Here is a 69,697-nt window from a genome sequence, read left to right as displayed (position 1 = left end):
AATAATTTTAACACCCTCCATTCACCTATCACACTTTAACACCAAAAGCCCCTCTTTTCGCGCACCTACAATTAACACGTAATCCAAAAATGCTCTCAGCCATCTCTCCTACTTCATACATAAACTTAAGAATATCCTCTTTTGAAACCGGGGTATTCCCAATCACCACCCTTTTTTTTCAGCACATAAATCTACAAGCTCTTCACCATTTCCATTACAACACTAAACACCCCAGTACCCAAAATTTTTTCAACTCCCACATTACTCACCTTTGCTTTAAAATCACCCATCACTAAAACCCCGGGCTTGTGCCCAAAACCAAAAACACACTCACAAGCTCTCCAAAACACTTGCCTCTCATGATCTTTTTTTCTCAGCCCAGTCAATGCACCAATAATCACCCATTCTCTCCATCCACTTTCAGTTCTACCCATATCAATCTAGAGTTTACTTTCTTGCACTGTATCACATACTCCCACCACTCCTGTTTCAGGAGTAGTGCTACTCCTTCCCTTGCTCTTGTCCTCTCACTAACCCCTGACTCTACTCCCAAGACATTCCCAAACCACTCTTCCCCTTTACCCTTGAGCTTCGTTTCACTCAGAGCCAAAACATCCAGGTTCCTTTCCTCAAACATACTACCTATCCCTCCTTTTTTCTCATCTTGGTTACATCCACACTCATTTAGACACCCCAATCTGAGCCTTTGAGTAGGATGAGCACTCCCCGTGTGACTCCTTCTTCTGTTTCCCCTTTTAGAAAGTTCAAATACAAGGAGGGGAGGATTTCTAGCCCCCCCGCTCCTCTGTCCCCTTTAGTCGCCTTCTACGACACGTGAGGAATACATGGGAGCTAGGAGATACGTGGATATTATTCTTTGTGTATTACACTCAGGGATTGCATGTCTATAAAATTTGTAATAATTTAAAATCTGCACATAACTTGATGTCAAGGATTACTGATTTATAATGTATTACAAATATTCATATCAAAATACCCTGTATCTTGAGATAGATGACATGAAAAATTATGAAAAATGGTGTTCAGTTCTGTATTTGTGTAAAATAAAATTTGCATGTGTTTCAAGTAATACCATTGACAAATGAATGAAAGATTATATCAAAAGTAGTCAGTTATTCATTGCAACTGTGATTTGCATTCGTTGAACAGTGACCTGACAAATATTTGGAAAATTATTGTAATCTCATTTTTAAATTTGTAAAAACTTTCTTCCTCTTCAGGCAAGTCTTCTCTGATTTCTACACTACTACGAATGGCTGAGTTGGACTCTGGAAGTGTGATTATTGATGGTTTAGACATCAGCACCATTGGTCTACATACATTACGATCCAGTATCTCTGTCATCCCTCAGGATCCAGTTCTTTTTCAGGGGTCTATTAGGTATGTATAGATAATTCATTGTTACAGTACTTGAAAAGATGAGAAAAAAGTGGTTGTTCTATCTTTTTATGATTGATAATGATATTGACAATAATAATAATGATATTTTTATTATTTTTTTTTTTTTTTTTTTTTTTTATACTTTGTCGCTGTCTCCCGCGTTTGCGAGGTAGCACAAGGAAACAGACGAAAGAAATGGCCCAACCCCCCCCCCCCCATACACATGTACATACACACGTCCACACACGCAAATATACATACCTACACAGCTTTCCATGGTTTACCCCAGACGCTTCACATGCCTTGATTCACTCCACTGACAGCACGTCAACCCCTGTATACCACATCGCTCCAATTCACTCTATTCCTTGCCCTCCTTTCACCCTCCTGCATGTTCAGGCCCCGATCACACAAAATCTTTTTCACTCCATCTTTCCACCTCCAATTTGGTCTCCCTCTTCTCCTCGTTCCCTCCACCTCCGACACATATATCCTCTTGGTCAATCTTTCCTCACTCATTCTCTCCATGTGCCCAGACCATTTCAAAACACCCTCTTCTGCTCTCTCAACCACGCTCTTTTTATTTCCACACATCTCTCTTACCCTTACGTTACTTACTCGATCAAACCACCTCACACCACACATTGTCCTCAAACATCTCATTTCCAGCACATCCATCCTCCTGCGCACAACTCTATCCATAGCCCACGCCTCGCAACCATACAACATTGTTGGAACCACTATTCCTTCAAACATACCCATTTTTGCTTTCCGAGATAATGTTCTCGACTTCCACACATTCTTCAAGGCTCCCAGAATTTTCGCCCCCTCCCCCACCCTATGATCCACTTCCGCTTCCATGGTTCCATCCGCTGCCAGATCCACTCCCAGATATCTAAAACACTTCACTTCCTCCAGTTTTTCTCCATTCAAACTCACCTCCCAATTGACTTGACCCTCAACCTTACTGTACCTAATAACCTTGCTCTTATTCACATTTACTCTTAACTTTCTTCTTTCACACACTTTACCAAACTCAGTCACCAGCTTCTGCAGTTTCTCACATGAATCAGCCACCAGCGCTGTATCATCAGCGAACAACAACTGACTCTCTTCCCAAGCTCTCTCATCCCCAACAGACTTCATACTTGCCCCTCTTTCCAAAACTCTTGCATTCACCTCCCTAACAACCCTATCCATAAACAAATTAAACAACCATGGAGACATCACACACCCCTGCCGCAAACCTACATTCACTGAATAAATAAATAAATAAATAAATATATATAATTTATTTATTTATTTTGCTTTGTCACTCTCTCCCACATTAGCGAGGTAGCGCAAGGAAACAGACGAAAGAATGGCCCAACCCACCCACTTACACATGTATATACATACTCGTCCACACACACAAATATACATACCTATACATCTCAACATATACATATATATACACACACAGACATATACATATATACACATGTTCATAATTCATACTGTCTGCCTTTATTCAATTCCCATCGCCGCCCTGCCACACATGAAATAACAAATCCCTCCCTCCTCATGTGTGCGAGGTAGCGCTAGGAAAAGACAACAAAGGCCACATTCGTTCACACTCAGTCTCTAGCTGTCATGTAATAATGCACCGAAACCACAGCTCCCTTTCCAAATCCAGGCCCCACAGAACTTTCCATGGTTTACCAAAGACACTTCACATTCCCTGGTTCAATCCATTGACAGCACATTGACCCTGGTATACCACATCATTCCAGTTCACTCTATTCCTTGCATACCTTTCACCCTCCTGCATGTTCAGGCCCCGATCGCTCAAAATCTTTTTCACTCCATTTTTCCACCTCCAATTTGGTCCCCCACTTCTCCTCGTTCCCTCCACCTCCGACACATATATCCTCTTGGTCAATCTTTCCTCACTCATTCTCTCTATGTGACCAAACCATTTCAAAACACCCTCTTCTGCTCTCTCAACCACACTATTTTTATGACCACACATCTCTCTTACCCTATTATTACTTACTTGATCAAACCACCTCACACCACATATTGTCCTCAAACATCTCATTTCCAGCACATCTACCCTCCTCTGCACAACTCTATAGCCCACGCCATGCAAGCACATAACATTGTTGGAACCACTATTCCTTCAAACATACCCATTTTTGCTTTCCGAGATAATGCTCTCGACTTCCACACATTCTTCAACGCTCCCAGAAATTTCGCCCCCTCCCCCACCCTATGATTCACTTCTGTTTTCATGGTTCCATCCACTGCCAAATCCACTCCCAGATATCTAAAACACTTCACTTCCTCCAGTTTTTCTCCATTCAAACTTACCTCCCAATTGACTTGGCCCTCAACCCTACTGTACCTAATAACCTTGCTCTTATTCACATTTTACTTTCAGCTTTCTTCTTTCACACACTTTACCAAACTCTGTCACCAGCTCCTGCAGTTTCTCACATGAATCAGCCACCAGCGCTGTATCATCAGCGAACAACAACTGATTCACTTCCCAAGCTCTCTCATCCACAACAGACTGCATACTTGCCCCTCTTTCCAAAACTCTTGCATTTACCTCCCTAACAACCCCATCCATAAACAAATTAAACAACCATGGAGACATCACACACCCCTGCCGTAAACCTACATTCACTGAGAACCAATCACTTTCCTCTCTTCTTTCACGTACACATGCCTTACATCCTCGATAAAAACTTCTCACTGCTTCTAACAACTTGGCTCCCACACCATATATTCTTAATACCTTCCACAGAGCATCTCTATCAACTTTATCATATGCCTTCTCCAGATCCATAAATGCTACATACAAATCCATTTGCTTTTCTAAGTATTTCTCACATAAGTTCTTCAAAGCAAACACCTGATCCACACATCCTCTACCACTTCTGATACCACACTGCTCTTCCCCAATCTGATGCTCTGAACATGCCTTCACCCTCTCAATTAATTCCCTCCCATATGATTTACCAGGAATACTCAACAAACTTATACCTCTATAATTTGAGCACTCACTTTTATCCCCTTTGCCTTTGTACAGTGTCACTATGCAAGCATTCCGCCAATCCTCAGGCACATCACCATGAGTCATATACATTAAATAACCTCACCAACCAGTCAACAATACAGTCACCCCCTTTTTTAATAAAATCCACTGCAATACCATCCAAACCTGCCGCCTTGCTGGCTTTCATCTTCCTCAAAGCTTTTACTACCTCTTCTCTGTTTACCAAATCATTCTCCCTAACCCTCTCACCTTGCACACCACCTCGACCAAAACACCCTATATCTGCCAATCCATCATCAAACACATTCAACAAACCTTCAAAATACTCACTCCATCTCCTTCTCACATCACCACTACCTAGTTATCACCTCCTCATTAGCCCCCTTCACTGAAGTTCCCATTTGTTCCCTTGTCTTATGCACTTTATTTACCTCCTTCAAAAACATCTTTTTATTCTCCTTAAAATTTAATGATACTCTCTCACCCTAACTCTCATATGCCCTCTTTTTCACCTCTTGCACCTTTTTCTTGACCTCCTGCCTCTTTCTTTTGTACATCTCCCACTCATTTGCATTATTTCCCTGCAAAAATCGTCCAAATGCCTCTCTCTTCTCTTTCACTAATAATCTTACTTCTTTATCCCACCACTCACTACCCTTTCTAATCTGCCTACCTCCCAGGCTTCTCATGCTACAAGCATCTTTTTCGCAAGCCATCACTGCTTCCCTAAATACATCCCATTCCTCCCCCACTCCCCTTATGTCCCTTGTTCTCACCTTTTTCCATTCTTTACTCAGTGTCTCCTGGTACTTCCTCACACAAGTCTCCTTCCCAAGCTCACTTATTCTCACCACTCTCTTCACCCCAACATTCTCTCTTCTTTTCTGAAAACCTCTACAAATCTTCACCTTCACCTCCACAAGATAATGATCAGACATCCCTCCAGTTGCACCTCTCAGCACATTAACATCCAAAAGTCTCTCTTTTGCGCCCCTATCAATTAACACATAATCCATTAACACTCTCTGGCCATCTCTCCTACTTACATACGTATACTTATATATATCTCTCTTCTTAAATCAGGTATTCCCAATCACCATTCCTTTTTCAGCACATCCCTATCACATACAAGCTCTTCACCATTTCCATTTACAACACTGAACACCCCATGTACACCAATTATTCCCTCAACTGCCACATTACTCACCTATGCATTCAAATCACCCATCACCATAACCCTGGTTTCATGCATCAAAACTATTAACACACTCACTCGTCTGCTCCCAAAACACTTGCCTTTCATTTTCTTTTTTCTCATGCCGAGGTGCATATGCACCAATAATCACCCATCTCTCTCTATCCACTTTCAGTTTTACCCATATCAATCTAGAATTTACTTTTTTACACTCTATCACATACTCCCACCACTCCTGTTACAGGAGTAGTGCTACTCCTTTCCTTGCTCTCGTCCTCTCACTAACCCCTGACTTTACTCCCAAGACATTCCCAAACCACTCTTCCCCTTTACTCTTGAGCTTCGTTTCACTCAGAGCCAAAACATCCAGGTTCCTTTCCTCAAACATACTCCCTATCTCTCCTTTTTTCTCATCTTGGTTACATCCACACACATTTAGACACCCCAGTCTGAGCCTTTGAGGAGGATGAACACTCCCCGTGTGACTCCTTCTTCTGTTTCCCCTTTTAGAAAGTTAAAATACAAGGAGGGAAGGGTTTCCAGCCCCCGCTCCTGTCCCCTTTAATCGTCTTTTACGACACGTTAGGAATGCATTGGAAGTATTCTTTCTCCCTTATCCCTATTATTATCATTATTATTATTATTATTATGCGGATAGTGAGCTGTGGTTTCGGTGCATTGCACACAACAGCTAGAGACTGAATGTGAACAAATGTGGCCTTTTTTGTCTGTTTTCTTGGTGCTTCCTTGCAGGGTAGCATCAGGAATGGATGAAGGCAAGCAAGTATGAATATTTACATGTGTATATATGTATATGCCTGTATATGTGTATGTGTGTATATGTGTATATGTTGATATGTATATGTGTGCATATGTGGGTGTTTGGTTGTTTATGTAAATATATGTGTATATGAGTGGATGGGCCATTCTTTGAGCATTTCCTGATGCTACCTCACTGACATGGGAAACAGCAAGTAAGTATAATGAAATAAAAGAATAATAGATAATTATTATTATTATTATTATTCTTTTTTTCATACTGTTCACCATTTCCCGCGTTAGCGAGGTACCGTTAAGAACAGAGGACTGGGCCTTTGAGGAAATAGCCTCACCTGGTCCCTTTCTCTGTTCCTTCTTTTGGAAAATTGAAAGAAAAGAAAATGAGAAAAAATTATAATTATTATTATTGTTATTATTATTATTATTATTATTATTATTATTATTATTATTAATATTATTATTATTATTATTATTATTATTATTATTATTATTATTATTGTTATTATTATTATTATTATTATTATTATTATTTTTATACTTGATTGCCATTTCCCATGTCGGTGAGGTAATGCCTGGAAACAGATGAAGAAAGACCCATCTACTCATAAAACACATATATACATACACATATACATACATAGTTGTATACATATCAACATATACACATATACATACATACACACACAGCCATATACATATCTGTTTTATGTATTTATTATATTTTGTCGCTGTTTAGTACATTAGCGAGATAGATTAAGGAAACAGACGAAAGAATGGCCCAACCCAACCACATACACATGTATGTACATACACATCCACACTCACATATACACACCTATACATTTCAACGTATACATATATATACATACATAGACATATACATATATACTCATGTACATAGATCATACTTGCTGCCTTTATTCAATCCCGTCACCACCCCACCACACATGAAATGACACCCCCCACACGTGCACAAGGTAGCCCTAGGAAGAGACAACAAAAGCCACATTCGTTCACACTCAGTCTTTAGCTGTCATGTATAATGCACTGAAACCACAGCTCCCTTTCCACATCCAGGCCCCACAAAACTTTCCATGGTTTACCCCAGACTCTTCACATGCCCTGGTTAAATCCATCGACAGTATGTCAACCCCAGTATACCACATCATTCCAGTTCACTCTGTTCCTTGCACACCTTTCACCCTCCTGCATGTTCAGGCCCTGATCGCTCAAAATCTTTCTCACTCCATCCTTCCACCTCCAATTTGGTCTCCCACTCCTCGTTCCCTCCACCTCTGACACTTGTATTCTCTTTGTCAATCTTTCCTTACTTATTGTCTCCATGTGACCAAACCATTTCGATACACCCTTTTCTGCTCTCTCAACCACATTCATATTATTACTACACATCTCTCTTACCCTTTCATTACTTATTCGATCAAACAGCCTCGCACCACATATTGTCCTCAAACATCTCATTTCCACCACATCTACCCTCCTCCACACAACCTATGTACAGCCACACCTTGCAACCATATAACAATATTGTTGGAATCCCTATTCCATCAAACATACCCATTTTTGCTTTCTGAAATAATGTTCTCGCCTTCCACACATCCTTCAATTCTCCCAGAACCTTCACCCTCTCCCTCATCCTGTCTCACTTCTGCTTAAATGGTTCCATCTACTGCCAAATCCACTCCCAGGTACCTAAAACACTTCACTTCCTCCAGTTTTTCTCCATTCAAACTTACCTCCCAATTGACTTGTCCCTCAACCCTACTGAACCTAATAACCTTGCTCTTATTCACATTTATTCTCAGCTTTTTTCTTTCACACACTTTACCAATCTCAGTCACCAGCTTCTGCAGTTTCTCACCTGAATCAGCCACCAGTGCTGTATCATCAGCGACCAACAACTGACTCACTTTCCAAGCCCTCTCATCCCCAACAGACTGCATACTTGGCCCTCTCTCCAAAACTCTTGCATTCACCTCCGTAACAACCCCATCCATAAACAAATTAAACAACCATGGAGACATCACGCACCCCTGCCACAAACCAACATTCACTGGAAACCAGTCACTTTCCTCTCTTCCTACTCATACACATGCCTTACATCCTTAGTAAAAACTTTTCACTGCTTCTCAGAACCTGCCTCCCATACCATATACTCTTAATACCTTCCAGAGAGCATCTCTATCAACTCTATCACATGCCTTCTCCAGATCCATAAATGCTACATACAAATCAGTTTGTTTTTCTAAGTATTTCTTACATACATTCTTCAAAGCAAACACCTGATCCACACGTCCTATACCACTTCTGAAACCACACTGCTCTTCCCCAATCTGATGCTCTGTACATACTTTAACACTCTCAATCAATACCCTCCCATTAATTAACCAGGAATACTCAACAAACTTATACCTCTGTAATTTGAACTCTCACCATTATCACCTTTGTCTTTGTACAATGGCACTATGCATTCATTCTGCCAATCCTCAGGCACTTCACCATGAGCCATACATACATTGAATATCCTCACCAACTAGTCAACAACACAGTCACCCCCTTTTTTAATAAATTCCACTGAAATACCATCCAAACCCGCCCCTTGCTGGCTTTCATGTTTCGCAAAGCTTTCACTACCTCTTCTCTGTTTACCAAACCATTCTCCCTAAACCTCTCCCTTCGCACACCACCTCAGCCAAAACACCCTATATCTGCCACTCTATCATCTAACACTTTCAACACACCCTCAAAATACTCACTCCATCTCCTTGTCACATCACCACTACTTGTTATTACCTCCCCATTAGTCCCCTTCACTGATGTTCCCATTTGTTCTCTTGTCTTACACACTTTATTTACCTCCTCCCAAAACATCTTTTTATTCTCCCTAAAATTTAATGATTCTCACCCCAACTCTCATTTGCCCTCTTTTTCACCTCTTGCACCTTTGTCTTTACTTCCTGCCTCTTTCTTTTATACATGTTTCAGTCATTTGCTATATTTCCTTGCAAAAATCGTCCTAATGCCTCTCTCTTCTCTTTCACTAATAATCTTACTTCTTCATCCCACCACTCACTACCCTTTATAAGCTGTCCACCTCCCACGATTCTCATGCCACAAGCATCTTTTGCGTAAGCCATCACTGCATCCCTAAATACATCCCATTCCTCCCCCACTCCCCATATGTCCTTTGCTGTCACTTTTCTCCATTCTGCACTCACTCTTTCCTGTTACTTCCTCACATAAGTCTCCTTCCCAAGCTCACTTACTCTCACCACTCTCTTCACCCCTACATTCTCTCTTCTTTCCTGAAAAACCTCTACAGATCTTCACCTTTGCCTCCTGAAGATAATGATCAGACATCCCTCCAGTTGCACCTCTCAGCACATTAACATCCAAAAGTAACTTTTTCACGCATCTTTCGATTAACATGTAATTCAATAACGCTGTCTGGCCATCTCTCCTACTTACATACATATACTTATGTCTATCTCTCTTTTTAAACCAGGTATTCCTAATCACCAGTCCTTTTTCAGCACATCCCTATCACATACAAGCTCTTCACCATTTCCATTACAACACTGAACACCCCATGTACACCAATTATTCCCTCAACTGCCACATTACTCACCTTTGCATTCAAATCACCCATCATTATAACCTGGCCTTGTGCATCAAAACTTCTAACACACTGACTCAGCTGCTCCCAAAACACTTGCCTCTCATGATCTTTCTTCTCATGCCCAGGTGCATAGGCACAAATAATGACCCACCTCTCTCCTTTCACTTTCAGTTTTACCCATATCAATCTAAGAGTTTATTTTCTTACACTCTATCACATACTCCCACAGTTCCTGTTTCAGGAGTAGTGCTACTCCTTCCTTTGCTCTTGTTCTCTCATCAACCCGACTTTACTCGCAAAACATTCCCAAACCACTCTTCCCCTTTACCCTTAAGCTTCATTTCACTTAGAGCCAAAACATTCAGGTTCCTTTCCTCAAACATACTACCTATCTCTCCTTTTTTTTCGTCATGGTTACATCCACACATATTTAGACACCCCACTCTGAGCCTTCAAGGAGGATGAGCACTCCCCACATGACTCCTTCAACTGTTTCCCCTTTTAGAAAGTTAAAATGTAGGGAGGGAAGTGTTTCTAATCCCCCCCACTCCCGTCCCCTTTAGTCACTTTCTACGATACTTGGGGAATACATGGGAAGTATTCCTTCTCCCCTAAGCCCCAGGGATAGGGGAGAAAGAAGTGTGTACCTATTTGAAAAATTTTTGAGCCTTGCTCTATGGTCATTACTATTCGTATGTGTGATGATATTGATATGGATGAATGAGAGAGGTTCTGCATATGGAAAGTCTTCTTTGAGCATGAGAGTTTACTAAAAGAAGATATTGAAAAAAGGTTAGTTTATTCCATAAAGCAAAAGATGTTGACTTGCAACTATTAATGTTTACAGATACAATTTGGACCCCTTTGAAGAGCATTCAGATGATGCTGTTTGGCAAGCCTTAGAAAGGTCACACTTAAAGGGTGTGGTTCAGCGTCAGGAACAAGGTCTCTTATCTAAAGTGGAAGCTTCCGGGGAGAATTTTTCAGTAGGAGAGCGACAACTTATCTGTCTTACCAGAGCATTACTGAGGAATAGCAAGGTAAGAAAATGTAGCCTACAAAGATTGAGGGACCAAGACTTGGTTGAGAGAGCTGAATAGGAAGTGCTGAAATGATTTAGACTTTAGTAGGAATGAGTGAGGAGAGATTGACAAAGAGGATATGCATGACAGAAGTGGAGGGCTCAAGGACAGGGTGAGACAGAACTGGAATGGAAGGATGGAGTGAAAAAGGCTTTGAGTGTTTGGGGGCCTGAACATGCAAGAGGGTGTAAGGCATGCATGGGATAGAGTGATTTGGGGTGATGTGATATACATAGGGCAATATGCTGTCAGTGGACTGAACCAGGGCGTATGGAGTGGCTGGGAGAAACTATGGAAATGTCTGTGGGGTCCAGTATTGGATAAGGAGTTTTGGTTTTGGTACATTGCACATGAAAATTAGAAAATGTATGTGAATGAATGAGGCCTTTTATTCTTATGTTAGTACTGATACAACCTTGCTAACATAGGAAATGGCAAATATTTACAAGAGAAAGAAAGAAAAAGAGAACATGACCATGGTGAGAAAAAATGTAATAAAAAAGTGTATAACACATGATGAATGAGTTGGAGTGAGTCATCTTCCTGTGTGTTACATGGGTCATACATTTGGGCCATTAGGAAGGTGAGAGGCTTTGTTCAGTATACACCCTCTCACCCAGTGCCTCGACTGGCACATGAATATTTACGATGATGATTAATTTAGGATTTTATTTTTTGTTGTATACTTTCATTTTACATGCATATGTTTATAAATAACTTCTATCTAATATTGTATGCGTTAAATACTGAGTAACTTCACCATCACAAAACAAGTTTGTTAAGGTACATGCTACTACTGTACTTGTATGTAAATATTTTTGATTAGAAACAATTTGTGTTACTGTTTGTCATTTTATGTTGTTTTTTTACTTGCATTGGTCCAGAAGTGATTGTTCTGTAATAATGTATTGTAGTTTATAAGTGGTGTGCAACAAAGCTCAGTCTTGGCCACACTTCTATTATTCTAATTGGGACACATCATGATTCAAGGGAAAGGAGGTCATGCATGAGCATCTTTTAGACTTCTATGACAGGATGAGCATCATCTTACATCAAAGAGAGGGATGGGAAGCCTGTGTTCTTGGACTTTAAACACAGTTTCTCTATAGAGGTTGTTTTAAAAGCTAGCTCTGCAGGCTGGAATAAGGTATGGGCTTCATCACTGGATAAAAGACTATGTTATTGAAAGGGAACAAGTAACACAGGTAAGAGGTATACCTTTGAAGTGGGCTAAGGTTATAAGGACTTGGTCTTTGGCCTACTGCAATTCATGATGCATGTTCAATTATTTGTCTTTTGGATTGGAATCATATTTAAACATGTTTGTGAGTGATGCTGAGATCATGGGGGAAATAAAGAATGATGTGTGCACTCCAAAGTTAGTCAGATAATGGATGATGAGATTCAATTCTAGTAAGTGCAAGATGTTGAGGATAGGGCAGAGTGAAAGGCCTTGATGGGATTATAATCTAGCAGGAAATGAATTACAGGAATTTGCAAGTGCATTTGATCTAGGGTTGACATTGTACCTAGTGAAAGTGGCAAACTGCCTAATGGCAAGTATAAGAATTACATTAAATATATTGATAAGGACGTGTTCATGGAATTGTTCACAATACAGACCAAAAGTGGATTATTCCTCACAGGTCTGCTCATTTCACCTAAAGAAGAATAAAGATCTGATTGAAAGGGTACATAGAAGAGCAACTAAGGTGGTGCCTGAATTACGATAAATGAGGTACAATGAAAGGCTGAGGGTTACAAAGCCGTTCACCATGGAGGAGTGTAGAGAAAGTGAGGACCTGATGATAGTTTGCATTTCTGAATTAGCCGGATTGATATTGACAGGGTAACTAGAAGCCATAACAAAACGCAAGGTAAAAATCATGTTAAGAAACCCTGGTTACATTCACCAAAATCTTACTAGTAGAATGATTTACTCTTCAAAATTAGCATCTCTGAAAGAATGTGTGTGATAAGTGTCAACATTTACACTGTTCTTTACCAGTTCAGAATGAACTAAAAGCCTTTTCTTTTTCAGATTCTTATGTTAGATGAAGCAACAGCATCTGTGGACATAGAAACAGACCACTTAATCCAAGCCACAATTAGAGAGGCCTTTGTCACCAGTACTGTTCTTACCATTGCACACAGACTCAACACAGTTGCAAATTATGATAGAATATTGGTGCTTGATTCTGGAAGGGTAAGGCATTTCCTTTATTATAAATTTTTTATTCTCAAAATAACTTCATCTTTGCTGGCATTTAGTCAACAAAAGTAGTCTCTCCTTGTCACACAAAGCGCTAGACAACACTTAACTCACTCAGCTCATTCTTCGTCACTTTAGATTTTCCTAAGGTGAGCATCATGCGCTAGCCTTGCCCTTTGGCAAAATGGCAGGAGCAGAAGATAGAAGTAGTAGATAGGAACATTGGGCAGAAGCATTAGGCAGAAACATTTGGTAAAAGTAGTAGGTAGAACCATTAGGCAGGAGCATTAGGTAGAGGTAGTTGGTTAGAATATTAAGCATGAACATTAGGTAGACACATTAAGTAGACATAGTTGTTTGGAACATTTGGTAGGATCCTCTGCATACACTGTGCTAGTGTTGACCTGTGTCAGTGGCCTGTTAAGGGTAAGGCATTAAAGGTTAAGAAGTGGCAGTGGAGTTCACCAGTTGTGGAGATTCTTTTGCTGTGGCCAGTCCCTTAAGGGACTTCCTGTAGGGAATGGGCATCAGAAGTATAGATAACTTTTAACTTCAGTAGCAGCAATGCAACAAGGCTTCTCTTTGTAGGTGTAATTACTTATTTTAATTACTATGTATTTTTCTGTATGGGGAAGGAAACTATTCACTCACAAGGCTCCATCTCTTGAACTTTCTCAACAATCGTGTAACTTTCTTTCCAATGTCCGTCTGTCCTGTGAGCTGTAAGGGATTCTCTTTAAGATCCTTGGGGGTTATAATCATCTAACTTCTGTCGTGTGGTGAGGTTTATGCCTTTTATCTTGGTCCAGGTCCCTTTCTGCCTTTCAGTAACCTTTATTTAGAAATGACATCAATACCCAAATAGCTGACTTACTGGATACATTGATCCCTTCATAATTCTCTAGATCCATGGATGTGTCAGATCATCTGTTTGTTTACAATTTTGTGTAGCTGCTTTCACCCCATCAAGGATAAATACCCCAGAGATATATGTATATTTTTTTTTATTATACTTTGTTGCTGTCTCCCTCGTTAGCGAGGTAGGGTAAGGAAACAGACGAAAGAATGGCCCAACCAACCCACATACACATGCATATACATAAACGCCCACACACGCACATATACATACCTATACATTTCAACATATACATACACAGACATATACATATATACACATATGCATATTCATACTTGCTGCCTTCATCCATTCAAGTCAACACCCCGCCACATATGAAACAGCACCTCTCTCCCCCCGCGCGCTCATGAGGTAGCGCTCAGAAAAGACGACAAAAGCCACACTCATTCACACTCAGTCTCTAGCTGTCATGTACAATGCACCAAAACCACAGTTCCCTTTCCACATCCAGGCCCCACAAAACTTTCCATGGTTTACCCCAGAGGCTTCACATTCCATGGTTCAATCCATTGACAACATGTCAACCCCAGTATACCATATCGATCCAATTCACTCTATTCCTTGCACGCCTTTCACCCTCCTGTATGTCTGAAGGAATAGTGGTTCCAGCAATGTTATAGACAGGGTTGTGTGGAGGAGAGTGGATATGTTTAAAATGAGATGTTTGAGGACAATGTGTGGTGTGAGGTGGTTTGATCGAGTAAGTAATGTAAGGGTAAGAGAGATGTGTGGAAATAAAAAGAGCGTGGTTAAGAGAGCAGAAGAGGGTGTTTTGAAATGGTTTGGGCACATGGAGAGAATGAGTGAGGAAAGATTGACCAAGAGGACATATGTGTTGGAGGTGGAGGGAACGAGGAGAGGTGGGAGACCAAATTGGAGGTGGAAAGATGGAGTGAAAAAGATTTTGAGTGATTGGGGCCTGAACATGCAGGAGGATGAAAGGCGGGCAAGGAATAGAGTGAATTGGATCGATGTGGTATACCGGGGTTGACGTGCTGTCAGTGGATTGAATCAGGGCATTTGAAGCGTCTGGGGTAAACCATGGAAAGTTGTGTGGGGCCTGGATGTGGAAAGGGAGCTGTGGTTTCGGGCATTATTGCATGACAGCTAGAGACTGAGTGTGAACGAATGTGGCCTTTGTTGTCTTTTCCTAGCACTACCTCGCACACATGAGGGGGGAGGGGGATGGTATTCCATGTGTGGCGAGGTGGCGATGGGAATGAATAAAGGCAGACAGCATGAATTGTGTGCATGGGTATATATGTATGTGTCTGTGTGTGTATGTATATGTGTACATTGAGATGTATAGGTATGTATTTTTGCGTGTGTGGACGTGTATGTATATACATGTGTATGGGGGTGGGTTGGGCCATTTCTTTCGTCTGTTTCCTTGCGCTACCTTGCAAACGCGGGAGACAGCGACAAAGCAAAATAAAAATAAAAAAATATATATATATATATATATATATATATATATATATATATATATATATCAAACTCTTATTATGGGCTATCGTAATCACCATTACAGAACAAGCACCTGTATACGTAAATTACTTCTCAAATCAAGATTGTGTTTGAGTGAAGTGGGCGACATCCCCGTGTCTAGGGTTGTCTTCACCCTCTCTACTGGCAGTATCATGCTCCTCCTCCTCCCTTCATTCTTCCATATCTTCATTGAAACTACATGCACCTAATTTGTCATCAGTATCTCTAAACTATTTCAGTATATCTAATAATTCCAAGTAATATTTGTTTTTCTTGTATGGTTCATGCGAGATGAAGTTGTTACATTGTATGCTTGAGCACTATGATGGTTATTGGACCCTAGAGCAGAAAAAGTGTGGACTAATATATGGAATTATCCTCTGAGATGCCAGTTAAAAGTGAATTCTGATTAACAACCCCATACTGCTATGTGTGAACTTTTTAAAAATGAAATGCAACATATGGAATACTTTCAGTCAACTCTGGGGTGAAGCCTTCCATATATGGAACATCAGCAGTCAGTGGATTAAAATCACCTCAAAGATTTGCTGAAGGTGACCATTAGATTTGCTGTATATGGTTAATTTTCCCCTCATTCTGAGGCTGTAAGTTGTGTCCTTTGTTGAAGTCCTCTCTCATCTTTTACTGATATCTGTTCTATCATGTTTGTGGTGGACAGTAATAAAATAAGAATTAAGCAGTGTCCTTTGTTGAAGATCCTCTCTCATCTTTTACCGATTTCTATTCTATCATGTTTGTGGTGAACAGTAATAAAAGAAGAATTGATTTACAAAGTCTTGACATAAAATAGAGGAAGGAAAGAGATATACATGTTAATAACAAATGAGAGATTCTAGTTTAGGGGCACATAAAAGTGGGGTGAGTTGATGGAAACTCCATCACCACCTCCCCCTCTGTATCAGTACTTATATCATTTCTTTCACATTTTTGGTGAACGATTGTAAAGGATATATTGTACAAAAACAAAATGTAAGATTAAAGAAGTGAAGAGATTTACCCAGTGATAACTAATCAAAGAAGCCAGGTGTGAGGGCTCATATTGGTGATTGAGAAAGAGGAGGAGGGAGGGAGGAGGAACAGCAAAGTGATGGTGGTTACTTTCCCTCTCTGCCCTCCAGCACAAGCACGCTGCTATCTCAAGTGCCTCTTTCATTCTCATTTCAGTCATGGGATTAGATGTTTACTTTTTGCTGGATGAATTGTTATTTTTGTTTACTATAAATGTGATGGATTTTTGTATTTGGTGAGGAAACATTGTTACATAAGTTCACTGATTACACAGTATATATGTTTTAAGGAAAATTTTAGAAATAACTTACTTCTTCACTTAATAGATTACCACTTTAGTTAACTATGAATGTGGTGGGTTTCATATTAGTGAGAAATGATGGTACTCTATGCCTTGGTTGTTGCCACCACCTACTAGTGAATGATATTACTAGCAAGCAATCATTTTCTGATATTGCAACCAGTTTTTAAACATTCTTTACTTTTTTTTCCTTTATCTAATTTACTTTTTCATAAACACCAGATAAGAAAGTAGGTCATTAGATGGCAGATTCAGGTCTGTGTCAGCAATTTTCTTGTTGTACACTCTTGTCATGGAGTTGAATATTTTCTTGTTCTTCAGGTTCGAGAGTTTGATACTCCAGTGGCTCTGATGAATACAGAAGGCTCAGTATTCCAGGAGATGATGCAGGCAGTGGGCATCTTTACCGTAGAACAAATGAAAGCACTTACTTAGTATTTTGTTTTTCAAAATGTTATGCTGAGTTTCTTTAACAGAAGGATTTCTGCTGTGGCATTCACTTACTGGTCTTTTTCAGTATGCTATGTCTTGTGAATTTGACAGTTGGATTTCCTATTGTTGTATCCAGTTCAGTTCAAAGAAGCAGAGTGTTTAATGTTATAGTGAGAAGTTTCCTGTTTCATTTGTAATAAAGTATATTTTGTATGTGAATGTTCACTAAGGAGTAGTAGTCACTGCTTTATACCTGAGAAGATACAGAAAAGGCATGTTTATAATTTTGCATACAAAAGAAAGTGGAGTTAGACCTTAAAAGTGACACATAAATTTTTTGTTTTGCAAAAGTACCCTAAGCATTTTTTTAAGTTACTTTATGCACCTGCCATTCTCCTGAGGCAGGAAACTTTTAGTGTGTATCCCACTTATCTTAAGGTGCAGTTTTGTGTGTACATGGCATATATCAGTTTTATCAATAATTACTCCATGACCAGTTCCTATAGAGAGTCGTTTTGTTACCCAAGCCATCTTTTTAAAAGCTCCCATGGCCCAAGGCTATGCTACTTCCAATAGCTGGGAAACGTAGACTCCTTTGGAGTGTGAAGTTCTTTGATGAGACTGTACTCCCAGTGATATAGTCTCACCAAAGATTGCTTTTCACCTGTGGTGTAACCTCTTGAAGGTGGAGCCCGGTAACACCGTATGTGGCATATACAGGTATTGGTCCCTGCACACAAAAGTAGGTTGGTCCATATAGAAACTATTCACACAACATGTCACTTATACATCTTACTGAATTATCCCATCAAAAATTATGAATATTATTTATGTATCTTATCAGTTGGGTTCTTTGTGTTGGTGTTATAAATGAATCTGTTAATTGTTTAAATTATGTATACAGAAATAGGCATTTAATAAATCCTAATTCTGTTGTATTGTAGATTATACAAAAGTATGTTTTCCTTTTCAAGATGATTTTCTCCAGTATATATAGATGCACAACAGTAAAACTTGCTCGTAAAAAGTGTTTACATTCAAAATTGAGTGGATGAATGTAAGTTATTTTTTGTGCCAAGATTTTCTTGAGAATTCAGGATCTATAAAACTTTACCATATGCCATGGTACATTAAAAATCTCATCTGTTGCGGGTAGATTCCAAATTAAAATCTACATTGAATCCAGACATAATTTGCAGCACGTAGCTGAGGAAAAAGTTTATAAAGCGAAATTTTAAAAATATGCCATATTTGGTTTATTCACGAGTATTAAGTACAAGACAACATCATATATGATGAACATGATGTGTATGTCAGACATAAGATGTGCATCTCCTTGGTATGCATGGATAAAATGTATGCTAAATAGTTTAGACACTCAAAATATCATTTGCTCTGTTTTCTTGAGTCATATTGAAACAGTCATATCTTGGAATGTATTTTTCAAGTGTGCTGGAAAACCAAGGAAGGATGATGATCACAATGCACAGTACAATATAGTATTTGATATTTCTGTTTGAAGAGGATATTTGTATTTTATAGAATGTACAGCACTAGAAAAGTGTTTTATTTCAGTTGTATCAACAGCTGTATAATGATGAGATTATTGACCATTTCAGTTGATAGTAGTGGTAATTAATAGTCCATATATGGTGATAATGATTTACATTAATACTGATTGAAATTATTTTTGTCTGTAAAATACTTAGTTATATATTTTTTGGTTAGTGGATGTGGAAATTAAAGCTACATTCCTTGTTTTCCTCTGTGCCTTTGTCTTGGAAGATCATGTACCAAGGAAAACAAGGTTTATTTCTATATGAATACTGAATAATAAATGTTGCTTGTATGTTAGCCATCATTCAATGGAAGTATGAATGTTTACATATACTTATTTTGTTTTACAACACTTTAGATGTATATCATTATCATCTAATTTTTGATGTAAAGTCTGTTTCAACTTTCTCCTCATTATAGTACCATTTTCTGATACAAGTGTGTGTAACATCCTGTTCTTTACTGTGATCTATTATAAGTGTTTAATGTGTAACAACTATAAACAAACAGGCAATACTGTACAGAAGGCTTCTGATGATTTAACTGGACTGCCTTCACTGATCAGATGTAAATAGATAGGCCTGTGCCTCACTTTTTTCTTAAGTTTAGTATTCATGTTGGAATCTTGGGTACCAATTCCTTAGGGTTGATATAAATTTATCATGTGTAAAGCTGCTGCATTCCTTTAATACACTGTAATGCAATCATTGTCTAGTCGTACATGTTTTTACCCTTTCCTTGTTTTTATCGAGACAACAATATATTTCAAATGTCTCATTCATTCTGTCATGGCCTGCACTCATTCTTGATAAATTTTGATATGTTAATCTGTATTAATCACACAAAATAACATGGAATATGAAGTTTACAGGCTATTAACCCATTGACCATGTTGATCCCATATATTACGTATAACCTACTGTGGGACTTTAAAGAAAAAATTGTTTTATTTTTCCATGCCATAGGAAAGAATTATTTTTTTCTAAAACATGTAATATATAAGACAATATTGTAGATCTGTACTCACATGTGTGATTAGTCTCTGATGAATATTTTGTCACGTTAAGTCTAAGGTATCACCATGGCTGACTCTGCCAGCTATATGATGCATCCTTCACCCTTTGATGCAATATGTACACATTTACCTTACTACACCAGTGTTATAGCTTTCTTACACTCATATGTATATGTAATTTTTCTACAGTAATGATGTTTCTCATTATTGCAAATAATTGATGTTTTGGTATTTACTACATATGTATTTTTTTCTTTTTCATACTTGATCACTAGTTCCTGTGTTAGCAAGATAGCACCAGGAACAGACAAAGAAAGGCCACATCCACTTACATCCATTCTCTATCTGCCACTGAAACCAAAGTTTTCTGTCCACAATAGGCTACACAATTTTCCATGGCTTGCACCAGACACTTTACATGCCCTGGTTCAGTCAATTGACAGCATCAATCCCAGTACAAAACATCATTTTAATTCACTCTATCCCATGCACGCCTTTCACCCTCATGCATGTTCAGGCCCTAGTTGTTCAAAATCTTTCACACTCCATCCTTCCATCCCTAATTTAGTTTCCCCATTCTCCTCTTTTCCTTCATTTCTGATACATATATCCTCTTTGTGAAACTTTCCTCGTTCATTCTCTACTTATGTTCAAACCATTTCAACACACCCTCTTCAGCTCTCTAACCACACTCTTTACTACCACACCTCTCTCTAACCCTTTTGTTACCTACTCGATCAAACTACCTCACACCACATGTTGTCTTCAGACATCATTTCTAACACATCCACCCTCCTCTGCACATCCTCTTCTATAGCCCATGCCTTGCATCCATATGATATTGTTAGGACTTCTATTCCTTTAAACATACCCATTTTTTCCCTCCCAATAATGCTCTGTCTTTCCACACATTCTTCAGCACTTACAGAACCTTCACCCCCTCACCTACCCTTTGACTCGCCTGCTTCCATGGTTCCATTCATTGCCATGTCTACTCTCCGGAATCTAAAACACTTCTTCCTCCAAGTTTTCTCCATTCAGACTGGCACCCCAAATAACCTGTCCTTCAACCCTACAAACCTAATAACCTTGCTTTTATTCACATTTACTTTCAAGTCCCTCCCTTCTCACACTCTTCCAATCTCAGTCACCAGCTTCTACAGTTTCTCACTCAAAACCTCTACCAGTGCTTTATCATCAGCAAACAACTGCCACTTCCCAGGCCCCTCATACCCCACAGTCTGCATACTTGCCCCTATCTCCAAGACTTTCCGATTTAACATCCCATCATTAAACATACTGAACAACCATAGTGACATCACACACCCCTGCCAAAGATCAACCTTCACTTGGAACCATTCACTCTCCTCTTTTTCCCACTTGTACGCATGCCTTATACCCTTGATTAAAACTTTTCACAGCTTCTAGCAGCTTTCTTCCCTCACCCTATATTCCTAAGACCTTCCACAAGATATTTCTGGCAACCTTATAATTTGCTTTCTTGAAGTCCATAAATGCCACATATAAATCCATTTGTTTTTCTAAAATTTTATAATACATTTCCTTAGAACACACGCCTGATACACACATCTTTTACCACTTGTGAAACCACTCTGCTCCTCCCCAATCTGATACTCTGTACAAGCTTTGACTGTCTTAATCAGTACCCTCCCATACAACTTAACAAACTTACACCTTTATGAATGGTACTATACATGCATTTTTCCAATCCTCAGGTAGCTCACCTTGATCCATATAAACTTTGAAAATCTTCACCAACCAATCAACAACACAGTCACCTCCTTTCTTAATGAACTCAACTGAAATACCATCCAGTCCACCCACTTTGCCAAACTTCATCTCTCCTCTCCATGATTTTCTCACTTTGCACTCCACCCCAACCCAGACACCCTACATTTATCTTCCCCTCTGTCATCCTACACATTCAACAGTCCTTAAGAATACTCACTTTTTATCTCCTTACTTCAACACTGCCTGTTGTTATCACTTTCCCTTCACTGATGTTTACGTTTTTTTGCATATTATTTACCATCGTATTATCCCTAAAGTTTACTGATACTCACTCTCCCAGACTTTCAGTTGCCTTCTTTTTCAACCCCAATCATTTGCATTCCCTTTCTGTAAGTACTACCCAAATGCTTTTCTTTTCTCATTCACTAGCTACTTTACTTATTCATCCCACCACTCACTACCCTTTCTAATCTGCCCACCTCCCACATGCCATATAAATCTCTTGCACATGCCAGCACTGCTTCCCAAATACCTCCCATTGGTCACCCACTCCCCTTGCTTCATTTACTCTCACCTTTTGCCATTCTACACCCAATCTCTCCTTGTATTTCTTTATACAAGTCTCTTTTCCAAGCTCACCTACTCTCTTCTCACCGACACTTATTCCTATTTCCCAAAAACTTACTGGTATATTTACATCCAAAAGTTTCTCTTTTACATGCCTATCAATTAATATGTAATCCAGTAAGGCTCACTGACCATTTCTCCTACTCAAATATGTATATTTGTGTCTGTCCTTCTTTTTAAACCAGGTATTCCCATTTACTCCTCCTTTTTCAGCACGTAACTCCACAAGCTGTTCACTATTTCCATTCATAACACTGAATACCCCATGCTTCCATTTTTATACCCTAAGCTGCTACCTTTGCACTTAAATCACCCATCACTAATATCTGGTCTCTTTCATCAAAACCACTGACAGTCTTTCAGTTGCTACCAAAGAAAACACTTGCCTTTCACAGTCTTTCTCCTCATGGCCAGGTGTGTTAGCACTAATAATTACCCATCTATCACCGTCCACTTTCATTTTTACCCATATCAGTGTAGAATTTATTTCCTTACACTATCACACACTCCCACAACTCCTGCTTCAGGAGTAGTGCTACTCCTTCCTTAACTCTTCACCTCTCAGCATCTCCTTACTTCACTCCCACATTTCCAAATCATTCTTCCCCTTTATCCTTGAGGTTTGTTTAACTCAGGTTTCTTTCCTCAGACATACTATCTATTCCTCCCCTTGGTTTCATCTACACACATCTAGACATCTTAGCCTGAGCCTACAAGATGATTTTCTGTTTCTTCATTTAGAAATTGAAGTGCAAGAAGGGTTTTTTTCTAGCCCCCTTTAGTAGCCTTCTATGACATGCAGAGAATTCAGAGGTGGATTTTTTCTTCCCTATCCCAGAGATGCATATATTTACATATTCGCATACTATACTCTTTGATTTTCAATAACTGCATTTTATATGTTACACCTCAAAACATTAATCCAGGGACACAATTCCTCATCATGATCGATTTTAGTGTCTTTTTCCCATGTATATTATAAAACCTTGCATGTGGTCAGTTTCTACATCACAAAATACAAAATTTCATTTCATATAAATATCAGTGAATTTGAATTGTCTGCTACTAAGAAATACTGGGTGTGCTCCCTTCACAGAACCATAGTACTGATTTGTTTGTCATTATCATGTCTATCAGATCACTGTCAAAATAATCAAAGAAATAGTCCAGCTCCTTAGAATTTTTGGTGACAAAAGAAACACCTGTTATACCTAAGTTACCTGTATCAAAAACAGTGTTAAGTTGACATTAACTCTCCATCCCAAGAAGACAAATAGTGGATGTGAGAGAGCACCTACCTTACTCACACTTGGACCAGATCATCTTCATCCTACCTTCTGGCAATATCATGTTGTTGTTCCTCCTGCCTTCCTTCTTCCTTTTCTTCATGAAAACTTTATCCTCTTAGTTCTTTATCACTCTCCTCTAAAATGTTTAAATCAAGCATATTTTACAGGTCCATGTGATTATTTGGGTTTTCTTTCATGGTATGCATGAGGCAAAGTTGTTATAGAGTATGGTTTGGCACTGTAATGGTTACTGGCCACTTCAGTGAAGAAATATGGAATAATTTATGGGAATACCATGAGATACCAGTAAGTAAAATCTGAATAATCAGCACCCCTAACTGCTGCCTCCAAGCTTTTTAATAATTACATCCCACATGTGAGATGCAGTCAGTTCCCAAAGGAGTGTCCCATATATGGGAGATCAGCAGTCGGTGGGTTAAAGCTTCTTGTTTCTCATATTAGAAGTTATGATTAGGTTCAGTTTGGACCTGTTACATAGTGAACTTGTGTAAGATATGCAAATCTGAGGCCAAATAGATTGGTTCATCATTAAGTTAGTTTTTAATGTTTTTTAACTTGAGTAGAATCAATACTATTGAATAACCTGAAATTTTACTTGCTCTTGGAAAGGGTAAATGTTTACATTTACCTCTATTTTGGTAAAGGTCACATTTGTATTTGTCTAAATGTTGCAGATATGTGATGTTACCATTACATTCATTCATGCAGAATATAAATCCATAAATCTTGTTAAGATATTTTGGTATGCATAAATTCATTTACATATCTGAGTGGCAAATATTACTTATCTTAAATATTCATTTTGAATAAAAGTTTTCATCCTTTATTACTGGCATGTATTTAGGATGTCTTTGCATACATATGGTTTAGATTTTGTAACCATGAATATATTGAGTCACACAGATTTAGTGAAATTTCATAAACATAATTAGTGTAGTTATCCATTTGATTGTGTTGTAATGAAATGGAGCTCATGCAACTAAAAACATATTTTTTCAGTATTTTTGTTTTTTAAGTTGTTGTTGGGACTAGGAAGATATGTGACACACTGTAAAATATACTGTGATAAGATTTATTTAGGTATTTACACTGTTTTATAGAAAGAATTGCATCATGATTTCTCAAGTGTTATGCATAATTCATTTGTATATCTTGTAATATCATTTGCTTCTTGTATAAAAATTCTACGTTTTCTTAAAGGACAAACACAGCATACTCAGGAGTCCCAGAAGTCCATTGTAATAGCAGTGCTACTATTTGTGTTTTAGATGAATGTTATTGTTTTTCTATGTTTACTATATATGAATAACCTGTGTTGTCTCTCAGCTTGGGTCTCAAAGTACCAACCTCCCCTCTGATGAAAGATTCATCTATACCTAGAGCAGATACAAAAACCATAAAAAATAAAAGTCAGTTCAAATAATATAGGCTGTGCAGTGCCAAATCATGACTTCAATATCTCAAATGATATAGATACACAGAAGTTAAATCTTGTACTTGATTGTATCCATATTATCATATCTCTGATACCCGTTTCCCAGGAACTCCCATCAAGGGGGTGGCCACATCAAGTTTCCACTTGCCCCTGTTCTTACATGCCTCCCTCACACACACCAGTCCACATAATTTTCTCCCACTTCTCTCTCAACTTTACTTTTTCATTTTATTTCCACATGTCACAGGTGGTCTTTCACTGACACTTTCCTTGTAAACTATCCATCCTGCATTCTTTCCACATGCCCATACCACCTTAAAGTATTAAATTTAACCCAGTCTACTACTATAAAATCTACCATACCAAAGCACTCATACATTTCATTATTTTATTATTCCATAGAAAGAAATTAATCAGAAAGGAGTTAAATTACATACAAGAATTGCAGAAAAAAGACAGCTGAATCATTGAATTTTGACTGATGCTGGTGACATTACCAGTTCTTAAATTAAGTGTGGATACTTATGCTTGATATAGTACTTTGCCATTTAGTATGAAATGGAAGAACAGTTATCAAAAACTGACTCGTGATGGAAAGAGCTGTCACATACAGCAGTGCACTGTTGTCATTCTTCTACTTTACATTAATTTGATTCAGAGGTGCCAAATCACTTTGTAATGCTGGAGACTGGCTTAGCCTATAAATTCTAGTCTGTCACCTGGACCATTGGTCAGATAGAATGTATATTGTTTGTGTTCACTTCTGTGCAACATCCCAGACATGGTTAATCAGCTAAATAATATCTATTTAATATAATAGCATCTTATTTAACTAATTATTCTTTTTTTATACAGTCGCTTCTCCCTCCATAGAGAGGTGGTGTCACATACAAATAAATAACAGCCCCAGTCAATTTCATTTTCTCTCTAGCTGTCATGTATAATGCACTGAAACTAGTGCCTATTATTGATGATAAAGATCTTTTTATAACTACGACAACATTTAAATTAAATCTACTTTTTGTCCTACTTCTTAATGTTTCCTATGTTAGTAAGGTAATACCAGGAGCAGATGAAAAATAACCTCATTTGCTGTCATTTATAATACAACAAAACCAGAATCCCATATCAACAGCTAAGCCTTTTAGACCTCTCCACGGTTTCCCCTAATCACTTCAAATCCCCTGGTTTAGCCCATTAAAAGCACATCACCTCTTGTATATCACACAATTCCTAATAACTTATCTATGCATGCCTCACACCCTCCTGCACATTCAGGACCAGCAAATGAAAGCATCTTTTGCTACATCCTTCCACCCCATCCTTTGTTCCCTACAGTTTTTGACACGCACTCTCCTATCTCACTTTTAAGTTTGACTTGGCAAAGGCAAATGCCCCTATGAAGGCCATTTCTTTTTTTGATCAACCCTCCTTATGCTACGTATGGTCATCAAGCATTTTATTTTTAACACATCCACCTTCTTTCGTATTTTTCCTCTTAAGGCCCATGCCCATCAGAACTATTATACTACCATCTTTACCCTCACACACTTGTTGCATCCTGGATGTCCCCCCCCCCCCCCCCTCACCCACACTGTGCTTCAGTAAAGCTCCTATAGTGTCATCACTGCTATGTCCACTCCCATCATTTTAAAATATCCCTTTTCTTCCAGGCTCATTCCATCCAAACACACTCAGACTGACCTGTCTTGCTCCCCTGCTACACCTCATTACCTTACTTTTATTCACATTAATTCTGAATTTCCTACTTTCACACGCACAAACACACTTCTAAAATCAAACTCGGTTCTAGTTTCTACATGAGTCTTCCACTAGAACCTTGTCATCTACAAAGAGTAAATGACACTTCTCTGATACCCCCTTCCTCAGCCATCTGCAAACCCACCCCTTTCACCAGAATCCTTACTTTAACCTCCCTCACCACTGTTAAAGAGGTTAAAGAGCCATAGTGACATCACACACACACACACCTTTGATGCAGACTCTTGACCACTTCTAATAGCTTTCATTTCACACCAAACTATGTATTCAAATGTAATCGGCCCTTTGTTCTAAGCCACAAGGTGTTTTGGACTTCATGCCAAAAAAGGGACTTTTTTCTAAGCCAATCCCCAAAGTTGAGCCACCTCTTTGAAAACAGGCTGAGGAGAGCATGGGAACACTGACGTGCCATGTTGTTTGTTTATATCAAATCCAGATATATGTACAGATGAACTCAATGCAATGCTATAGCATTTGCACACATTTATTTGAAAACTCTAGGATTTTGAAGTATCTTTCCAGTAGAAAGTACCTATTTATTAATCGTAACCTTTTTGCTGCATAATTAAAAGGTTTGTTCTTGAAAAGTGTCAAAAATCCACCTAAAAATTAAAGTAATTTTATTTTCACTATGTTTTTATTATCGAAAGGAGGTATATTCTTTAGATCTGGCACTGAAATTCCTCGAATTGAGGAAAATAATTTTAAAACAGAAAATGCACAAAAAAATGTGAAAATTGCTCCGTAAAGGGTACATATATTGATATAACTAAGAGTAACAAAATCATGGTCTATCAAAAATTTGAAATTGAATAAAAATATTTATTCACTGTCATTGTCTATATAAGAAGTGAAAGATGTTTCAGGAAAAGACAAATTTCTGGAAGAAAATAAAATTGTTATTTTTCCATGGTCTTATTCTTTACTTATTACTTCATTGAAAAATATAATGGTATTATTCTCATTCTGAACCTCTTGCTTCTAATAATAATTTGGCTAATATTCTAAAAGATGATACCTATAGCTACATATCAAGTCCTTCACAAGTCGAATCCAATACCTAAAAGCTGGTACCCATAGCTACATTTCAAGTCTTTCACAAGTCAAATCCTATATCATATTAATTTTACAAACTGCACATGCTTTCAGTAATTACTGATCCGTGCACTGGCATACTTTCTTGCACTTGGCATTTAGTAAGCCTATAAGAATCCTGAAATTATGAAGAGACTGTTAGCTTATATATTGCCCATTTCTAATGCCACTTATTATATCTACATCCGGATGGAATCGTCTCGGTTTTTTCCAGCAACAGCACCTCCAACCAAGCCAACAAAAGCACATACCACAAGGGCACACAAACAAAACCCAAAAATTTCCCCACAAATTACAAACCTCGTACTGCAAAGACACCATCTCAAACACAACCACTCGCCAACAACAGAAATAGAAAAAAAAAAATCCAAACTCCAAATAACACCATAACTCACCTTATCACTAAAAGACATACTGAAAACTGACACTCTTTCCTCAACATTTTGAATTTCATGACACACAGTAACCAACTTTGTTGTATATTCAAGAAAATCCACTCTTATGCTAGTCAAGCCCCACTTGTGATGCACTCACGACCCATTCTGATGAAATATCTTCTCCCAAAGAGCATACAAACATACCTATGAGAGACAACTAAAAAAATCACCCACAAAACCATCTCACCCTTACAAAAGACATGAAAAACCAAAAAAAAATCCATCCAGAAACAACTTTCTACCCAAATGATACAAGCAATGCAATTAAAACATAAAAGATCTCTCTTGCAACAGTTTCTGAAAACATATTGAACTTTCATATAAAACACTACATCCCATTTGCATTCCAAGCACTTACAGATATCTTTAGACTATGCCTGGCTACACAACAAAATCCCATCTGGAAACTTGCCAACATAATATGAATCTTTAAACCTTATTAGCCACCTAACTCCCCCATCACTTATTTATTGCCATATATCACTTTTATCTTCACTATCCAATCTGGTGAAAACCATTCACTACAGAATCAAACAAAACATCCCACTCTTACCCAAACAGTATGGATTCAGACTCAAATGCTCTACCAACTCACACTACACAATGAGCTTGCATAACATATCCTAAATGGATTCAATCAACCTTAAACCCCCTCCTGCACATTCCAAGTGGCTATAGACATCAACAATGAGTTTGAAACTCCTAAGACATACTCTCACACTAAATACTCAACACCACCCTCCATAAGTGACAAAATGTGGCCAATTTCAAAGCCAGCCACCATGCTTCACCTCAAAAACATTTAAATTCTCCTACTTTCCGCTCTTACCACATGACCTTCCATTACCTCAAGCAAACCTCAACATGGTCCTTTCACATGCAGACGACTTGCCTCTCATATCAAGACACTCTTGTGCCACACTAGCAACATTAAACAAGCAGCAGAACATCACACAGCTGGAACAATGGCTCACCAAGAACAGAATGTCTACATCTCTAAAGAACTCTTCAATCACTCTTTCAATGCAAGCAAACATAAGACAAGCTCATACCATACAGTCACTTTCTCTCAATGATCTAAACTGAACAAAACTCCAACTATTTTAGGCTTCACATATGACATACACATTACATTCACTCCTCACATCAATAACATCAACACACAATCTAAATGTCGAAAGAACACTAAGTGGATCCAGGTTTGGAAAAGAAAAAAAAGAATCTCTCAACATCCTCTACAAACAATTCTTTCACTCCACTTCAAAACTATGTCTCATCTGTCTAGTCTTCTACTTTCTCAAAAGCAAATATATTTGAACTGCAAGCCAGACAAATTATTGCACTCAGATCAGTCACTAGATGCTTAGCAACCACAAACACTCAACACCACACCAAAACAATAATCCTTCTAGTACAATACCACCTCAACATGCTCGGCACTCAATTCTATGCAACAGCACTAGACCCCTCCCATCCTATGCATACAGCTCTTTAATTAACCACCAACCTCCAAGTAGAAATAAAAAGCTTGACATTGCTACATCAGTAAACTCTACTCATAGATCCCCCGCACCCCCCAAAAATGTAACACTGAAAAAATACATGCAAGCTGAAATAACAAGCACAAAACCAACCTCCCAATTCAGTCTTACACTTCAATCAACCAGACATACCCCCATCAGAAACCATAGTCCATTATCCCAAAACCTTGTTAAGAGTATTTTTATCATCAATGCACCATGATCATATCTTCAGGTCTTCAATGTGATGAGACTGTGTTGCCTGCTACACCGGTTTGGATGATGTCAGTCTGTCCATCGTTGGGAGTCACATCAATCTGCAACAAATCCTTGGTTTAACATATGATCTAAATAAGATACTAAAAATTCATACAGTTGATTGTCATCATCTAAAAAAAATTGAGAAGCATGAGACTCACAACTCATTTGGATTATTCCTGTTATGTCCGTCACCAAAAGGTTACTTGCAACTTGAAGAATATTCGGCTCTTTGGCCATGAAACTCAATAAACATACAACTAAACCAGAAGCATAAGACATTTAGAGTACACGGAATGCACATATTTACTAAACTACACTTACGTGAAACAGAGTTTTGGTTTGTTCTTCACCTGGTGGACCATCATGATCTTTTTATGTCTAAGTGGAAATAGCTTTACTATTCCAAGTCTTCTATGTGATTTGGCTAAATTTTACAGTAATTTTAGGTGACTTCAATTACATACATGTATATTCACTTTGTTAAGAATGATTGTTTTCTGTCCTATCATAAATGTTTCAAAAATATTAAAAGTAACATTTCAAGGTCATTAACCTTAATATGTGGCCTGATGATAAAGGAAATATTTATATATATGTACTATTACTGCAAACACTCCTAAACTGGTACTAGTGAAAACCACTGATATGATTACAGGTACACTACCAAATGTCCGGCAACTGATAGTTCGGCACCTCCTTTAGTCCAGACAAAATTACATGAGGGAAACTGAAATTACAGCAACACCAGATGAGTTTACTGGGCGGCCACAGATGGTGTTGTGTGTAGAGCATGCTAATTTACATTCTTTACACCGCACTTGTTGGTGGTGATACCGCAATTATGCCAGATTCTTAGCTTATTTTGCTTAAATTTAACCCTAGCTATAGCTTCTAAGACATATGAGAGTGTCAGTCGTGATGTCAAATGTCAGCACCAATCCATATCGATTTAAGATAAAGCAGAACTTGAAAAAAATGTACCATGGTATTTTGTTGCGTAAGTTGTGTGACATCTTCAGCACTGGTTCATCAACTGTTTATGATATAAAGAAGCAAAGGGAGAAAATATTGAAAATCTATGCAGACATCGACTCCAAGAAGCAAATGACGATTAGAAAAACTATGAAAGATGGTTAAGAGTCCTAAGCACGATCGAGTGATGATGAATGGATTTGACGTCGGAGAGATGGAGTGGACTTGTCAGGTAGCATGATAATGGACTAGGCTAAGTTGTTCCATTAAGAACTTACATTACAACATGCGAGTGACTATAGTGAAGGATGGCTTCAAAGATTCAAGAAGTGTCATGGAATTTCCATGAATAAAGTGTGTGGAGAAATGCAGTCTGCAAACCAAGAAGGAGCTGCCAAGTATGTGGACGAATTTGCGAAACTTGCATCTGACAAGTACCTCAATCCTGAGCAGGTGTATAATGCAGACAAAACTGCATCATTCTGGCGATGCACACCCAGGAAAACACTAACAGCAGAAGATGGAAGAAGACCCCATAGGATTCAAACAATCTAAGGACAGACTTACCATCTTAGGGTGCTCAAACATTTAATATTTGTTTAATTGAAATTTCTAGCAGTACATGGTATACTTTAGACACAGGGAAGATGTACAATTAGTGGGTTAGAGGTGTATTGATGAATTATTATTACGTGGCCATGGTTGGTCCAGCAAAATGGTTAATCCAACAAGGCTTTGGAACCAAGAGTGCTGGGAAATCGGTGGTGTAACTGTATTAGCTGGCAGTGATTTCAACTACCAATTTTGTTTTACATAAGCTTCATCATCAATAAATCACATGGCATTTTGATAAAGGACACAGAGCATTTATTGCCATAATGGTACAGCTGTCATTTCCTTCTTGTGCAAAATCCTTATATCAACTACAGTCCTTGTCCATTCTTTGAGTGGATGTGGTTAAAGCTTGGCTTCTAATAAAACACCCTTCATTTTCTCAATATATTCCACAGTTTAATTTCATATTCCCATTTTCTCAAGTTTTTCATGGTGTAGGCACATATTACAATATTTCATAACAAAGCTGTACCGGATAGTGTTACAATGTTAGATGTTAGGATGCTCCCATCACCATACAAGGCAGGCAAAATTGCACATTTAGAAAATGTCCAGAGATCTTTCAGCCCATATTAATGTGGTAAAGGAACTCATCATCTATACCTGCTAAAAGGTATGGTTCCCAACCTACTATCTATGTATCAGTATCTATGACACCTGTTCCCTTTGTGAAATCCCTCGAAAGGGTGGCCATTGGAAAAGAGTCCACAACTAGTGAACTCCAGTGCTGCTTCTTAACCTTTAAGGCCTCACCCTTAACAGGCTGCTGTCAAGGAGCAACTCTAACACAGTGTTTTCAGAGGCTCCTACTAAATGTTTTCACCAACTACTATTACCTAATGTTCCAACCTACTACTACTTAAAGCTCCCTCCTAACATTCCTACCAATCACTTCTACCTAAAGTTTCTATCTGATGCTCCTGTCTAACACTCCTTATACTACTTCTATATATTGCTCCTACAGTTTACCTAAAAGGCAGAACTAGCAATTAGCACTCACCACAGGAAAATCTAGATTTAGGAAGAATGAGTTGTGTAAGTGTTGTGTATGACAAGGAGACATGGTATGTTTGTAGACAGAATGCCAGCAGTACATGGATGAGTGAGGCAGAAAGGAAAGGCAGCTACCTGGGTCAAAGGAGGACAACTCGGCAACCACTGAAGCACTGGCTCACTATGCTGCTGTCACTGACCCCTCTCGATACCCAGGCAGGTAAGACCAGTAATATACCTTCCTGGTCAGTGAGTGCCTACCAATTACTACCAACTACATTTAGAAATAACATCCTACTAGCATGACAAGCTTGGAAGACTTTTTAAAATACTACCTCTGAAATCCAGAGTTGCCATATGTGTGAAAAGAGGGAATAAATCAAACAACTGGGGCCCAAAGCTCTTCACCACCTTGCCATCTACCATCTAGATTTAGGAAGAATGAGTTGTGTAAGTGTTGTGTATGACAAGGAGACATGGTATGTTTGTAGACAGAATGCCAGCAGTACATGGATGAGTGAGGCAGAAAGGAAAGGCAGCTACCTGGGTCAAAGGAGGACAACTCGGCAACCACTGAAGCACTGGCTCACTATGCTGCTGTCACTGACCCCTCTCGATACCCAGGCAGGTAGTACCAGTAATATACCTTCCTGGTCAGTGAGTGCCTACCAATTACTACCAACTACATTTAGAAATAACATCCTACTAGCATGACAAGCTTGGAAGACTTTTTAAAATACTACCTCTGAAATCCAGAGTTGCCATATGTGTGAAAAGAGGGAATAAATCAAACAACTGGGGCCCAAAGCTCTTCACCATCTTGCCATCTACCATCGGAAACAGTGTGAAATGCAGTTAAAAAGTTAAAGAGTGCATTGGATGAATGCCTACAAAGTGTACCAGACCATCTGAGCTGTGGGGGGTATGTGAAACTGAGGCTGCAGTTTTCAACAGCTTGATCAACCAGTGACCCAATCCACCAGCCTAGGCTGTGTGTGTGTGTGTGTGTGTGTGTGTGTGTGTGAAGACCCTTGAAAATTCAACAAGATATTCACAGTATTCATGAGATCATTCAACTTATCTTTTTTAAAAGTTGGATATTTTTCTTAGGGTATCCAAGACTATAACACCGTCATTAACTTTTGGAAAGCAATATGTTTTAGGCCATATGGGCTCATGTACTCTGAAAACAAAAGAATATTTATTATCTTCCATGTTACTAAATTTAAAGCCATTACCCCTGGTTTTTCCATAACTCCTTAGAAAATAAACACCATTTATAATTAAATAAAAAGAGGGAATAACTGCAACATCAACAATACATGATAAAAGTGTATATTGTCTTAAAAGTATCCATAACACCATAGGAGGGTACAGAAGATTTTTCAGCTTGTGGATAGGATGCAGCTTGACAGTGACTGCCTCAATGATCCTGGCAGTTGATACGTCTAAAGCCCAAAAACCAATCTGGTAATGCCAACAAGAATTACAGTACCTCATTTGCAACTATTATACTCTTATTTCTAAAATCAAGATGAAAACTTATACCTAACGTATAAAATGTCAAAGCCTATGACTCATGTCCCAAATAATATTCACAAAAACAAAACCCATCTGGATCATGTCACTTGGGTTTCACAACAGTGCATTACTGAAAATATAAGTAATCCTTCCAACAAGGTTCAGGAATTTTTTTTTTCTTACATCCTCCCATTTGCAAAGATTTTTACTGTAAACTCAAGTTTTCTCTCTTGCAGGATTCAATAGCTCATTCAACCCATGTCCATTCCACCATCCTTAGTAAACTTCATTCCCAAATGTGTAAACTCATCCACAAACTGAAGTTCTTCACAATGAAACTGATCTTGCAATCTCTCCTCTCACCCTATTCAAAATCAAGCAAGCACAATCATAGTCCTGACGGCTTTAAGCTTGCATATGGGCTTGCTCATCTGTCATCTGATCTGTTTCTGCTTAAAAACCAGAACTTCTTCTTGGAAGCATGTGTTGGTACATCCATCCCTTAGAAGGATGACTCCAATTACTTTAGCATCTACCTTTTCCAAAGTCTTTGGATCCCTCCTCAACTTACATATCCTTAGACATCTTGAATCACACAGACTCCAGTATGACTTCTGTAAGGCAAGATCCACTGGTGATATTTTTTCCTCTTATGTCTGATCATCCCAGAAAGATTTTAGCAAATCCTATGTAGTTGCCCTTGATATATCCAAGGCTTCTGACTTGGTGTAATATTGGGGGTCTCATCTCTTGGGTTCCACTCTTTTGGCTTCCTTCTCTTGCCCATCTATTTACATGGATGATGATGGATCAAACTCTACCCTTCTCCATCAACAGTGGTGTCCCTCAAGGTTCTGTCCTGTCTCCCACACTTTTTCTCCTTTTTATCAAAGATTTCCTTTCTTCTATAAATAACCAAATGCACTAATATGCAGACAACTCAACACTACATTCCTCCATGTTTTTCAATTCTGCTCCTTCTTTCCTCACTTGATCTACATCTTGGCTCAACACAACTTCATCAGTAAACTCAAACTAGGACAGGGTATCTCAATGAGATAAACAAAATTTGGTAAAGTTTAATATCCCAAGACCCAATTTCTATCCATCTCTTTAACAAAAATTCCTAACAACTTTCTTCTCTTCTTTGACAGTTCTGTAATTCCACCTCTTAATGAAGATACTTGGTATTCTGTAACATCCACTCTATGAACATACTTGGTACTACTGTAACATTCACTACTCTATCTTGGAAGTATTCTGTAACATCCACTCTATGAACATACTTGGTACTACTGTGACATTCACTACTCTATATTGGAAACCCAATATTACTGAGAAAGCTAGGTCTGCCTATAGGGAACTGGGAGTCCTGTTTAGATGTTAAAATTTCTTTCCTTCCAAACAGTAGCTCCATTTAAACATAGGACTGATTTGTCCGTGTATGGAGCACTGCTCTCACATCTAGGGTGGTTCTAGTTCTGTAACCTTACTCTGCAGATTGAATCAAAAGCAGCTTGACATATCAACTCTCCCAGGCCAACTTCTAAACTTGACCAATTTGCCCTATGCTGCAATGTTGGTCCACTATCTCTCTTCTACAGGAATTACTTTGGTTTTTGCCCCTGAGAGCTGGCATTAACTAAACAATACAATACTCAGCAAGCTGCTGTTTCAAATGATTACTGTGTGGCCATTGGCAACTCAAAGGTGTACCATTTTGATGACTGTTTCTTTCCCTACACCTCAAAACTTTGGAACTCTTTACCCTTACGTCTTTCCCAATAACTATGGCCTGGCACTTTTTACAAGAGGCTTTTCACCTTCTCCAAAATATAAATTCCTTAGTCTCTCTTTTTCCCTTAAATCAACCTCTCCATATTTCCATTAAAGCCCAGCCTTGATGTGGAATCTTTTATGTGACTGAAGCCTCCAACATATAAACCGACTTTTATTCACATTCATTTTTTAGCATCCCCCCCCTACATACACCACAGACTCAACATTCTATCAAATTCTTCCTCTGATTTATCAACCACCACAGCATAATCTCAATCCAAGAACTATGGCAACTTCTATAATTTTTCTCCATGGCTAAGAAATGCACCATAATCATCCCACTTTCCCCTTCTCCCATGTAATGCCCCATCCATAAAAAAAAATCATTAAATAAATATGGGGACATCACGCAGCCTTCATGCACTAACACATTTATTTCAAGCATCTCACTCATACTGATCTACACAGCTCTTCCCTTCCTAAATGCACCTTGTTCCTCACCAAAAAGATCAGTCACTACCCTAATATACAACTTGCCAACAATGAATGCTATGGAGTCTCATTCCTTTTATTATTTCACTCCGATTTCCTTCTCATTTCCTTACAAAGCAAAATCTGTTACTGTCTTTGACCAGTCATCGAGCACTTGAATATTTTTCCATGGTTCCACGCACTTTCCAGATCCACTCTACACCTGCTCCACTCCCACTTGTCATCTCACCAATCCATTTATACCCCCAGCTCTTCCATCTTCTAAAAACTTTATTGCTCTTTTCATTTCCTACATTTTCATGTCAACTCTTCCTACATACCTATTTTTCTTGGTCCTCACCTCTACTCCTACTACATATGCCAACAAACATATCACTGTGTCAACATCCACTGTCATTTCCAATGAATTCTTTAAAATACTCTTTCCTTCTCTAACAAACTGTCTTTTATTACTAGAATTCTCCCAGATTTATTTAATACATTTTCACTTCTTACACATACCTCTTTCCTAGGAACTTTTATTTATCTCCTTTCAAAATAGCTCATTTTCCTTTAGAATGATAAATTTTTCTTCTGGGGTCCATATTTGTTTTTCTGATATCGATGTATATAGCAATCTTTAAACTCTCTGCTCAGTGCAATATACTAATTTCATTTCCACTAGGTTATAACTCTTTTTACACAACCTATACATCCTGTGCTGCACACCCTAGTGGCAGCCTACAACAATGTAATTGTAAGGTGCCTCCACATCATGTAAACATGACGGCAGACTTCATCCTTTCATTTCTCAACTTTTCCACTCTTATGCTTTCTATTTTACATTTATATATCATTCCGCCATGCACAGTAAAATGTTAACCTGCGTATTATTAACATATGATCTGACATGCCATCTCCTAACTTTTTACATGACTGTATATCATGCACACAATCATTTTCTTTTTCACCAAAAACAAATCAAGTCACCCTTTTACCTTTTATGTCTTCAGTGTTCATTATGTTAAAAGGATGTATCTGCAACTCTCATGCTTCATGATGTACACAATTCAAGGATTCTTTCAACTGTATCATCTACCTCCACACAACACAGTTTATTCACTCAGATTTTACACAAGTAAATAGATAGATAAACTTGCAGTCATGCAGTCAAGCATCTAAAACCACTTATCCTTCACCAGCGATACCACACCCACAAAACCACCCATATCTTCTTGCAGGCCTAATTTTGCACCTTTCACTTCATCCAATAATTCACAGCCTTATCTCATACAAAGCTAATGTGTCTAACTTTCCCTTTCTAATATTTGGTGTCTACAACTTCCAACCTCTTACATTCACTATTCATTCCTCTCTCATCTAATAACCCAGTTAGAGGCACAATACACTGCATTCATCAAGGTCACATGCACCTTCTGAGTGGATTATTTGCAAAGATGGACTACCCAGCTCTAACTCCACACAGTAAACAAAAAAATAAAAGATGTAAAGAGGGATAACTTAATTCAAATTAGTATATTTGGAAGTAGGAGACACAGAATGAAGATGTAGGGAAAGTATGGCCATACAGGAACACAATGGCGGATGATAATTCTTCAAAATGATATGTAACAGCACAGAAGAAGGTAAAAAGAGGAGATATAGACCATGGAAGAGATGAATGGGTTTAGTGAAAGAAATGATCTGGGCTAGGGATTATCAACATGATAAAGGAAAAACTGGAGATCGGATGAAATGGAAGCCTAAACAGCCAACTAACCTTCTGACTGTATGTGTAGCCATTTTCAAGGATACTGAGGAATATATACAACCTGACAACCTGAAGAACATGGAATTGTTGAATCAATAAGCAGAAACTGGTTAAAATCATCATGAGATGTGAATGACCAACATATCTGCTTGGTCAAATGATATCAGGTCTGCCAATTCTCAGCTTTGAGGCTCTTCTAACATTAGCAATAGCTACTGGAAAGTTAAAATATCTTAATTTACACATAACTTCATACAGGTTTATACTACTGGTAACTTTGATAGGAGAGGAATGTACAATACGCCCTTCTGTATGCGACTTTCAAAGGTATACAAGTCTTTATTCTTCGTCTGTTTCCTTGCGCTACCTCGCAAACGCGGGAGACAGCAACAAAGCAAAATAAATATAAATAAATATATTAAGTATGAATATGTTTCTACATGCTTTAAATTGCACTTGATTCAGAAGATGTCTTTACAGAATACACTAATGCAGTTGAATCCTTTTCTTTAAAGATTTACCAGTTTACCCAATAAACACCTTATCACAATTCTTACAGGGAAATGAGTAGACACCTAATTTTTCATCATATGATACTTTTTCAAGGAATTTTGTATGGAGTCTTCGAATTTCAATACAACATTGATATTAAGTGGTTTCAAAATACTAGAAAGAGGAGAAAACTCCTTATGATGAGGCAGAACCAAAATGATTTTGTTGCAGTGTTTATTCCACAGCATACACAGAGCAAGTTTTCCTTCCTTTTTATGTTCGCTTCTCAATAAACCTTCTTTTTATCAGAAAACCATGTTTTCTTGCAATACTATGCATAGATTTCATTTCTTCATTCAAGAATTCTGTCACAAACTCTAATATTCCTAAAAACACAGTTAAAATAATAATTTTTACCAAATCACAGTGATTGGAAAAATCACAGGTATATCTATCAACTTAGGTTTTTAGGTATATCTATCAACTTAGGTTTTTAAAGACACTTAAAATCACTATCTGACCTCATCATTAAAATGGACAGTGAATTATCAACTTCCTCCTTAATCTTAAAAAGTTGCTATACTTGGAACTAAGATATCAAGTTTTCCAAAAAATTTTATATGAATCTTCACTACGAGGCAGTAGACAATATCATCACCAAATCTCTACCATGGTAAACTACATGTTTAAGGAATCACTATCTGACCTTATCATCAAAATGGGCAGTGAATTATCAACTTCCTCCTTAATCTTAAAAAGTTGTTATACTTGGAACTAAGATATCAAGTTTTCCAAAAAATTTTATAAGGATCTTCACTAAGAGGCAGTAGACACTATCATCACCAAATCTCTACCATGGTAAACTACATGTTTAAGGAACACACTTAGTCCCCAAAAGTTCCACATGCTGCATTTGTTTAAAACAATTGGTGGGAGTCAACTGCCCATAGTACAACAAATTGCATGTTTATCAGACCTATCATTAACCTTGAAAACAGTCCTTTATAATAATGAAGTTTTGTAAATTAAAAAATACATTATAACAGGAAGCTCTACTTTGACATCCTACCGTAATTTATCAAACCTTATATCAGAACTTTAGTGAAAAGAAATTAACATCAAACTAATAACAAAACAGGGAATATACTTGAACACATCTTCAAGTGTTATTCACTTAGCATTGTTAAATTTTGCCAACTAAAGAAGCCAACAATTTACCTATCTGATCACACAACTCATATAATAAACCACAGACAAAATTAATCACAGCAGTGGTTCCCAACATGGGGTTCACAAGCAGGCTTAGAAAAGTTGGACAGTTTTCAAGAATACCAGGGGAATCTGAAATGAAATTTCATTATTCATTCCAACTAAGAAAGTAAGCTGTCTTACATAACTATTACTATCATATACTTCCATCATAACACAGTGGTAATGCTTATGTTATACTTAGGAGTAAAGAATGGATGGCAATTCTAGTCAAAAAGTGAAAACTTTTCACACACACATATATACATTACCAGTGCATATTACCCATCTGGGTACAAGGAGGGTTTGTGACTGCTGTTTAGTAAGCCAGCACTTCAGTGGTTGTCAAGATGCACTCCTCTGACCCAGGTAGCTGCCTTTTCTTTCTGCCTTTCTCTCAGACTTGAACTACTGGCATTCTGTCCACAAATATAGAATCTCTTCTTGTCATATGTAACAGCTGAAAACACTTATCTCACACAGCTCAATCTTCGTAACTCTAGATTAACCTGCAGGGAGCACCATGGGTTTAGTGAAAGAAATGATCTGGGCTAGGGATTATCAACATGATAAAGGAAAAACTGGAGATCGGATGAAATGGAAGCCTAAACAGCCAACTAACCTTCTGACTGTATGTGTAGCCATTTTCAAGGATACTGAGGAATATATACAACCTGACAACCTGAAGAACATGGAATTGTTGACTCAATAAGCAGAAACTGGTTAAAATCATCATGAGATGTGAATGACCAACATATCCTAGGTGACTCTTGGAATAATTAGCCATGATCATTAGATAGTAGTAGTTAACATGCTACTGCAATGGAGTTGACCCCTGCCAGTGGCCTGTTAAGGGTGAAACACTAAAGGCTAAGAAGCAGCACTGGAGTTCATTAGTTATGGAAACTCTATTGCCATGGCTATCTCCTTGAGGTTGTTCCAATGGGAACAGGCATCAGAGATACAGACAGATAAGACAGATTCAGCTGCCAATCTTGTATGCCACCATCACTTCTAGAGCTCCCTTGGGTCTTTAACTGAAAAATAAAAGCAGTCTGAGGTAAATGTGCTGACACTTGTTGAGAGAAAAGGAGTAAGTCTCCACTCTCTGAGTTCTTCCAGGACTGCTTGTGAAAAATAAAAGCAGCCAGAATTTACTGTACTATCATCTGTTGAGACAAAAGGGAACTAGCCTCACTTTCCAAAGAACCCTGGTCTTACATTTGAAAAAAAGCAGCCAGAGTTGACTATGCTGCCATCTACAGAGAGAAAAGGAACTAGTCTCCACTCATGTTATCCTGGCCCTATACTTGAAAAATTAAAGCAGCAAGAATTGATTGTGCTGCCATCAATAAAGAGAAAAGGGAGCTAGTCTCACTACCAGGATTACCTTGGGTTCATATCTGAACAACACAGGCAGTCTAAGTCATGAACGATTCTTTTTGGATTACACTTTTTGCCAGTATACTCAGAAAATAGTTTAACCTTCAAAAGAGAATAGACAGCTAGAATATTATCTTATTTAAAAATAACTTCATTACATTAACAGGAATGGTACCATTGATATGATTCTACAATAAGCCTTTCTATATATGACTTTCAAGTCTTGATTCTTCCCAGTATATTAGGTGTGAATGATTTTCAACATGTTGGAAAACTGCATTTGATTCAGAGTCCATCTTTACAGAATACATATGTTGATGAATCCTATCCTTTAAAGATCTACTAGTTTAGCCAATACAAACCTTATAACAGTTCTTACAAGGAAATGAGGAGATACTGATAAGACTGTTTTATCAAATTTTGTACATTCATCAAATTTCAAAAAATCTTTATGTGGTTTCCAAATAGTAATACAGGGTGAAAACTCAGTTTTCCAGCAATGATTTCATGGTAAACACATGCATCAGCAACTCATCATTCAGCTAGTTATATAAAGCACGTGTTGTTTTGTTCAAAGTCTATCAATAGCATTGATGACCTGCCAATACATTTACTAAACAGTGCAGTTATATTGAAGGCACTAAGTTGTGGTATATCATTTCATCTCACATCAAACTTTCCAATTTCTGCACAGTGTGTGTTTTTTAGTAGGGATGTCTGATCATTATCTTGTGGAGGCTAAGGTGAAGATTTGTATGGGTTTTCAGAAAAGAGTGAATGTTGGGGTGAAGAGGGTGGTGAGAGTAAGTGAGCTTGGGAAGGAGACTTGTGTGAGGAAGTACCATGAGAGACTGAGTACAGAATGGAAAAAGGTGAGAACAATGGAAGTAAGGGGAGTGGGGGAGGAATGGGATGTATTTAGGGAATCAGTGATGGATTGCACAAAAGATGCTTGTGGCATGAGAAGAGTGGGAGGTGGGTTGATTAGAAAGGGTAGTGAGTGGTGGGATGAAGAAGTAAGATTATTAGTGAAAGAGAAGAGAGAGGCATTTGGACGATTTTTGCAGGGAAAAAATGCAACTGAGTGGGAGTTGTATAAAAGAAAGAGACAGGAGGTCAAGAGAAAGGTGCAAGAGGTGAAAAAGAGGGCAAATGAGAGTTGGGGTGAGAGAGTATCATTAAATTTTAGGGAGAATAAAAAGATGTTCAGGAAGGAGGTAAATAAAGTGCGTAAGACAAGGGAGCAAATGGGAACTTCAGTGAAGGGCGCAAATGGGGAGGTGATAACAAGTAGTGGTGATGTGAGAAGGAGATGGAGTGAGTATTTTGAAGGTTTGTTGAATGTGTTTGATGATAGAGTGGCAGATATAGGGTGTTTTGGTCGAGGTGGTGTGCAAAGTGAGAGGGTTAGGGAAAATGATATGGTAAACAGAGAAGAGGTAGTAAAAGCTTTGCGGAAGATGAAAGCCGGCAAGGCAGCAGGTTTGGATGGTATTGCAGTGGAATTTATTAAAAAAGGGGGTGACTGTATTATTGACTGGTTGGTAAGGTTATTTAATGTATGTATGACTCATGGTGAGGTGCCTGAGGATTGGCGGAATGCATGCATAGTGCCATTGTACAAAGGCAAAGGGGATAAGAGTGAGTGCTCAAATTACAGAGGTATAAGTTTGTTGAGTATTCCTGGTAAATTATATGGGAGGGTATTGATTGAGAGGGTGAAGGCATGTACAGAGCGTCAGATTGGGGAAGAGCAGTGTGGTTTCAGAAGTGGTAGAGGATGTGTGGATCAGGTGTTTGCTTTGAAGAGTGTATGTGAGAAATACTTAGAAAAGCAAATGGATTTGTATGTAGCATTTATGGATCTGGAGAAGGCATATGATAGAATTGACAGAGATGCTCTGTGGAAGGTATTAAGAATATATGGTGTGGGAGGCAAGTTGTTAGAAGCAGTGAAAAGTTTTTATCGAGGATGTAAGGCATGTGTACGTGTAGGAAGAGAGGAAAGTGATTGGTTCTCAGTGAATGTAGGTTTGCGGCAGGGGTGTGTGATGTCTCCATGGTTGTTTAATTTGTTTATGGATGGGGTTGTTAGGGAGGTGAATGCAAGAGTTTTGGAAAGAGGGGCAAGTATGAAGTCTTTTGGGGATGAGAGAGCTTGGGAAGTGAGTCAGTTGTTGTTAGCTGATGATACAGCGCTGGTGGCTGATTCATGTGAGAAACTGCAGAAGCTGGTGACTGAGCTTGGTAAAGTGTGTGAAAGAAGAAAGTTAAGAGTAAATGTGAATAAGAGCAAGGTAATTAGGTACAGTAGGGTTGAGGGTCAAGTCAATTGGGAGGTAAGTTTGAATGGAGAAAAACTGGAGGAAGCAAAGTGTTTTAGATATCTGGGAGTGGATCTGGCAGCGGATGGAACCATGGAAGTGGAAGTGGATCATAGGGTTGAAGTAAAGTGTTTTAGATATCTGGGAGTGGATCTGGCAGCGGATGGAACCATGGAAGTGGAAGTGGATCATAGGGTTGGGGAGGGGGCGAAAATCCTGGGAGCCTTGAAGAATGTGTGGAAGTCGAGAACATTATCTCGGAAAGCAAAAATGGCTATGTTTGAAGGAATAGTGGTTCCAACAATGTTGTATGGTTGCGAGGCGTGGGCTATGGATAGAGTTGTGCGCAGGAGGATGGATGTGCTGGAAATGAGATGTTTGAGGACAATGTGTGGTGTGAAGTGGTTTGATCGAGTAAGTAACGTAAGGGTAAGAGAGATGTGTGGAAATAAAAAGAGAGTGGTTGAGAGAGCAGAAGAGGGTGTTTTGAAATGGTTTGGGCACATGGAGAGAATGAGTGAGGAAAGATTGACCAAGAGGATATATGTGTCGGAGGTGGAGGGAACGAGGAGAAGTGGGAGACCAAATTGGAGGTGGAAAGATGGAGTGAAAAAGATTTTGTGTGATCGGGGCCTGAACATGCAGGAGGGTGAAAGGAGGGCAAGGAATAGAGTGAATTGGATCGATGTGGTATACCAGGGTTGACGTGCTGTCAGTGGATTGAATCAGGGCATGTGAAGCGTCTGGGGTAAACCATGGAAAGCTGTGTAGGCATGTATATTTGCGTGTGTGGATGTATGTATATACATGTGTATGGGGGTGGGTTGGGCCATTTCTTTCGTCTGTTTCCTTGTGCTACCTCGCAAACGCGGGAGACAGCGACAAAGAAAAAAAAAAAAAATTTCTTTTATTTCAAAGGTACTTTGGACTCAATGAAATTAGTACAGTATCAAAATATTTATAATGACTGATGAAAGACTGATCTCAATGACACAGATATAAATTAACAGTAAGTAGGTAGTAGTTGGTAAGCAGCCAATGACTATGGACATATATTTCTGGGATTTCCCACCTGAGTATCAAGAGGGTTAGAGCAGTCAGTGTAATGAGCTAGCACTTCGGTGGTGTCAAGCTGTACTCCTCTGACCCACATAGCTGTCTTTTCCCTTCAGCCTCATTGATATAGTGGACTGCTGGCGTTCTGTCAACAAACATACTCTCTCTCCCTGTCATACACAACACTTGGCAACACTTAACTCACACAAAGCCTACATAGCTCTAGATTTTCCTGCAATGAGTACTATGCACTAGCCTGCCTTTGAAAAAAAGAGAAGGAGCAATAGAGTTAGGAACATTAGGAAGCAGCATTAGGTACAAGTAGTAGGTAGGAACATTAGGCAGAATTAATAGGTTGGAATATTAGGCAGGAGCATTGGGTATAATTGGTAGGTTAGAAAATTAGGGAGAAACCATTAGTAAGAGCATTAGGCAGGGGCCTCTGGAAACACTGCACTAGAGCAGAAACCCTCTGCCAGTGGCCTATCAAAGGTAAGGCTAAGCAGCGGCAATGAAGTTCACCAGTTATGGAGACTTTTGCCGGGGCCACAACCTCGTGGGAGTCTCCTAATATTTTGGATAAGTTTTTCACCTCTAACCCTCCACATCATAGCTACACAATCTCATCCCCAATTGGTTCATCTGACCACACTCTCATAAATGTATTTCAATGGCAACTCCCTCTCCAGCAGCCCCTTCTAAATGTAAATATTGGCACCTCAAAAAAGCTGATTAAAATATATAAAAAAAAATTCTGACTTTCCCTGGGCACATTACTGTCTCTTATGTGGTGATGCTTCTGTCTCCACCAAATACACAGCAGAGGTTATTGTTGTGGGAATGGAAGCATTTATCCCCTCTTCCTCCAAGTCAACCTCCTCTTCTAATCCTTGGTTCAATCATTCCAGGCAAGGGATAAGGCATACTGGGCTTGGAAAACTCTTCTTCCATGCACCCCCATTCAGCATTTATCCCTGCTCATAATAACTGCATGTACATTATCCATAAGCAGTGTTCCTTTATTCAAATGAAGTCCGATAACTTATCTTCATCCACCACTGAGATCTCTCTCTGCTCTTTACCTAAGGGCAATGCTAACAATTTCTGTTGCTCTACCTTTCCTTCACATTTCTGTTCTGACAGTACTATAGCTATCTCTCTCATAGAAAAAGCAACTCTCTTTGGTTCTTGTTTCTCCTCTAACTCTACCTTGACTGACTCAAATATTCCTTCACCCAATGATGCTCCTCTCACTAATCATATGCCCATCACCATGATCTCTTTATGAACTGTTTAAAGAAAGTTTCTCTTTCCAGCACAAGTAAGGGTTATGATCCTGATGGCATCCATCCCCATGTACAAAAAGAGTGTGCCCCTGAACTTTCTCTTGCATTTTTTCTCATCTGTTCTGTTTCTATCTAAAAGTCAAAACTTTTCTTTCCTCTTGGAAGCATGTATTGGTACATCCATCCTTAAGAAGGGTGACTGTTCTAACCCCTCTAACTATAATCCTGTTCCTTAAATATCTATAACTTCCAAAATATTTGAATATCTCCTAAACTCCCATATCATCAGACCTTACATCTCCCAGTCTTCTCTCTGTTCACCAGCATGGCTTCTGTAAGGCAAGATCCACTGGTGATGTTCTTTCCTATCTTACTAATGTCTGGTCATCATCCCTAAAAGATTTAGGGGAATCCTATGTAGTTGCCCTTGATATATCAAAGCTTTTGACAGAGCGTGATACTGTGATCTTATCTCTAAGCTTCCCTACTTCACTTTGCTCCTACATGTCTAGCTTCCTCTTAGGCCAACCTATCTCAGTCTTTTGTCCAACAGTGGTGTCCCTCAAGGTTTTGTCTGGGCTCTTACACTTTTTCTCGTTTATATCAATGATTTCCTTTCTTCTAAAAGTAATCAAATGCACTCATATGCTGACAACTCAACACTACATTGCTCCATGTCCTTCAATTCTGCTCTTTCTTCTCTCACTCAAAGTGCATCTCATCCTGACAAAACTCCCTTAATGAACTCAGACTTGGATATGATATCTCAAAGGGGCAGATATAATCTGGTAAAGTTTAATGCCTCCAAGACCCAATTTCTGCCCACCTCTCTACTGAAAAATTTTCAAATTTCTTCTCTCCTTCAATGGTTCTGTAATTCCACCTTTAAACTCAATAAACATGCTTGGTATTACTTTAAAATCCACTCTATCTTGGAAACCCCACATAATAGGAATAGCTAAGTCTACCTCTAAGTATCTGGGAGCACTCTTTAGAATAACAAAATTTCTTTCATCCGAACAGCTGCTCTGTCTATACAAAGGATTGATCTGTCCTTGTATGACATCTGAGGTGGTTCTAGCTCTACAACCATACTTGAAAAAGGTGGGTTAAAAGCAGTCAGACTCACAAATTCACCCAGACCAACTTCAAAACTTGTCCCACCTGCCCTATGCCGCAATTTTGCTTCACTTTCTACTCCCAAGAACTGGCTGCTTATGTGCCACCACCATTAACTAGACTACACAAAACTTGGCAAGCTGCTGCATTACATGATTGCTGTGTGGCACTGGCAACTCAAAGGTGGGCCATTCTGATGATTGTTACTTTCCTTACACCTCAAAGCTTTGGAGCTCTCTACCCTCTCATGTCTTTTAAAAGTTAAGTTTTTCAGTTCCTCCAAAGTTCATACATGCTTTCACATGCCTCTTCTTTTTCCCTTTCATTAATCAACCTCTCTATACTTAAATTCAGGCCCAGCCTTGATGTGGACTGAACTCTCTATTGGAGAGGAAAAATCAAATCAATATCATCCTCATTACGTCCACTTGTGCCTCAAAATATCTACAATTTTGAACAGTTATATTACTAACAGAAAAGACTGTATATGTCTCAAAACAGTTTTATATATTTCAGGTTTTATGTGTCAATATAATCATGTGTAAAATGGGCATAATGCATATTACCTGGGAAAGCAAAAAGGGCAATCAAATTCACATGCATGTTATACACGTGAAAAGGTGTGGTATGGTACAAGTTGTCAGTAGCATTCACTTGTTAGATATATCTGCACAATAAAGATAACGTGTCAAACTGTCCCAAAAATATTTAACATTATGTTATTCTTTATACCTTTGTAAATGACACTGTTTCAGGTATAAAAGTGTGCATCTGAAATTTATAAAATTGGTGTTTTGGCCTGAGCTTTTATCTTGCTGAGCCCAAACAATGACTTTAGAAATGATAAAACTGTTTTCATTTGGAATTATTTTGTTCTACATTTTATAAAAGTATATGCCATTGTTAAGGTACTCTAAGGTAATCTTTATAAACTATAATTCTTTATGTATTGTTTATTTCATTAGCAGCCATTAATTGTAATAATGAAACTAACTCATCTTTAATGTTCTTCCTCTATTCAGCTTTATACCTAAAAAAAAAGAAATACAAATATTCATCTCACACATAGACCATCACAACTACTCTACTAATTCTCTTTGAATCTGTTTTCAAACCACTCATTCTGCATGCTATAACTGCATAATCTTAACTCAGATCATGCTCTCTTATAAACATCTCTTTACCCAACTCGACTGATTTAGTTGCAATCAGCATATGCCACTGTTGTATTGGCACTTCAATAATACTGACTGGACATTAAATTCTTTTATCATTTTCCATGGAAAGATTATTGACTCTCCTTGGGTTGATGTCTGTCTTTCCTGAGCATACAGTAGATATCAATTTTGCGAGAATACAAGCAAATATCTTCTCACCAATAACAGTGATCAGAGGAGAAATACAAATACCCAGCAAAAGCATCACCATGCAAAGAAATGGCTTTGCTTTCTTAATATTGAACTACAAAACCAACAGCAACCAACCCTGATAGAAAATAATAAAAATCCAGTCCCGCACCAGCCAAGCCCCTCCATGTGAAGCACTTCTAACTGAAACCAACAAAATCTTTTGTCCTGGAGAAGGAACATACATATACGTATTTAACAAACACTACTTAACCACACATAGGTGTTCATGAAACACTACTCAAAAAGTCATAAAAACCAACCAAGCCCTACAGAGGACAGCTATGAAATATCTACACAAAATGTATAACCAACCACCAGCTCACAAGTAGAAATAAAAAGCTTACTCTTTCCTCATACTTCAAAAACCTGCAACTGCAGATTCCACCTCCCCTAAGAAATGTGAAACTAACAAAAGATACACAATGAAATCATAGAGAATAAGAATATCCATTCTATATTAAAGAACAGAAAGAAATTCCAAGCAGCTTTTTATCATGATCAAACTCAAGACTACGAGAGCTTTCCCATCTATAATATCTGGAGGATGACTAATGTGTGAGCTGAATGTAGATAAAAAAAGTGGGAGAGTGAACAAAAGAAATGTATCATTCAACTCGTACAGTTAAACATCCATTAGTAAGTGACCCATCAGAGCCTTTAACAAGTTTATTACTGGGAAATTCAAGTTAGTCAAAAATTATTATAAAAGATGTAAAAAAATACAACTGTTTTCAAATAACATCTTTTGGGGCAATTATGAAATAAAAGAAGAAGGTTACAGGCCAATTTTTAAAACATAAGGTGAAATTTATCAAAGAACTGACTCATTACAACCATCATTTCATGAAAATCCACTTGTACCCTACGTTATTTACCTTCATATTCAAATCACCCATCACTAATATCTGGTCTCCTGTATCAAAATTGTTGACACACTTACTCAGCTATTCCTAAAACACTTGCCTCTCATTATCCTTCTCCTCATGGCCAGGTGTAATAGCACTAATAATCACCCATCTTTTCCAATACATTTTCATTTTCACCCACATCATTCTGGAGCTCACTTCCTTACACTCACATATTGCAACTGTTTCAGAAGTAGTGCTACCCCTTCCTTACCTCTTGACCTCTTACAAACCCCTGACCCCTAAGACATTTCCAAGTCTTTCTTCTTAACCCTTAAGCTTAGTTTCACTCAAAGCAAGAACATCCAACTAGCTTTCTTCAAACATACTTCCTCTCTCTCCATTCTTCTTTTTTTTTTTTATTATTATACTTTGTCGCTGTCTCCCGCATTTGTGAGGTAGCGCAAGGAAACAGACGAAAGAAATGGCCCAACCCCCAACCCCCCCCCCATACACATGTATATACATACGTCCACACACGCAAATATACATACCTACACAGCTTTCCATGGTTTACCCCAGACGCTTCACATGCCTTGATTCAATCCACTGACAGCACGTCAACCCCGGTATACCACATCGCTCCAATTCACTCTATTCCTTGCCCTCCTTTCACCCTCCTGCATGTTCAGGCCCCGATCACACAAAATCTTTTTCACTCCATCTTTCCACCTCCAATTTGGTCTCCCTCTTCTCCTCGTTCCCTCCACCTCCGACACATATATCCTCTTGGTCAATCTTTCCTCACTCATTCTCTCCATGTGCCCAAACCACTTCAAAACACCCTCTTCTGCTCTCTCAACCACGCTCTTTTTATTTCCACACATCTCTCTTACCCTTACGTTACTCACTCGATCAAACCACCTCACACCACACATTGTCCTCAAACATCTCATTTCCAGCACATCCATCCTCCTGTGCACAACTCTATCCATAGCCCACGCCTCGCAACCATACAACATTGTTGGAACCACTATTCCTTCAAACATACCCATTCTTCTTATCTTGGTTAAATCCACACACAGTTAGACACCCCAGCCTGAGCACTCATAGCTTGACTCCATCTTTTACAATATAACATAAATAATAAAGAATACAATGAAACTGGTACCAATTGATGCTTTACAATGTGTTTGATAAAGAGTTTTGGATTTTAAGTGTAGCCCCTCCCATTCCATCAATTGTAAGCTTTCATACAGTGGGCAGGGATTTGAAGTAGAGAGAAACTGTGAGGTAAAACACACTACATCAGAAGTTGACACTTAAGTCTTTAATCACTATATCATAAAATTTAATTTTTACATTTAACAATATTATTGCATAATCATCATTATTATTTTTCATAATACTTAATTGCTGTCTCCTGTGTTAGCAAGGTAGCGTAAGGAAACAAACGAAAGAATGGCCCAACCAACCCACATACACGCACATATACATGCCTATACATTTCAACGTATACAGACATATACATACACAGACATACATATATATACATGTATATGTATATATATGTATATATAGGTAGTATGTTTGAGGACAGGAACCTGGATGTTTTGGCTCTGAGAGAAACAAAGCTCAAGGGTAGAGGGGAAGAGTGGTTTGGGAATGTTTTGGGAGTAAAGTCAGGGGTTGGTGAGAGGACATGAGCAAGGGAAGGAGTAGCACTACTCCTGAAACAGGAGTGGTGGGAGTATGTGATACAGTGTAAGAAAGTAAACTCTAGATTGATATGGGCAAAATTGAAAGTGGATGGAGAGAGATGGGTGATTATTGGTGCCTATGCACTTGGGCATGAGAAGAAAGATCATGAGTGGCAAGTGTTTTGGGAGCAGATGAGTGAGTGTGTTAGTAGTTTTGATGCAAGAGACCAGGTTATAGTGATGGGTGATTTGAATGCAAAGGTGAGTAATGTGGCAGTTGAGGGAATAATTGGTGTACATGGGGTGTTCAGTGTTGTAAATGGAAATGGCGAAGAGCTTGTAAATTTGTGTGCTGAAAAAAGACTGGTGATTGGGAATACCTGGTTTAAAAAGAGAGATATACATAAGTATACATATGTAAGTAGGGGAGATGGCCAGAGAGCGTTATTGGATTACATGTTAATTGATAAGCACGTGAAAGAGAGACTTTTGGATGTTAATGTGCTGAGAGGTGCAACTGGAGGGATGTCAGATCATTATCTTGTGGAGGTGAAGGTGAAGATTTGTAGAGGTATTCAGAAAAGAAGAGAGATGTGAGGGTGAAGAGAGTGGTGCGAGTAAGTGAGCTGGGGAAGGAGACTTGTGTGAGGAAGTACCAGGAGAGGCTGAGTGCAAAATGGAAAAAGGTGAGAGCAAAGGACATAAGGGGAGTGGGGGAGGAATGGGATGTATTCAGGGAAGCAGTGATGGCTTGTGCAAAAGATGCTTGTGACATGAGAAGCGTGGGAGGTGAGCAGATTAGAAAGGGGAGCGAGTGGTGGGATAAAGAAGTAAGATTATTACTGAAAAAGACGAGAGAGGCATTTGGACAAGTTTTGCAGGGAAATAATGCAAATGACTGGGAAATGTATAAAAGAAAGAGGCAGGAGGTCGAGAGAAAGGTGCAAGAGGTGAAAAAGAGGGCAATTAAGAGTTGAGGTGAGAGAGTATCATTAAATTTTAGGGAGAATACAAAGATGTTTTGGAAGGAGGTAAATAAAGTGCGTAAGACAAGAGAACAAATGGGAACATCGGTGAAGGGGGCTAATGGGGAGGTAATAACAAGTAGTGGTGATGTGAGGAGATGGAGTGAGTATTTTGAAGGTTTGTTGAATGTGTTAGATAATAAGGGTGGCAGATATAGTGTGTTTTGGTCGAGGTGGTGTGCGAAGTGAGAGGGTTAGGGAGAGTGATTAGGTAAACAGAGAAGAGGTAGTAAAAGCTTTGCGGAAGATGAAAGCTGGCAAGGCAGCGCGTTTGGATGGTGTTGCAGAGGAATTATTAAAAAAGGGGGTGACTGTGTTGTTGACTGGTTGGTGAGGATATTTAATGTAAGCATGACTCATGGTGAGGTGCCTGAGGATTGGCGGAATGCATGCATGGTGCCATTGTACAAAGGCAAAGGGGATAAAGGTGAGCATTCAAATTACAAAGGTATAAGTTTGTTGAGTATTCCTAGGAAATTATATGGAAGGGTATTGATTGAGAGGGTGAAAGTACGTACAGAGCATTAGACTGGGGAAGAGCAGTGTGGTTTCAGAAGTGGTAGAGGATGTGTGGATCAGATGTTTGCTTTGAAGAATGTATGTCAGAAAGGCATATGACAGAGTTAATAGAGATGCTATGTGGAAGGTATTAAGAATATATGGTATAGGAGGAAAGTTGCAAGAAGTAGTGAAAAGTTTTTATCGAGGATGTAAGGCATGTGTATGAGTAGGAAGAGAGGAAAGTGATTGGTTCTCAGTAAATGTCGGTTTGCAACAGGGGTGCAAGAGTCCCCATGGTTGCTTAATTTGTTTATGGATGGGGTTGTTAGGGAGGTGAATGCAAGAGTTTTGGAGAGAGGAGCAAGTATGCAATCTGTTGTGGATGAGAGGGCTTGGGAAGTGAGTCGGTTGTTTGCTGATGATACAGCACTAGTGGGTGATTCGGTTGAGAAACTGCAAAAGCTGGTGACTGAGTTTGGTAAAGTGTGTGAAAGAAGACAGCTGAGAGTAAATGTGAATAAAAGCAAGGTTATTAGGTAAAGTAGGGTCGAGGGACGAGTCAACTGGGAGGTAAGTTTGAATGGAGAAAAACTGGAGGAGGTGAAGTGTTTTAGATATCTGGGAGTGGATTTGGCAGCAGATGGAACCATGGAAATGGAAGTGAGTCACAGGGTGGGGGAGGGGGCAAAAGTTCTAGGAGCATTGAAAAATGTGTGGAAGGAAAGAACATTACCTCAGAAAGCAAAAATGGTTATATTTGAAGGAATAGTGGTTCCAACAACGTTATATGGTTGCGAGGCGTGGGCTATAGATAGAGTTGTGCGGAGGAGGGTGGATGTGATGGAAATGAGATGTGATTGAGTAAGTAATGAAAGGGTAAGAGAGATGCGTGTTAATAAAAAGAGTGTGGTTAAGAGAGCAGAAAAGGTTGTTTTGGAATGGTTTGGTCACATGGGGAGAATGAGTGAGAAAAGATTGACAAAGAGGATATGTGTGTCAGAGGAGGAGGGAACGAGGAGAAGTGGGAGACCAAATTGAAAGTGGAAATATGGCATGAAAAAGATTATGAGCAATCAGGGCCTAAACATGCAGGAGGGTGAAAGGCATGCAAGGAATGCAGTAAATTGGAATGATGTGATTTATCGGGGTCAACGTGCTGTCAATGGATTGAAACAGGGCGTGTGAAGAGTCTGGGGTAAACCATGGAAAGTTTTGTGGGGCCTAGATATGGAAGGAAAGCTGTGGTTTCAGTGCATTGTACATGACAGCTGGAGACTGAGTGTGAATGTGTGTGGCCTTTATTGTCTTTTCCTAACGCTACCTCGCACGCATGCGGGGGGAGGGGATTGTTATTTCATGTGTGGCAGGGTGGTGACAGGAATGAATAAAGACAGCAAGTATGAATTATGTACATGTGTATATATGTATGTGTCTGTGTATGTATATATATGTATACATTGAAATGTATAGGTATGTATATGTACGTGTGTGGACGTGTATGAATATACATGTGTATGTGGGTGGGTTGGGCCATTCTTTTGTCCATTTCATTGCACTACCTTGCTAAAGCGGGAAACAGCAACAAAGTATAATAAATAAATGAAGATATATGAGTGGTGGGATGAAGAAGTAAGATTATTAGTGAAAGAGAAGAGAGAGGCATTTGGTCAATTTTTGCAAGGAAATAGTGCAAATGACTGGGAGATGTATAAAAGAAAGTGGCAAGAGGTCAAGAGAAAGGTGCACGAGGTGAAAAAGAGGGCAAATGAGAATTGAGGTGAGAGAGTATCATTAAATTTTAGGGAGGATAAAACGATGTTTTGGAAGGGGGTAAATTTAGTGGGTAAGACAAGGGAACAAATGGGAACATCGGTGAAGAGGGCTAATGGGGAGGTAATAACAAGTTGTGGTGATGTGAGGAGATGGAGTGAGTATTTTGAAGGTTTGGTGAAAGTGTTTGATAATAGAGTGGCAGATATAGGGTGTTTTGGTTGAGGTGGTGTGCAAAGTGAGAGGGTCAGGGAGAATATGGCAAACAGAGAAGAGGTGGTGGAAGCTTTGCGGAAGATGAAAGCTGGCAAGGCTGCAGATTTGGATGATATTGCAGTGGAATTTATTATAAAAGGGGGTGACTGTGTTGTTGACTGGATGGTGAGGATATTCAATGTATGTATGGCTCATGGTGAAGTGCCTGAGGATTGGCAAAATGCATGCATAGTGCCATTGTATAAAGGCAAAGGGGATACAGGTGAGCATTCAAATTACAGCAGTGTAAGTTTGTTGAGTATTCCTGAGAAATTATATGGGAGGGTATTGATTGAGAGGGTGAAGGCACGTACAGAGCTTCAGTTTCCGAAGTGGTAGAGGATGTGTGGATCAGGTGTTTGCTTTGAAGAATGTAGGTGAGAAATACTTAGAAAAATAAATGGATTTGTATGTAGCATTTATGGATCTGGAGAAGGTACATGATTGAGCTGATAGAGGTGCTCTGTGGAAAGTATTAAGAGTATATGGTATTTGAGGCAAGTTGCTAGAAGCAGTGAAAAGTTTTTATGGAGGATGTAAGGCATGTGTACAGGTAGGAAGAGAGGAAAGTGACTGGTTCTCAGTGAATGTCTGTTTGCGGCAGGGGTGCAAGATGTCTCCATGATTGTTTAATTTGTTTATGGATGGGGTTGTTAGGGAGGTGAATGCAAGAGTTTTGGAGAGAGGGGCAAGTATGCAGTTTGTTGTGGATGAGAGGGCTTGGGAAGTGAGTCAGTTATTGTTCGCTGATGATACAGCACTGGTGGCTGAGTTTGGTAAAGCGTGTGAAAGAAGACAGCTGAGAGTAAATGTGAATAAGAGCAAGGTAGGTACAGTAGGGTTGAGGGACAAGTCAATTGGGAGGTAAGTTTGAGTGGAGAAAAACTGGAGGAAGTGAAGTGTTTTCGATATCTGGGAGTGGATTTGGCAGCAGATGGGTCCTTGGAAGCGGAAGTGAGTCACAGGGTGGGAGAGAGGGTGAAAGTTCTGGGACCATTGAAGAATGTGTGGAAGGTGAGAACATAAAGCAAAAATGGGTATGTTTGAAGGAATAGTGGTTCAAACAATGTTATATGGACATGAGGCGTGTATTGAGAGGTGTATTGAAATGGTTTGGTCACATGGAGAGAATGAGTAAGGAAAGATTGACGAAGAGGATAAATGTGTCAGAGGTGGAGGGAACGAGAAGTGGGAGACCAAATTGGAGGTGGAAAGATGGAGTGAAAAAGATTTTGAGCCATCGGAATCTGAACATGCAGGAGGGTGAAAGGTGTGCAACGATTAGAGTGAAATGGAACGATGTGGTATACTGGGGTTGACATGCTGTCAATGGATTGAACCAGGGCAGGTGAAGTGTCTGGGGTAAACAATGGAAAGTTGTGTGGGGCCTGGATGTGGAAAGGGAGCTGTGGTTTCAGTGCATTATACATGACAGCTAGAGACCGAGTGTGAAGGAACGTGGCCTTTGTTGTCCTTTCCTAGCGCTACCTCGAGCACATGCGAGGGGATGGCGTGTCATTTCATGTGTGGCAAGGTGGTGATGGGAATGAATAAAGGCAGCAAGTATGAATTATGCAAATGTGTATATATGTATATGTCTGTGTATGTACATATATGTGCACGTTGAAATGTATAGGTATGTATATGTGCATGTGTGGAGGTGTATGTATATACATGTGCATGTGGGTGGGTTGAGCCATTCTTTCGTTTGTTCATTTGCGCTACCTCGCTGACGTGGGAGACAGTGACAAAGTAAAATAAATAAATAAATAACATATTCATACTTGCTGCCTTCATCCATTCCCGTCGCCAATTCGCCACACATGAAATGGCTTCCCCTCCCGCAAGGTTAGCACTAGGAAAAGACAAAAAAAGGCCACACTCATTCACACTCAGTCTCTAGCTGTCATGTGTAATGCACCGAAACCACAGCTCCCTTTACACATCCAGGCCCCATAAAACTTTCCATGGTTTACCCAAGACGCTTCGCATGCCCTGGATCAATCCACTGACAGCACATCCATCCCGGTATACCACATCATTCCACTTCACTCTATTTTTTGCACACCTTTCACCCTCCTGTATGTTCAGGTCCCGATCACTCAAAATCTTTTTCCACTCCATCCTTCCACCTCCAATTTGGTCTCCCACTTCTCCTTGTTCCCTCTACCTCTGAGACACATATTTCCTCTTTGTCAATCTTTCTTCACTCATTCTCTCCATGTGACTAAACCATTCCAACACACCCTCCTCTGCTCTCTCAACCACACTCTTCTTATTACCACACATCTCTAACCCTTTCATTAAGTACTCAATCAAACCACCTCACACCACAAACTGTCCTCAAACACTTCATTTCCAACACATCCAACCTCTTCCGCACAACCCTATGTATAGCCCATGCCTCACAATCATATAACATTACTGGAACCACTATTCCTTCAAACATACCCATTTCTGCTCTCCAAGATAATGTTCTTGCCTTCCACACATTCTTCAACACTCCCAAAACCTTCACCCCCTCCCCCACCCTGTGACTCACTTCCGCTTCCATGATTTCATCCACTGCTAAATCCACTCTCAGATATCGAAAATGCTTCATTTCCTCCAGTTTTTCTCCATTTAAACTTACCTCCCAATTAACTTGTCCCTCAGCCCTACTGAACCTAATAAACTTGCTCTTATTCACATTTACTCTCAGCTGTCTTCTTTCACACACTTTACCAAACAGTCACCAACTTCTGCAGTTTCTTACCTGATTCAGCCACCAGCGCTGTATCATCAGTGAACAAATGACTCACTTCCCAAGCCGTCTCATCCACAACAGACTGCATACTTGCCCCTCTCTCTAAAACCCTTGCATTCACCTCCATAACAACCCCATCCATAAACAAATTAAACAACCTGCCGCAAACCAACATTCACTGGAAACCAATCACTTTCCACTCTTCCTACTCATACACATGTCTTACATCCTTGGTAAAAACATTTCACTGCTTCAAGCAACTTACCTCCCACACCATATATTCTTAATACATTACACAAAGCATCTCTTTCAATCCTATCATAAGCCTTCTCCAGATCCATAAATGCTACATACAAATCCATCTGTTTTTCTAAGAATTTCTCACATACATTCTTCAAAGCAAACACCTGATCCACACATCCTCTATCTTTTCTGAAACCACACTGCTCTTCCCCAATATGATGCTCTGTACATGCCTTTACCCTCTTAATCAATACCCTCCCACATTATTTCCCAGGAATACTCAATAAACTTATACCTCTGTAATTTGAACATTCACCTTTATCCCCTCTGGCCTTGTACAATGGCAAAATTATATAACTCCATATTTTCCCTATCCCTCATGACCTTACTGGATACGAACAGATTTCTATCAAAAGATAGCTTTGAAAAGCAGTATCAACTCTTATAATTGCAAAAGCGACAACATAAAAGAATAATACATTAGTAAACCCAAGAAAGTGGTGCCCCTTTTCTACATTTTTTACCTGAAAAAATGTATTAGTGGTAAGATTATGAGGGAGAGAGGTAAAATGTGGGGTTATGTCATAAGTAATATAAATAAACAATAAACATAAAAACATACTGATAACCTGCCATTTCTAAAGCTTAAAGATGCCTTGTGAGTTCTATTAACAATATTTCACAATCACAGAAGCAATTAATCAACTTATCTCTGCCATGATTCACTTGGTTTGGAATATATACAGAGTTCTGATGTCTATATTGGAATCTGACCCTGTGTGGGACAGATCTCATAAACTTTAATTCAAGATCAATGTTACATAGACACATGAAGTCACTAAGTATATTTCCAAAACTTGAATAAAGTTAGATTCAAGCATTATGATGCATGGCAGCATACAATGGAATACATACACAATAATGAATAATGGGCACGTCTACAATCTACACAAATTTCTTGTTCTGTTACACCTACATCCACTCTTTATACTGACACATATCAAATAAAGCTCTACAGTATCTGAACAAGCACCAGGTGATTGTTTTCTGTCAGCTGTCAAAAAAATGATGTCAGGATGCTGCAGGCAACCATCTGTTCTTTTGTGATTCAACAGATTTCGGAAAGCGTTAATGCATTACTTAAGCTATCAACTGTTGGTTCTGAGTGCGTTAGCTTTAAGGCCAGAGCACATCGATTGGGCCTTGGGTTGGTTTGGTGTGTATCTATGTAACTCAATTTCCCTCCACTTCAAAGTCCTGCCCACTTTACGAAGTTAAAATTGATGGAGTAGGAGGTACTCACACTTTATATCAATTCTACACATTGTATGGAATCCACTAGTACCAATTTCCTTAAAATTTACCATAATTCTTGACAATTCCTAACCTCTGCCTCATCCAATGAGTCCCCTGCCTACACGGTACTCAATGGTAACCCTCAATTTGGGGAAGTCTGCCACCCTTCGTGGCTCTACCGCCCCGAGCTTTACCTGCTGCAGGTGTGTCAGTGTATAATTATCCGTCTGAACTACCAACTTGCTTTCTGTAAGTCCTTGTACTTTTCTGTAACTACCCGTTTCTGTGATAGCAGCTCCCGTTTTCGGCTGCAGCAGTTCTCCGCATTTTAGCCCCCACTTCCATATGTCACTGGATATATTCCGGGATACCCGCTCCTCAGAAGCTCCCGCCCCAGGTCCTGAAGAAGCTGGAGTTCACCTCCACAACAGAAGCTTGATAAAAATCCGACACCCGAGTACTGGTGGTCACTGACTAACCTCGTAAGGGCCTAGAATGCCTCTCACTGTGCTCCATCCAACTTGCCTGATGTGTTTAAGGATTCTTGGGCTACAGGGATACTCGTGTTCTTCCATGCTATTTGAATGGCCGTGGTGTTTACGTTGGGCGTCGAGGCGGCCTTGTTTACATCATCCCTCATAACCAAAGTAGCATCAGCTTGCGCGTGCACTAAACTCGGACCTGAATCTTCAACCTTAAAAGATAGAGTACATTTTATAAGTTATTTAGAAATAACAAAAGTATATAACACTGTGTAAATGTTCAAAATATCTACAAAAGCAATCGGCAAGCATCTGCTATAAATACTACAATTAAAAAAAAAATACATTAGCCATATTCCAAGTATATCCATACAATCAATCACAATCTTCAAAACAAAATCACTGAATCTATCGGAATCTTAACATCTCTTGTTAATGTAAGTCTTACAACCAGTTCCACATCTCAGACTCCTCCCTTCACACTGTGTGGCTGTACCTTATTCACTGGTACAATTCCAGTCTAGTTCGCATTTCTAGCTCAGAAGAGAAACAGTACTTTCGACTCATATACATACATACATACATATATATATATATATATATATATATATATATATATATATATATATATATATATATATATATATATATATATATTATTTTATTTTTTTTATTATACTTTGTCGCTGTCTCCCGCGTTTGCGAGGTAGCGCAAGGAAACAGACGAAAGAAATGGCCCAACCCCCCCCCCCCCATACACATGTATATACATACGTCCACACACGCAAATATACATACCTACACAGCTTTACATGGTTTACCCCAGACGCTTCACATGCCTTGATTCAATCCACTGACAGCACGTCAACCCCGGTATACCACATCGCTCCAATTCACTCTATTCCTTGCCCTCCTTTCACCCTCCTGCATGTTCAGGCCCCGATCACACAAAATCTTTTTCACTCCATCTTTCCACCTCCAATTTGGTCTCCCTCTTCTCCTCGTTCCCTCCACCTCCGACACATATATCCTCTTGGTCAATCTTTCCTCACTCATCCTCTCCATGTGCCCAAACCACTTCAAAACACCCTCTTCTGCTCTCTCAACCACGCTCTTTTTATTTCCACACATCTCTCTTACCCTTACGTTACTCACTCGATCAAACCACCTCACACCACACATTGTCCTCAAACATCTCATTTCCAGCACATCCATCCTCCTGCGCACAACTCTATCCATAGCCCACGCCTCGCAACCATACAACATTGTTGGAACCACTATTCCTTCAAACATACCCATTTTTGCTTTCCGAGATAATGTTCTCGACTTCCACACATTCTTCAAGGCCCCCAGAATTTTCGCCCCCTCCCCCACCCTATGATGCACTTCCGCTTCCATGGTTCCATCCGCTGCCAGATCCACTCCCAGATATCTAAAACACTTCACTTCCTCCAGTTTTTCTCCATTCAAACTCACCTCCCAATTGACTTGACCCTCAACCCTACTGTACCTAATAACCTTGCTCTTATTCACATTTACTCTTAACTTTCTTCTTCCACACACTTTACCAAACTCAGTCACCAGCTTCTGCAGTTTCTCACATGAATCAGCCACCAGCGCTGTATCATTAACGAACAACAACTGACTCACTTCCCAAGCTCTCTCATCCCCAACAGACTTCATACTTGCCCCTCTTTCCAAAACTCTTGCATTTACCTCCCTAACAACCCCATCCATAAACAAATTAAACAACCATGGAGACATCACACACCCCTGCAGCAAACCTACATTCACTGAGAACCAATCACTTTCCTCTCTTCCTACACGTACACATGCCTTACATCCTCGATAAAAACTTTTCACTGCTTCTAACAACTTTCCTCCCACACCATATATTCTTAATACCTTCCACAGAGCATCTCTCTCTCTCTCTCTCTCTCTCTCTCTCTCTCTCTATATATATATATATATATATATATATATATATATATATATATATATATATATATATATATATATATATATCTTTCTTTTCTTTCGTACTATTCGCCATTTCCCGCATTAGCGAGGTAGCGTTATGAACAGAGGACTGGGCCTTAGAGGGAATATCCTCACCTGGCCCCCTTCTCTGTTCCTTCTTTTGGAAAATTAAAAAAAAAAAACGAGAGGGGAGGATTTCCAGCCACCCGCTCCCTCCCCTTTTAGTCGCCTTCTACGACACGCAGGGAATACGTGGGAAGTATTCTTTCTCCCCTATCCCCAGGGATAATATATATATATATATATATATATATATATATATATATATATATATATATCCCTGGGTATAGGGGAGAAAGAATACTTCCCACGTATTCCCTGCGTGTCGTAGAAGGCGACTAAAAGGGAAGGGAGGGGGGGGGGGGGGGCCTGGAAATCCTTCCCTCTCGTTTTTTAATTTTCCAAAAGAAGGAACAGAGAAGGGAGCCAAGTGAGGATATTCCCTCAAAGGCTCAGTCTTCTGTTCTTAACGCTACCTCGCCAACGCGGGAAATGGCGAATAGTATGAATATATATATATATATATATATATATATATATATATATATATATATATATATATATATATATATATATATATATATATTATATATGTGTATATATATATATATATATTTTTTCTTTCAAACTATTCGCCATTACCCGCATTAGCGAGGTAGCGTTAAGAACAGAGGACTGGGCCTTTGAGGGAATACCCTCACCTGGCCCAATTTTCTGTTCCTTCTTTTGGAAAATTAAAAAAAAAAAAAAAAAAACGGGAGGGGGAGGATTTCCAGCCCCCCGCTCCCTCCCCTTTTAGTCGCCTTCTACGACACGCAGGGAATACGTGGGAAGTATTCTCTCTCCCCTATCCCCAGGGAAATATATATATATATATATATATATATATATATATATATATATATATATATATATATATATATATATATATATATATTTTTTTTTTATACTTTTTCGCTGTCTCCCGCGTTTGCGAGGTAGCGCAAGGAAACAGACGAAAGAAATGGCCCAACCCCCCCCCCCTATAAACATGTATATACATACGTCCACACACGCAAATATACATACCTACACAGCTTTCCATGGTTTACCCCAGACGCTTCACATGCCTTGATTCAATCCACTGACAGCACGTCAGCCCCGGTATACCACATCGCTCCAATTCACTCTATTCCTTGCCCTCCTTTCACCCTCCTGCATGTTCAGGCCCCGATCACACAAAATCTTTTTCACTCCATCTTTCCACCTCCAATTTGGTCTCCCTCTTCTCCTTGTTCCCTCCACCTCCGACACATATATCCTCTTGGTCAATCTTTCCTCACTCATCCTCTCCATGTGCCCAAACCACTTCAAAACACCCTCTTCTGCTCTCTCAACCACGCTCTTTTTATTTCCACACATCTCTCTTACCCTTACGTTACTCACTCGATCAAACCACCTCACACCACACATTGTCCTCAAACATCTCATTTCCAGCACATCCATCCTCCTGCGCACAACTCTATCCATAGCCCACGCCTCGCAACCATACAACATTGTTGGAACCACTATTCCTTCAAACATACCCATTTTTGCTTTCCGAGATAATGTTCTCGACTTCCACACATTCTTCAAGGCCCCCAGAATTTTCGCCCCCTCCCCCACCCTATGATCCACTTCCGCTTCCATGGTTCCATCCGCTGCCAGATCCACTCCCAGATATCTAAAACACTTCACTTCCTCCAGTTTTTCTCCATTCAAACTCACCTCCCAATTGACTTGACCCTCAACCCTACTGTACCTAATAACCTTGCTCTTATTCACATTTACTCTTAACATTCTTCTTCCACACACTTTACCAAACTCAGTCACCAGCTTCTGCAGTTTCTCACATGAATCAGCCACCAGCGCTGTATCATCAGCGAACAACAACTGACTCACTTCCCAAGCTCTCTCATCCCCAACAGACTTCATACTTGCCCCTCTTTCCAAAACTCTTGCATTTACCTCCCTAACAACCCCATCCATAAACAAATTAAACAACCATGGAGACATCACACACCCCTGCCGCAAACCTACATTCACTGAGAACCAATCACTTTCCTCTCTTCCTACACGTACACATGCCTTACATCCTCGATAAAAACTTTTCACTGCTTCTAACAACTTTCCTCCCACACCATATATTCTTAATACCTTCCACAGAGCATCTCTATCAACTCTATCATATGCCTTCTCCAGATCCATAAATGCTACATACAAATCCATTTGCTTTTCTAAGTATTTCTCACATACCTTCTTCAAAGCAAACACCTGATCCACACATCCTCTACCACTTCTGAAACCACACCGCTCTTCCCCTATCTGATGCTGTGGATATATGTGTCGGAGGTGGAGGGAACGAGGAGAAGAGGGAGACCAAATTGGAGGTGGAAAGATGGAGTGAAAAAGATTTTGTGTGATCGGGGCCTGAACATGCAGGAGGGTGAAAGGAGGGCAAAGAATAGAGTGAATTGGAGCGATGTGGTATACCAGGGTTGACGTGCTGTCAGTGGATTGAATCAAGGCATGTGTATGGGGGTGGGTTGGGCCATTTCTTTCGTCTGTTTCCTTGCGCTACCTCGCAAACGCGGGAGACAGCGACAAAGCAAAAAAAAAAAAAAAAAAAAAAAGAAAATATATATATGTATGTATATATATATATATATATATATATATATATATATATATATATATATATATATATATAGGGGAGAAAGAATACTTCCCAGGCATTCCTCACGTGTCATAGAATGCGACTAAAGGGGACGGGAGCGGGGAGCTAAAAACACTCCCCTCCTTGTATTCTAATATTCTAAAAGGGGAAGCAGAAGGAGTCACGCGGGGAGTGCTCACCCTCCTCGAAGGCTCAGATTGGGGTGTCTAAATGTGTGTGGATGTAACTAAGATGAGAAAAAAAAAGGAGAGATAGGTAGTATGTTTGAGGAAAGGAACCTGGATGTTTTGGCTCTGAGTGAAACGAAGCTCAAAGGTAAAGGGGAAGAGTGGTTTGGGAATGTCTTGGGAGTAAAGTCAGGGGTTAGTGAGAGGACAAGAGCAGAGGAAGGAGTAGCACTACTCCTGAAGCAGGGGTGGTGGGAGTATGTGATAGAGTGTAAGAAAGTAAATTCTAGATTGATATGGGTAAAACTGAAAGTGGAAGGAGAGATTATTGGTGATTATTGGTGCCTAAGCACCTGGGCATGAGAAGAAAGATCATGAGAGGTAAGTGTTTTGGTTGCACCTGAGTGAGTGTGTTAGTAGTTTTCATGCACGAGACCGGGTGATAGTGATGGGTGATTTGAATGCAAATGTGAGTAATGTGGCAGCTGAGGGAATAATTGGTGTACATGGAGTGTTCAGTGTTGTAAATGGAAATAGTGAAGAGCTTGTAGATTTATGTGCTGAAAAAGGACTGGTGATTGGGAATACCTGGTTTAAAAAGAGAGATATACATAAGTATATATATGTAAGACGGAGAGATGGCCAGATAGCGTTACTGGATTACGCGTTAATTGATAGAAGCGCGAAAGAGAGACTTTTGGACGTTAATGCGCTGAGAGGTGCAACTGAAGGGACGTATGATCATTATCTTGTGAAAGCGAAGGTGAAGATATGTAGAGGTTTAAAAAAAAAAAAGAGAGAATGTTGGGGTGAAGAGAGTGGTGAGAGTGAGTGAGTTTGGGGAGGAGACTTGTGTGAGGAAGTACCAGGAGAGACTGAGTACAGAATGGAAAAAGGTGAGAAGAAAGGACGTTAGGGGAGTGGAGGAGGAATGGGATGTATTTAGGGAAGCAGTGATGGCTTGCGCAAAAGATGCTTGTGGCATGAGAAGCGTGGGAGGTGGGCAGATTAGAAAGGGTAGTGAGTGGTGGGATGAAGATGTAAGATTATTAGTGAAAGAGAAGAGAGAGGCATTTGGGCGATTTCTGCAGGGAAATAATGCAAATGACTGAGATATGTATAAAAGAAAGAGGCAGGAGGTCAAGAGAAAGGTGCAAGAGGTGAAAAAGAGGGCAAATGAGAGTTGGGGTGAGAGAGTATCATTAAATTTTAGGAAGAATAAAAAGACGTTTTGGAAGGAGGTAAATAAAGTGCGTAAGGCATGGGAAAAATGGGAACTTCAGTGAATGGGGCTAATGGGGAGGTGATAACAAGTAGTGGTGATGTGAGAAGATGGAGTGAGTATTTTGAAGGTTTGTTGAATGTGTTTAATGATAGAGTGGCAGATACAGGGTGTTTTGGTCGAGGTGGTGTGCAAAGTGAGAGGGTTAGGGAAAATGATTTGGTAAACAGAGAAGAGGTAGTGAAAGCTTTGCAGAAGATGAAAGTCGGCAAGGCAGCAGGTTTGGATGGTATTGCAGTGGAATTTATTAAAAAAGGGGGTGATTGTATTGCTGATTGGTTGGTAAGGTTATTCAATGTATGTATGACTCATGGTGAGGTGCCTGAGGATTGGCAGAATGCTTGCGTAGTGCTATTGTACAAAAGCAAAGGGGATAAAGGTGAGTGCTCAAATTATAGAGGTATAAGTCTGTTGAGTATTCCTGGGAAATCATATGGGAGGGTATTGATTGAGAGGGTGAAAGCATGTACACAGCATCAGATGGGGAAGAGCGGTGTGGTTTCAGAAGTGGTAGAGCATGTGTGGATCAGGTGTTTGCTTTGAAGAATGTATGTGAGAAATATTTAGAAAAGCAAATGGATTTGTATGTAGCATTCATGAATCTGGAGAAGGCATATGATAGAGTTGATAGAGATGCTCTATGGAAGGTATTAAGAATATATGATGTGGGAGGCAAGTTGTTAGAAGCAGTGAAAAGTTTTTATCGAGGATGTAAGGCATGTTTACGTGTAGGAAGAGAGGAAAGTGATTGGTTCTCAGTGAATGTAGGTTTTCGGCAGGGGTGTGTGATGTCTCCATGGTTGTTTAATTTGTTTATGGATGGGGTTGTTAGAGAGGTGAATGCAAGAGTTTTGGAAAAAGGTCAAGTATGCAGTCTGCTGTGGATGAGAGAGCTTGGGAAGTGAGTCAGTTGTTCGCTGATGATACAGTGCTGGTGGCTGATTCGTGTGAGAAACTGTAGAAGCTGGTGACAGAGTTTGGTAAAGTGTGTGAAAGAAGAAAGTTGAGAGTAAATGTGAATAAAAGAGCAAGGTTATTAGGTACAGTAAGGTTGAGGTTCAAGTCAATTGGGAGGTAAGTTTGAATGGAGAAAAACTGGAGGAAGGGAAGTGTTTTAGATAGCTGGGAGTGGATTTGGCAGCGGATGGAACCATGGAAGCGGAAGTGAATCATAGGGTGGGGGAGGGGGCTAAAGTTCTGGCTGAGTGCTGAAGAATGTGTGGAAGTCGAGAACATTATTTCGGAAAGCAAAAATGGGTATGTTTGAAGGAATAGTGGTTCCAACAATGTTATATGGTTGCGAGGCGCGGGCTAGGGATAGAGTTGTGCGGAGGAGGGTGGATGTGCAGGAAATGAGATGTTTGAGGACAACATGTGGTGTGAGGTGGTTTGATCGAGTAAGTGATAATAGGGTAAGAGAGATGTGTGGTAATAAAAGGAGTGTGGTTGAGAGAGACGAAGAGTGTGTTTGAAATGGTTTGGTCAAATGGAGAGAATGAGTGAGGAAAGATTGACCAAGAGGATATATGTGTCAGAGGTGAAGGGAACGAGGAGAAGTGGGAGACCAAGTTGGAGGTGGAAAGACGGAGTGAAAAAGATTTTGAGTGATCGGGGCCTGAACATGCAGGAGGGTGAAAGGCGTGCAAAGAATAGAGTGAATTAGAACGATGTGGTATACCAGGGTCGACGTGCTGGCAATGGATTGAATCAGGGCATGTGAAGCGTCTGGGGTAAACCATGGAAAATTCTGTGGGGCCAGGATGTGGAAAGGGAGCTGTGGTTTCGGTGCATCATTACATGACAGCTAGAGACTGAGTGTGAACGAATGTGGCCTTTGTTGTCTTTTCCTAGCGCTACCTCGCGCACATGAGGGGGGGAGGGGGTTGTTATTTCATGTGTGGCGGGGTGGCGCTGGGAATGAATAAAGGCAGACAGTATGAATCATGTACATGTGTATATATGTATATGGCTGTGTGTGTACATATATGTATACGTTGAGATGTATAGGTATGTATATGTGCGTGTGTGTATGTGTAGGTATATACATGTGTATGTAGGTGGGTTGGGCCATTTTTTCGTCTGTTTCCCGGCGCTACCTCGCTAACGCGGGAGACAGCGACAAAGCAAAATAAACAAATAAATGAATAAATATATATATATATATATATATATATATATATATATATATATATATATATATATATATATATATATATAAAGATACGTTTCTCTTGTACTCATTCTCTTCCCTGTTTCATAACGTTACTTCTCCCTCTTATTGTCTGAAAACTAGATATGGTTCTCAGGCAAATTTGGTGTCAGCCTGTTAACTTTAACTTGTTTCTTGCGTTACTTTCGGTCACTTCTCGTTTTCATCTCCACAAGTCTTGCCATCCAACGTCTTGAACTAATCTCTATCTCCCATACTTTCATCAACTCTTCGTATCTCCTACAACTTCGGAAATATTTCTCTCAAATACAAGTAGAATGGTGTATCGTTGGCGCTCGCTTAAGAAGTGAATCTGTGTGAGATAAGGAAGTTGAGACCCTTTTGCAGCCCTTGCCCTTCACTTGAATGAAAAAGGAATAGATAGAATTCAATAAATGATACAGATTTCTCTTTCCTATTACACAATTTGCCTATCAAGTCTTATGCAGGTTTGGATCGTGAGTTGCTCCATTTATACTTAAACAGCTGGAAATCGTCAAAGATTGTTAACCTATAAATCAAGCAATCCAAATCTATTTGCACACAGTTCAACTCCTCAATATGTTTCCACTGACAATCTAGTTTGGCTACTGGGAAATGATATGTTCCGAACCTTACCTTATTACAGGATGTAAAAGGAAGCTGAGGCTAACTAGGAGCAGCCACAGTCTGTAGGCCTTTTGGAAGAAAACGAAGGAAATGGAAGCAGTTCTAAGTAAGGAGAAACGTGGAAATTACTTAGGGTAATATAGAAAACCACTGGTAAGCTATGATTGTTAAGACGCCAAATGTATAGCTGCAGTTGCACTTTAAGTTGGGTAAAGAGGCTCAAAATATAAAAGTTACTACTGAATCTATTTTGGTTTTCTGTCGTTTCATTTCTTGCGATAAGTTTCTTTATTTCTCAAGTGGGGAACTGAAACGTTCTCATATGAAGTGTTGTAAGAGCTTCTAGGTGAGAAACGCCATTCGCACTACTTGGTATTAACATTCATAATCAAACGATTTTCCTCATGAATTCTAGGCACTTTCTTTCAAGACATTATTTTCAGTGTGGAGTGTTTTCAGTTTTACCCATTGATATGTGCCTACAAATCGCTTGAACTTACTACTTTTCTAAGATACGTTTGAAATACAGGTAGTACCAATTATACTATGTGCTCGTGGAGAATCAGAGGAATGAAACATTAAAAAACATATGTTAAACATCGAGGTAAAACAGACACAGTATCCCCGTCATACGAATCACAGAAAACAGCTTCACCGGTCAAAGAAAAAGGACCACAAAACTCCAGGGATTTCGTTTGCAATTATCAAATATTTTTCTGAGTGAGGGGAACAAGTTAGAATTTTGTGCGGGTTTTATAAGAAATCTGGACGGTATTATTACCGTTTCAGATGTTCAGGGAGTTTTGAGTTAGGTTCGTTTAGAATGAAATTGTTTTAACGATGTTTTTTTGATGCCTTTTGAACAATTTTGACCTTCATTTCCCTCGCAAATCTCTCCTCTTTGTGATTTTTACCCAACAAAAACATCGGTTCCCACTGGGGTTTCCCGCACTATCATTAGATAAGGGGGGAAGGAGATATCTCAAAAGGTAGTGATATGCGGTATAAGAAAAACGACAGTATTGTGTACTGTATAACACATCAAAACATCGAAAGAAAATTTCATATTCCAAACAGATGGATGTC

At 39.3% G+C, this 69,697-nt stretch overlaps 1 protein-coding gene and 1 long non-coding RNA gene across 5 annotated transcripts in view; one reads left to right on the top strand and one right to left on the bottom strand.

Annotated features, from left to right (window-relative positions):
* The window catches only part of LOC139753328 (ATP-binding cassette sub-family C member 5-like), a 525,518-nt gene extending 505,733 nt beyond the window's left edge, over nt 1-19,785 (top strand). For all 4 annotated transcript variants that reach the window (XM_071669664.1, XM_071669665.1, XM_071669663.1 and 1 more), the window contains 4 exons: nt 1,242-1,401; nt 10,904-11,096; nt 13,180-13,344; nt 17,406-19,785. In XM_071669664.1, the coding sequence (XP_071525765.1) occupies nt 1,242-1,401; nt 10,904-11,096; nt 13,180-13,344; nt 17,406-17,519 (632 nt within the window). In that variant the 3' untranslated portion in view covers nt 17,520-19,785. The remainder of the gene's footprint in view (nt 1-1,241; nt 1,402-10,903; nt 11,097-13,179; nt 13,345-17,405) is intronic.
* An 8,111-nt stretch (nt 19,786-27,896) lies between these two features.
* Nucleotides 27,897-59,758, bottom strand: LOC139753329 (uncharacterized). The gene is made up of 2 exons (XR_011713686.1): nt 59,607-59,758; nt 27,897-30,363 (listed from the first exon to the last, which is right to left on the bottom strand). It is a non-coding gene; the product is annotated as an uncharacterized lncRNA (long non-coding RNA).
* Nucleotides 59,759-69,697: the final 9,939 nt, after the last annotated feature.

This window comes from Panulirus ornatus, chromosome 14 (genome assembly GCF_036320965.1).
Source record: "Panulirus ornatus isolate Po-2019 chromosome 14, ASM3632096v1, whole genome shotgun sequence".
Lineage (NCBI taxonomy): Eukaryota > Metazoa > Arthropoda > Malacostraca > Decapoda > Palinuridae > Panulirus > Panulirus ornatus.
Note: the sequence above shows the minus strand (reverse complement) of the source record. Positions and strands in the feature narration are given on the sequence as shown.